The sequence below is a fragment of the Capricornis sumatraensis genome, chromosome 13, assembly GCF_032405125.1.
Source record: "Capricornis sumatraensis isolate serow.1 chromosome 13, serow.2, whole genome shotgun sequence".
NCBI classification, from domain to species: domain Eukaryota; kingdom Metazoa; phylum Chordata; class Mammalia; order Artiodactyla; family Bovidae; genus Capricornis; species Capricornis sumatraensis.
The window spans coordinates 57,198,033-57,258,980 of record NC_091081.1 but is presented as its reverse complement, the minus strand read 5'-3'; the positions used below and the strand labels follow the sequence as shown (position 1 = coordinate 57,258,980).

At 37.2% G+C, this 60,948-nt stretch overlaps 2 protein-coding genes across 8 annotated transcripts; one reads left to right on the top strand and one right to left on the bottom strand.

Moving 5' to 3' along the window:
* Positions 1–2,023: 2,023 nt before the first annotated feature.
* MED23 (mediator complex subunit 23) lies at positions 2,024–44,007 on the top strand. Of its 7 annotated transcripts, none has more exons than XM_068984807.1 (30): positions 2,024–2,062; positions 2,417–2,448; positions 2,607–2,694; positions 4,790–4,914; positions 6,755–6,866; positions 8,284–8,382; positions 9,158–9,259; positions 9,688–9,757; positions 10,935–11,047; positions 12,415–12,510; positions 13,054–13,071; positions 18,416–18,457; positions 20,162–20,305; positions 21,488–21,633; positions 22,693–22,938; positions 25,076–25,218; positions 26,536–26,710; positions 27,349–27,512; positions 29,592–29,716; positions 30,763–30,968; positions 31,057–31,237; positions 32,524–32,694; positions 33,143–33,359; positions 35,065–35,301; positions 36,241–36,406; positions 36,968–37,040; positions 39,592–39,806; positions 40,466–40,586; positions 41,321–41,452; positions 43,009–44,007. In XM_068984807.1, the coding sequence occupies exons 1-30, from the start codon at positions 2,024–2,026 to the stop codon at positions 43,174–43,176; spliced, it is 3,966 nt and encodes a 1,321-aa protein (XP_068840908.1). In that variant the 3' UTR covers positions 43,177–44,007. The 7 variants fall into 7 exon arrangements, with proteins under 7 accessions (XP_068840908.1, XP_068840906.1, XP_068840907.1 ...); XM_068984805.1 differs by having other exon boundaries at positions 18,257–18,457; XM_068984806.1 differs by lacking the exon at positions 13,054–13,071 and having other exon boundaries at positions 18,257–18,457; positions 32,524–32,556.
* Positions 44,008–45,205: 1,198 nt separating this feature from the next.
* On the bottom strand, positions 45,206–60,414 carry ARG1 (arginase 1). Its single transcript, XM_068984812.1, has 9 exons — positions 60,318–60,414; positions 59,855–60,055; positions 54,721–54,793; positions 53,395–53,569; positions 51,183–51,342; positions 49,340–49,434; positions 47,362–47,466; positions 47,002–47,138; positions 45,206–46,754 (listed from the first exon to the last, which is right to left on the bottom strand). The coding sequence occupies exons 2-9, from the start codon at positions 59,909–59,911 to the stop codon at positions 46,588–46,590; spliced, it is 969 nt and encodes a 322-aa protein (XP_068840913.1). The 5' UTR covers positions 59,912–60,055; positions 60,318–60,414; the 3' UTR covers positions 45,206–46,587.
* Between the last annotated feature and the right edge of the window lie 534 nt (positions 60,415–60,948).

The window sequence follows — 60,948 nt, the reverse complement described above, 5'->3', positions numbered from 1 at the left end:
GCCACCCTTTTCCACCCCGATCCTTACCAAAGTTTTGAGGTATTCAGTAATTGACAAATATTATTGCTTTTAGATTATCATAACTGAAAATAGTAGATTTTATTCAATTGTTTTAATTAAAACAATTAAAAACCAATTATGATGCATTCATTCATTTTAAAAAACTTCATTGACAGCCTGCTGTGTTCTGGCACTGTGCAAGGCAGTGAGGTTACCAAGTAGAGAAGACATGGTCCCTGTTGTCAAGAAAAGTGCAGTTTCAACTCCTGGCTCTAGGCAGCTGATGGAGCCCCAGAAAGTCAGCAGCTCACAGACATCAAGTCGACCCAAGTTGCAGGAGGGGCATTTCCCGCAGGCTGCAGCCCCTAGGCCTCAAGTATTTTTTTTTTTTAAATTCCTGAGGTATAAAAGCATTGGCACCAAGTAGGAAGCAATTCCCGCTTCAGCTGGGAAGCAGTGGCCTGCAGCCAACCTCGCCCCACAGTGCCTTCAGTTCAGTAGCTCAGTTGTGTCCAACTCTTTGCGGCCCCATGGACTGCAACACACCAGGCTTCCTTGTCCATCACCAACTCACGGAGCTTGTTCAGACTCATGTCCATTGAGTTGGTGATGCCATCCTACCATCTCATCCTCTGTCAGCCCCTTCTCCTCCTGCCTTCAATCTTTCCCAGCATCAGGGTCTTTGCTAATGAGTCAGTTCTTCCAATCAGGTGGCCAAAGCATTGGAGCTTCAGCTTCAGCATCAGTCCTTCCAATGAATATTCAGGACTGATTTCCTTTAGGATTGACTGATTTAATCTCCTTGCAGTCCAGAGGACTCTCAGGAGTCTTCTCCAACACCACAGTTCAAAAGCACCAATTCTTCGGTGCTCAGCTTTCCTTACGGTCCAACTCTAACATCCATATATGATTACCGGAAAAACCATAGGTTTGACTAGATGTATCTTTTGTCGGTAATGTCTCTGCTTTTTAATATGCTGTCTAGGTTGGTCGTAGCTTTTCTTCCAAGGAGTAAGCATCTTTTAATTTCATGGCTGCAGTCACCATCTGTAGTCATTTTGGAACCCAAGAAAATAAAATCTCTCACTGTTTCCATTGTTCCCCCATCTATTTGCCATGAGGTGATGGGACCAGATACCACGATCTTAGTTTTCTGAATGTTGAGTTTTAAGCCAGTTTTTTCACTCTCATCTTTCACTTTCATCAAGAGACTTTTTAGTTCTTCACTTTCTGCCATGAGGGTGGTGTCATCTGCATATCTAAGGTTATAGATATTTCTCCTGGCAATCTTGATTCCAGCTTGTGCTTCAGCTAGCTTGGCATTTCTCATGATGTACTCTGCATAGATGTTAAATAAGCAGAGTGACAATATACAGGCTTGATGTACTCCTTTCCTAATTTGATGGGCTTCCCTGGTGGCTCAGACGGTAAAACGTCTGCCTGTAATGTGGGAGACCCGGGTTCAATCCCTGGGTCGGGGAGATCCCTCGAGAAGGAAATGGCAACCCACTCCAATATTCTCGCCTGGAAAATTCATGGATTGAGGAGCCTGGTGGGTTATACACTCCACGGAGTCGCAAAGAGTCGGACACGACTTCACGCCTTCGCTTTCGCTTTTCCCAATTTGGAACCAGTCCGTTGTTCCGTATCCGGTTCTGTTGCTTCTTGACCTGCATACAGATTTCTGAGGCGGCGGTGCCTTAGGCTGGAAGTTTCACTTGGGGGCGCTCGCATCTGGCTCGTGGATCGCGCTTCTCCACAGGCGGAACCATCTGGCTGGGTCTCTTGTTTCTGTGCGTGCCGTAGTCAGCGCACACCCAGCGCTCAGGCTTCCGTGCGGGTTCCGGCTGATTGCTGGGCCCGGGAGGGGATAGTGCCGGCTTGGCGCCCAAGGAAGAAGTTGACACCGACGAGTTGAAGTTACCTGCAGGCGTCTCCGGCCCTCTGCCCATCCATTGCCGGAGCTCGGGCCTGACCCGTGCCGCACTCCTGGCCTCCAAGGAAGGCGAGGGTGACGGTCCAGATGGAGACGCAACTACAGAGCATTTTTGAGGAGGTGGTGGTGAGTGGAACTGCCAGGGATCCTGGGCGATAACTGGGTGAGGGGGTGGCTAGGGGGCAGCGGCTCAAGAAATCTGGCCCACGCAACCTCTCCCCACCTCTTCCTTGTTGTGACATCGAGTATGTGTGCAAGGGTTGGGCGATTCTCAAACTGCTGTCAAATTCAGTTTCATTTGAAATTCACAACACCCTTTGTTACAGACCAAGCAGGTGGGTATTGTTTGTTTCTGCTCGTTGCTGATTAAGGTGATTTGCCCTATGTTGCACTATATTATTTTGCTCGGGGAGGCCCCTTTCCCTCCCTTAAAAAAAAAAAATCATACTGTTTATTATTCTTTTTTTTTTTTTTTAACAGAAAACGGAGATTATAGAAGAGGCTTTCCCTGGGTGAGTGTATACATGGCAGATCTTTGTGTTTTTACTTGATTGTATCTTTGTAAGATTTTCTTTAGATCTGTCTTGGAGGTTTATAAGATCTACTATTCTGCTTATGTTGAATCACATTTTTAAAACTAGTGGCAAATAATTCGATTTTTCTTTTTTAGCATGTTTATGGACACCCCTGAAGATGAAAAAACAAAACTTATTAGCTGTTTAGGGGCCTTCAGACAATTTTGGGCTGGACTTTCTCAGGTGAGCACTGCATTTTTAATACACTCAGCTGACGATTTTTGGCCCTTTATTTTTTTGCACTTACTTTGATGTTGCTGTTAAGATTTTTCTGGAAAAGGAGAATAAAATTGTCATCATCTTTTATTTGTCTATTCTGGCTTCCGTTCGTTTCATCTTGTGTTCTTCCGGTAGAGAATCTGTATTGAAAAATCAAGTTGACCATAGCACAGTGTGAGTTGTTTTTATAAATCTCTCCCAAGTGAGATTATATAAAACCATTTTCATCCTATTCTGATTTATTTAGTGCACTACAGAACAACTGTGTTAGGAGTTGTAATGGATAAAAACTTCATTCATTTAATCAGCAAAGGAACTGGTCCAGCATTGATACAAAGATATTATAATAAAGATACTATAGTAAAGATACAAAGATGCCACAGTAAGGATCCAAAGATACTTTAACAAAATTGAGGCAAGTACAGTAAAACTTAATAACAAAGAGCATTCACCAGAAGTTGCAGCCTTGTAAAAGATAAAATGTTTGAACCTTAAAGAACTCATGATCCAGTAGTACATTATTACCTTCTTATGATGTCTTATAAGTAGGAAATTGAGAACTGTTTACAGTTGAGCCGCTAGTGACTAAGACTCACTACTCAGGAATGAATCGCATAGTTGCAGTGCATTCGTTCTTTTACATTTCTTTTACTTTTGATTATTTTCTAATATATTCATACCATACAAAATGCAAAGGGGTGCAAAAAGTTCCACCCAATGAGTAAGATTATCTGCCTTCTGCTTCTCTTAGCTTAGTCATTTGTTTCTTTCCCTGTCTGCAATCAGTGTTTCCAGTTTATGTTTCCTTCTGGAGTGTTTAATGCATAGAATCGTTGCTATAGAATGTCTGTATGCCATGTACATTATTCATTAGCACTTCGCTTTTTCCCTCTTAAATTCTCAAATTGATGTAATTTTATATCAATCCATTTAAAGTTACTTCTGTCCTCTTTCTTCCTTAGAGCAGCATTATATCCTATTATATGGCTGCACCGTCCTTTGTTTAACCAGTCCCCCACAATGTGATAGGTTGCTTCTTAACCTTTTTCTCTTTAAATAATACTATAATGAATAGTTTTAGGCAGGGGACACAGAATACATTATTGCTGGGTCAGAGGATGGTTCTATGTGTAGTTTTTGTAAAAACAATCTAATAGCTTCCATAAGGGTTTTACCAATTTATCCTCCCACCAGCAATATATCAGTGGGATATATATTGCTATTCCCTCAAGCCTCACAGTAGCATGTTATTGAGCTTTTTGATCTTTACCAGTCGAAAGCATGAGAAATTTTATCTCAGTGTAGTTTTATTTTGCATTTCTGTGAGTGATATTGAACATCTTATATCTTTCTAACATTTTAATGTTTTAATAATTGATTAAACACTGTATGAGTTAAGATAAAACCCTTGTCTTCAAGAATTTTGTGTTCTGACAGAGGATCCAGGAAGAAAATAAGTATTTCTAAACCAGCACTATTTATTCAGCAATAGAAGTGTGTATGAAGGACAGTGGTAGCACAGAGCAGGACATCTTGAGGATATTCTGGAAGGTAATCTTTGATTTGGGCACCACATTTTGGTATCAGATTTAAAGTTTTGCAGGTCTGGAAAATGGATATATCATTAGCTCATAACTGATTTGGCTCTTAGGGATTAGAGTCACTAAATTCTCATGAGGCTGATGTACTAATTCATAGTGGATTTTTTCCTCCAGTGACAGAGATATTTATATCTGCCATTAAGGGCACTGCTTACAGTGCCTTTGCTAGGCTTTTTTGTTGATCATGAATATGTTAATAGAATCATACTCTTTCTGGAGGTCCCATATAGTAAAAATGGTGGAAGTTTTAATCTATATAATTGTGTGATTTTAAGTTTAAAATAACTCAGCTACTAAATCTGAATTTTTTCAGTTCTTTTAAAATTGTTTTCATCCATTAATTTATAATGAAGTATCTCACTCATAGTCTTCATATATACTCCCAGACGCTTTTAGATATTTGTTACTTATAAAATATAAGTTTAGACCTAAAATGTGATCATTTTCTAATTTTCTAGGAATCTCATGAACAGTGCATCCAGTGGATTGTTAAATTCATTCATGGCCAGCATAGTCCTAAAAGAATTTCTTTTCTTTATGACTGCTTAGCAATGGCAGTTGAGACTGGTCTCCTTCCACCCAGGTATGGTTAATGATGAATATGAACAATCTGAAATATTTTCTTTTTTTTATTAACATTTAGAAATTGGTTGAGGTGGTTGTTGTAAAAGGATAAGAGAATAAAGAAGGCAGTTACAGTCAACAAAAAGTGCTTCATAGTATCTCAGTTTTAATTTCGAGGATGCAGTATTCTTAAAATTGTATACTTCAGGTGCTCAAAACCAGGCAGGCTTTGCCTTTTTGCCCAGGGATTAAAATCACTCACTTTGACAAGATTTTCTAGGTAGTGTTTGTTGTATTTGTTACAGTCACTGATTTGTTTGTTGAATTTTTTAGATTCCACATATAAGTGATGTCATATAGTATTTGTCTTTCTCTGTCTGACTTATTTTACTTAGCATAATACTCTAATAGTCTGTCCATGTTAATGCAGATGGCAAAATTTCATTCTTTTTTTATGGATGAGTAGTACACTATGGATGAGTAGTACACTGTACGGAGAAGGCAATGGCACCCCACTCCAGTACTCTTGCCTGGAAAATCCCATGGATGGAGGAGCCTGGTAGGCTGCAGTCCATGGGGTCGCTAAGAGTCGGACATGACTGAGCGACTTCCCTTTCACTTTTCACTTTCATGCATTGGAGAAGGAAATGCCAACCCACTCCAGTGTTCTTGCCTGGAGGATCCCAGGGACGGGGGAGCCTGGTGGGCTGCCATCAGTTCCAGTTAACTTTTGCTGCATGATGAATTGCCTCAATACTTCATGGCTTAAAACAGTAATAATCCTTTTATTATTAACATTCACAATTACAGTGCTTGCTTGGACAAGGAGTAGGAAGGATTTTCTCAGGTTTTGTGTTTGCAATCGGATGGTGGCTATGACTGGAGTCATGACAAAGATTTACCCATTCATATGCCTAACTGTCACCTGAGAGACATCAGCTGGCACTATTGGCCAGAACCTACATATGCCTTCTCTGTGTAATCCTGACTTTCTCACAGTGTAGTGGAGTCTAGGAGCAAGCATTCATAAGAGGGCTAGGCAGAAGCTGTGTCACTTTGCCTTGAAAGCCTTTCCATTTGCCAGTCTTGGACCTGCCCAAACTGAGGGATAGATTTTTTTTTCTACCCTTTTGACATTGATACTCTTCTGGGAGGAGCATCACTATCACATTTTAGAAGAGCACATGGGGTCGAAAGTCTTATTGCAGCCATCTTGGAAAAACACAGTTTGCCACTAATTGGTTAATGATACACATTTAACCAACAGCTTTTGGTACACTTCTTTCTAGCAAAAATATAACATAATTAATATTAGTTCTACTTTGGAGAAGGCAATGACACCCCATTCCAGTACTCTTGCCTGGAAAATCTCATGGACGGAGGAGCCTGGTAGGCTGCAGTCCATGAGGTCGTGAAGAGTCAGACACGACTGAGCGATTTCCCTTTCACTTTCATGCATTGGAGAAGGAAATGGCAACCCACTCCAGTGTTCTTGCCTGGAAAATCCCAGGGACGGGGAGCCTGGTGGGCTGCCGTCTATGGGGTCGCACAGAGTCGGACACGACTGAAGCAACTTAGCAGCAGCAGCAGCAGTTCTACTTTAGGACTTTCCTGGTGGCTTAAGATGGTAAGGAGTCTGCTTTGGGTTTAGTCCTACTCTGGGTTAAGTCTTTCATATAAGTAAAAAATATAAAATGCTTTATGTAATTTTTTGAAAGTGTGCTTGAGTAATGTACCTTTATGACAATTATTAACACTTACTGTGACAAATATAATATCCAGAGTTTGTGGACCTTGGCTATTAGAGAACTTACAAAACTCCTGTCTTGTAACTGGAATGGGTATTCCTTTTTTTCTAGGATGGTTTGTGAATCCCTGATAAACTCTGACACACTTGAATGGGAAAGAACACAGCTTTGGGCCTTAACATTTAAACTGGTTCGGAAAATAATTGGAGGGGTGGATTACAAGGTATTGTTTTTTCTGATTATAAAAAGTAATCGCTGTCAGATATTAATTTTTCAGTGTATATTAATTTCACAGAAGAGAAATGAAGTGGAAGCATTTATAAAATCTCTTTTTTGTTGTATTTCCTGAAGGAGTTTAAAATCGCCCAGTGTTTCCCACAGCTCTCTGCTCCTCTCCCAACATTCTTAAAAGTGCAGGTGGCTGGTGAACTTCTGTGACAAATAGGGAGTCACCAGGCAGACTCGGTTCTCTCATGCCACAGATCTTATGATCTTGGGGCCCCTGCCCAGTGGACAGGCATAGAGCAGGGAGGTGTGGAATTGAGAAGGGATGCAGGCATCAGCTGACAAAGGGAGCAAATCCTGCTTCACCTTGGCCACCTTGGGCTCTGTCATTCTTTAACTGGTATCTTCAGCACTCTGCTCTTGGCCAAAACCAACAGCATACACACTCTGATTGTGTCTCATAACACAGCTCAGGAGCTCCACAGCTGCAGAAGCTTCTGCGTCATTCAAGCCACTTTGGTTATTGTCTCTTGAAAGACTTGCGGATACCTGACCCTGTGCATTATATCTGTATTTTCACTGATCTCAAATGGTTTAACTGATAATTATTGGCCAGAGTCATGATTTCATACAAAATTAGTTCTAAGAAGCCTTTTCTGATTATTTTCTATTTACTTGTACTTCGCTTTCCTTAGCAGGTTAATATGTAGTTTTGTACAAATAAGCACCTTGTTTGTATGGTGCTTCATAATTGTTTCTTTCATGTATATGTTCTGTCTTTTACAAGACTGATCACATAGTTTATACTGTGGAATGAAATGTCTTCCCTGTGTATTAGATTCTGCTTTGAAATAATGCAACTGGTAATAGATCTGAATAGATGACCAGTTAGCAGAATAGCCTTATTGGATAAGTTTGAGGGGTTAAAATATGTGATGGATGATGAGAAAGAGGGAATGAAGTTAGAATATATACCAAAAGGAAGGTGCAGAAAAGGTTGTCTGCCAAAAAGTTGAATATTTATTGTCCATGTTTTTCAGAGTATTTTCAAGTTCTTCCAAATGTATTTTTGTCTGTTAAGCTCAAATTAAACTTTTTGGTCCCTCATAATAATAGAAACTTTTCTAATGTTATAAAGCTGAACGGAATGTGAAAAGTTTAATTTCTATCTATAAGTGACTTCCTTTGTTCATTCATATGGCAACCCATTCTTTAGATAGAATTCTGCTTTGAAACATGACACTTCTCTTGGGTTAATGTTAGGGGTTTGAATGTTAGCTTTGGTTCAGAAAAATTAAAAGTGTGACTTTGAGGGTTACATATTTTTCCAAGTATATAATCTTGAAAGCTTTAGGCATTTTAACCAGCACCCAGGACTTTTAAAAAATTTAATCTATGACTTTTTGTTGTATCAGGGTGTTCGAGATCTCTTAAAAGTGATTTTGGAGAAAATCTTGACAATTCCCAATACAGTGAGCTCAGCTGTTGTACAGCAGCTTTTGGCAGCAAGAGAGGTAATTTAAACTTGCCTGCAATTCATTGATCATCTCCTAAAGATGTCTAGTTTTATAGTTACGTGCTTTTAAAATTTACAGTAGTTTATAAAATGTTCCATTTCTTTACTTCTACAAAAATCATATTTTAAAGGTATTATTTCACTTCCACTGTATTTCAAAAGGAAATTTTACATTTTAATTCATAGTTTTTAATTATGAAAACAACAATATTGATATTGTTGTATCTACAACCACTATAAGATGTTGTCCTATGGGCCACTTTAAAGATCTTTGTGCTTTGTACCTAATGTTGCAGGAATTGTTTAGTCTGTTGCCTTCCAGTTGGTTTTAGTCACTCAGTCGTTTCCGACTCTTTGTGACCCTATGGATTATAGCCTGCCAGGCTCCCCTGTCCATAGGATTCTCTAGGCAAGAATACTGGAGTGGGTTACCATTCTCTTCTCTAGGGGATCTTCCCGACCCAGGGATCGAACTTTGGTCTCCTGCATTTCAGGCGGATTCTTTACCACCTGATCCAACAGGGAAGTCTACCAATATTTAATGCATGTTCAATGTTACTTACTATCAGGAATCTGGTCTGTTACTATCAGCAATCGTTGTATTAATCTTCATTTTTAGATATTCACATTTAAATGAATTCTTATGCTATATTTAAGCCAACTGAATCCATGAAATAATATCTCTACTTTTTAAATATCATTGTTGTTGGATTTAAAGGGCACATCTGTGGGACTATTCAAAATAATAACATAGCCCTTTTTTTTTTCCCTAGGTTATAGCATATATCTTGGAAAGAAATGCTTGTTTACTACCAGCATATTTTGCAGTCACAGAGATCAGGAAACTATATCCTGAGGGAAAACTTCCACATTGGGTAAATTTGATGTTTTTTTAAATTTTCAAATAGAAATTTATATTAAAAATTATTATATTAATCTGATTTTTTACGTGCTTATTTTTTAATGGTCACTTGATCCTTAGATAATATGTGATTTTTTTTTTATGATGCATTTCTTTCATCTCTCTGCTGTCCTGTTGAGATAGTTTATATATATCATTTCGTAAAATACACACAGCTTCATCAAATAGCTAAGGACATGGTAGTATGACCTGGCTTAATTCAGGGATAAATGTACTGGTAAGTAATTGTTTAGGAGGAAGTGAAAGAGGACTAACTTTGAGTAGTTTTATGTGCCAGGAATTGTACTGAATCTTTATATATTATCTTGTTTTATGTAAATGATTCTTATATTCAGAGCATCTTGATTTTATTTTTCTACTTGTTTTCATTTTTTGTTTTAGTTACTTGGAAACCTGGTATCAGACTTTGTGGATACCTTCAGGCCAACAGCAAGGATAAACTCCATTTGTGGTAGGATTATAATTTAAAATGTTTTAAATATTTTTTAGTGAGCTGATTTTTAGTGAGCTGACTACTGAACCAAGTTGACGGATGAAATCTTATACGCGTCTTGGTGACTTGCCATTTTAGTATAACCTAGGAGCTTTTATACTCTATAGAGTATAACTCTACTCCCCAGGCACCCGGAAGTCTCAGCAGATCTGTCTCTCTGGCTTTAGTATACCACATTGTCTGACTCCCAGCCCATTCCAGGCCACACCTTTGCTCTGTATATAATTTATTTTGTTTTCCACTTGTTTCATGTTTATTAAAGTCTCTGAATTTCCTTTTAAAAATAATCACATGATTTACAGTTTTTACAGTTCTCATATGTATATTCCTGAATTACTTAAGAAATCATGGTAGCCTCAGAACAGCCTGGGATTATAGACCCTTATTTAATCAGTGACCAAGTTTTTAGCACTTTCTGTGAGTCAAGTGCTATTCTGGGCACTGGAAATACAAAAAAGAAATGAAAAGGACACTAGACTGATAATTCTTAGGCTTTTAGCTTTCATAACTGAGAGGATATTAACATCATTTGATGAATTATGGAAAGTGGTGCAGATTTGAGAAGAGTGAGGATGAATTTAGTTTATGTTATATTGAGCTTAAGGTGCCTGTAGGACATCCCAGTGACAGTATTTATCAGGCATTTGGATACATGAACTGACTAATGGTCATATGCTACTTCTAAGGCCTCTAGGAACATCCTGTTTAAAGTTACTTTGACCTGAGATTAAAGGTCTGTAAACTTTTTCTATAAATGGTGACACGACAGATATTTTGGCATTGTGGGCTATGCATTCTTACAGCTACTCAACTCTGCCATTAGAGAGCAAAAGGAATAGCATTCCAGTAAAACTTAACGAGAGCAGGTGGATTTGGTTCATGGATTGTAGCTTGCTGAACTCTGTCCCTGGACAAATGCAAAATTTGTGAGTTTGGAAGTTTTGTACAAATTGGTCTTTAACCAGCTGGGCTAAAAATATTCAAAGAAAATTCCCAGACTTCTAGCTAATTAAAATATATTTTTAACCAGTGCCTGGTTCAGCATGATATTCATTAACTATTTGTAGAGTGAATGAAGGACTAGGCATTGCTATGTTCACATTTATTTAGAAAGCATTTTTTGTAATACCTACAGGCCGTTGCAGCCTTCTACCAGTTGTAAATAATTCGGGTGCCATTTGTAATTCATGGAAATTGGACCCTGCAACTCTCCGTTTTCCTTTGAAAGGCCTTTTGCCATATGATAAGGTATGTTGTTCAATATGATGACACTTTTGATCCATCAGAGTCTTCATCCAAGACTATATATTGCGTAATGCTAAATTGTCTCTTCATAGACTGAAAAAGTAAATATTCAATGAAAGATAGTTTATAACCATAAACTATGGTTATTGTCATATGATTTCAGGATCCAAGTTTAGCCTGTTGTTTGTGATACTGCAGGTGTTTATGTTCCAGCGGTCCACTTCTGGCAAAGTACTTGGTGTTAGAAAATTGAATTTTTAAATTGATTCCTTGTTTTCACTTTTCCTTTACAAAGCAAGGACCAAACATGAATTTGCTGTGTCCCTAAAACTTGAAGAGTGAGCCTCCTTATTGGTTGTATTATTTTCAGAAGGGGAGAGGTGGGGAAGGACAAAAGTAGAGTAGAAATTTCTCAAGGAGAAAAATCCACATATATCCATAATATGAAATGTGAGATATAGACATAAAGCTATGATGAAACACATATGGCAGATTTGTCTTACTATCTTGGGGTTTGGAGGGAATGACAGAGCAGGTTATAGGGAGGGCCGAATAGTTTTCTGTAAATGTTTCATGTCAAAAATGATGTAGAGAGTGATTGGGAAACTTATCCCAAAGTGAAGGAGGGTAAAATAGTACAACTAAGGTGATAATTCACAGCTTTGGGGATATTAGTCAGCAAAACTTTGAAAGACGAAAAAGTGATAAACTAAATGGAATTTACAATCATATCAGTAATAAAAACAGATAAACTTATTGTGTACTTCCTATATGCCAGGCACAGTTTTAAGAACTTTACTTCATAACAACTTTTATTCTTAACTATCATCTTAATATTTCCGTTATCCAGGTGATGAAACTGAGACACAGAGTGGGGTGTTAACTTTAGCAAGCAGTATGGTCAGGATTTGAACTCAGATAATCTGATTCGGAATAATCTACACTGTAAATCCCTGTGCTGTCAAGTCATTTGTCCTCCCGAATCTGGATGGAAATGATGTTTACATTTATACTTACAGAAGAATGGTTAGAAACGGCCTCCTTTCCTCTTTGATTAGATTTCTGGGCAGAAAATCCTTTCCTTACAGTGATGCTTAAGACTTTGACATGACTGTGGCCGAAGCCGTTCCTAAGGTTTTCTCTATGACCATGAGCAAGTCCCTTCAACTCAGTTACATCATTTATCAAATGAAGGGTGGGAGCAGACTGATTGTAAACACTAAAATCCTTTGATTTTTTCCCACTAGATACTGCCTACTGTGTGAAGGTAACAAGAGCCTTTAGAGGATTTTTTTAATCCCAATTTCAAATTTTTTGAATGAACATTAACTCTGATCTTGAAGCAATGATTTTCTTTATTTTCTTTAAAGGATCTGTTTGAACCACAGACTGCTTTGTTGAGATATGTTTTGGAGCAGCCTTATTCCAGGGATATGGTCTGCAATATGCTAGGTTTAAATAAGCAGGTACTGTACTGTGCTGGAAACCTAGTAAATTCTGCATAGAATCTGCACTATTCTTTTCTCTTTTCTTTGCTATAGCTAACTGAGCAAAACAGTTAAGAACTATTTGATGATTTTTTTTAATATATGGTTTATTAAGTATTATATTGTTTCTATCATTTATATATTGCTTTAAGAATGTTTAAATTAAAAAGGAGATATTTTAAAAGTTGGTTTATTTTGCATTGCTTTTTTTTCTATAAGGCCAGTTTCAAGTATACCTTTTGCCAGAGAAACCTACACATGACTTAACCATAATTTTTGACTTTTTTTTTGTTTGGGTGTCTATTTTTATAACCCTTGGTATCTTCAGCATGGCCTCAATTGCTGGGGTTTTTTTTTTTTTTCTTTTTGGTGTATGTTTTTGGTGGTTTAACATGTGGGCGGGTTTGTGCTGACTCTGGGTTCCTTGAGGCTGGCCTCATAGTCACTGTTTTGTCTTTTCTTTTTTTCTTCCTTTATTTTTGTTCTGTCCTGTCTTGTCCTGCCCATCCTCCAATGCTCTAGACCTTGAACATTGCTCAGGTATGTTCACAACCTTACTGTTGTATTGTGACTAACGATACGCTGGCCGCTTTGTAGCCACTGATTCCATTTAGAGAATAAATGTATGGTCGGGGCTTGAAATTGGCAGGACCATGCTGAGACCAAGGCCACTAAAATGAATTTCTTCTTGGGATATGAGAGTTGTTTTTGGTGGATTGTTTTTGGTTTTGGTTTTTGGTGTTTGTTTGTTTTTTGTTTTTTTAATATTCTTTTTTTTTTTTTTTTTTAATCAAGAGACAACACCTGGCATTTGATAAAGCCTGTCACTTTTTGATGAGTTGTTTCTCCTTCCCACTCCATTTTGCTGTTTTTCCTACTTTAGGGCTAAAGCTAGCCTGGTGGAATTTTCAGAGATGGAAAGATTTGTGGTGGCCTTTATCTTTCCAGATAATTAAAACATAAACAACAACATCAATAAAAATACCTGCCTTGCTTTGCCTAAAAACAAAACAAATTAAAAACAAAACAAAAAAAGAGAAAAAAAAAAACCAGTTTAACAGAGATATGTTACTTTTACAAGTTGGAGTGGTAAGCGTTACATGGGGAAGTTTTTTTGGAAACGTGGAGATTGACTAAGAAATGTCACATTCTTAGGTGACCCCACACCTGCTTGACAAACACCCTTCTTTGTCAGTCTTTGCCGGAAGTGACCCCCTCCTGGAGTGAGCGCCTCTCAGTGGAAGCCCACCTGTGGCAGGAGGAACACGAAATGGCCAGACTTTATAAAACGAACTCTTATACATTCCCAAGTCTGTTCCAGGACTTTTCACCTTTGAGATTTTAAGCAAAATAGTGATTCTAATTATTTTTGTTAAAAATTTTTGAGCCCAGCATATTAAAATAGACCAGCTTTTTGATTTTAATAAGATGTTCTTGTCCAAGTTATATAAAATAGCGTTACTGTTTGCAATACTATAGTGAAGGTTGTGCCAGTGCTTCCATTTATAAAGCCCTATTTTTAAGGACATATAGCTTGGCCATAAAACTTGCTCAGTGTTGAAACTTTGCATGCCAAACCTCACCCTAGTAGCAGTATCTCTTTTATTATTTTAAGTTTTTTCTTCTGAAAAATTTACCAAGTCTCCTTGTTTGGACAAGCCTTTGTTCATGTGAAACTGAAACTGCTTCACACCACAGTATCTGACAGTTACCTCACATAACCTGTCAATGTAACATCTTAAACACCAAGTCATTAACTCTGATGAGCTTTCACTTGAGTTAGAGGTAAGTATTCAGTTAACCTTGAAAGAATGCTTTCATGCTATGTCTTAAACCTAATTTTTGCAATGAACTTTAAGGCATACTTTACTCAGTTTTTTTACAGTTTGGTGAATAAACATACCCATGGTCATTTGAATCCCACCCCCCAGATATCCTTAGCCATCCTTAACTTTTTGCTTTTGGAGGGCAGCTCTTCTCAAACGAGAAATTGATGAAATTTAGAGAAGGATATTTCTGATCTGATCCTTTTAATAACAAGTTTCAACCTAAAAAAAGTTTATGACTAAGACATAAATCCGTAAAAAATAAAGTTTATAATGGAAATGCTGACAGAACATTATTAGTATTGATCCCACTGTAGTGTAAACATTGTCAAAAGTTCACAATTCATCAGTAATTGTTTTGGTAGAAAACACTGTAGTGAGTGGATTTGTAATTGACATATTATTTTTACCACCTAGAAAGTAGGGTGGAAAATGAGAGCACACTGTATAAGAAGCATATGATTAAAAATTAACAAGTTATCACATCTTTTATCATTACAGAAGTATATCCAGCACTACTTTCTTATCCTTTCTCTAGCAATGGAGTAATTTACTTAAAGCTTTGAAACCTTTTAAGAGCTGTCCATATTGTATTTTCCAGTAGGAATTGGGCTACGGTACTTTATCATAAAACCGGTTGCATTCAGAAGGTCATAAATAGCCCAGTTCTGTGACCAGTAGGGTTGAGTGTTCACAGTGGAAGAATCCTGTTTTGTGTGTTTGCACAACAGTTTGTATTCCTTCTACTGAAAAAGAGCATTACAAAACAGATTCATTCCTCAAGCTCTTAGATGTGGTGGTGTATGAACTCTGACTATGCTAAGATAGTGAAGTACTAGACTGATCATTCAGTTTATCCTTAAAAGGCACCATTGAAAGTGGTATTAACTGGCAGGGGACTCCCGTTCTGGTTGGTAGGGAATATGATAAATGAAATACAAAGGGATTTTTCTTCCCAAGTTGTCCTGAATAAATACTGCTTTAAAATTAATTTCTATCTGAAATGATGGTTTTTAACTTAACCAATGCCTACCTAAGTGCATGGGCTTCCAAAGAACCCACCTGCCAGCACAGGAGACAAGAAACACAGGTTCGATCCTTGGGTTGGGAAGATTCCCTGGACGAGGGCATGGCAACCCACTACAATATTCTTGACTAGAGAATCCCGTGGACAGAGGAGCCTCGTGGGCTACAGTCCATGGGGTCTCAAAGAGTTGGACACAACTGAAGCAACTTAGAATGCACACACCTAATTATAATATGTTAAAATTGTACCACAGAAGCAGTACCAAAACCATTACGTGGAAATATCAGGGGCCACTTAATATAGGATATGGTTACTAAGACTGAAGGCATTATCATTTGCCATTTTAAGTAGTGGTGGGAAAAAAAATCAAGGGCATGGGTGGGGATTAATATTCATGTTTCCATTAATGCCTTGTGCCTGATTTTCAGATTGAAAATCTAAAATAAGTTTCCAATACAGTTTGACCATTATGCAGAAATTAAAATGCTAAATTTAGATTCTTACTGCTAAAAAGAGGCTTTAACTAAACATTCATATATGTATGATGTCAGCTAATTCAACTTATATACCTACATCTTGAAGACTTAAATTTATGAAAGCTTTCAGCAGCTTGTGAATCATAGACATAGCATCCATTGGCTACCAGTCTATTGATTGATAATTAAATCATTAAACTGATTTACAGATTTGTTCCACTTTATAAAAAAATTTATGTGGTAGAGAGTCTTAATTTTAATGAACTTATCTTTTAGCAGTTGAAAACTAAAAACGTAGTCTAAAGTAGTTAGCAGCACAGCTCATTTTATAATCCATACTTCTCTCTCTCTCTCTTTTTTTGGTATTATTAAAATTGGCAAGTAAAAGAGGAACATAGGTTTAAGCTATCCCTAAGCTTGGTTTGAGAACTATCCTTGGATTTAACCAAAAACACCTGGGAAATACAGAGTTAATTTTGACAGATGTTCTTCTACCCTCAGGCTATGTAGCTACATTCGGTGCCCTAGATATACCTGACTGATCTAACTATTAACAGAAAATTTGGGGGTAGTCTTGAGTCTTAATACATATTGAATGATTGTCAGCTTTGACTGTAAATTTCCTAGGTTCTTAATTTGCCAGAATCTTGGTATTTTTGGTTTTCCTCTGAATCATGAATTCTTTGACCATAAATCACTACACTTCTAAAAATATGTAGTTAAAATTCAGTTCTTTAAAACAAATAGCTAGTAGTAACATGGAAAACTCAAAAAAATGACCCAGGTGCTAAAAACCAACTTTGTTTAGTTTATTCTTTTTTCCTGAAGCAGATTGATGGAAGATTGTCATGGGTGGAGGAATAGATGACAAATTGGTTAGTTTCCAAACTAGAGCCAAATTCCCATCACTAACGAAAAATTCCTACTGGAAATCCTGGCTTTACTTCTTTTCACAAATTTTTCTGACTCTTGTATACTTTGAATGATCTCGCTCTAAATTTGTGTTGTCTGACACATTTCTTAGGTTGTTGGTGGTTGGCAGAACTAGTGAATTTCAAGCCCTGTACACAGTAGTTTTGCATGCTGACTTAAGAAATAGTTTGTAGTGTTGTCTGTTGCACTTTGCTCTGCTTCATAATGATAATTACATTTGGAGGAAAAGTACTGTAGTCCCAACTGGTGGTGTTAATATTGCTCTTCGTAAAACTGTAATGTGGTTGAACTGTGATCATGGCATTGTGTTTTTGGAAAAATTATGAAACAACCATTGATGCTTACTGTTTTGGATAGATGTTTGTTTTATTTGCATGCTTTAAGGAAGTGCAGCTATATTGGAGCTTTACAAGTTTGGAGCTGGCAGAAAGCATGCAAAAGAGGGGATGCTATTCATTATGTTTTGTTTTTTTCCAAATTCGTCCCCATTTTGCATTTTTCCCCTAAATTTAAAGAAATCATATCCCTTTTTCATGGCAAAAGACTAATCTAAAGTTTATAGGGAATGCATCTATATTAGTATTGTATTCATTAGTAAGGCTTCCAACTGCCTGGCTATTAAGTCATATAACATATTTTATTAAAATATGAAAATGGCTTAAAATATGGCTTAACATTTCTTTTGATAAAAGCTTTTGAATCACTTTAAAAAGCATAAACCTTTTTGCCTCTAGAAAGGGAAGTTGCATTTTCATTTTTAGTGTTTAAACTCAATTCTTTTTCTTGTTTTAGATTTTAAAATAATCTAATTTAAAATTAAAGCTGCATAATGTTTGACTTCTAAGAGGGAAGAACATAGCTTTAACTTTGAGGTCTCTTTGTTTTTATAATGGAGGAAGTTTCCATTTCAGTATCAAATAAGTACCACACATTGAAAAACAGACATTGAATATTTAGATATACCTCTGTATTTAAAGCTAATGTAAACCAGTGTGACTACTTTTAAGTAAATAGATCACACATTGCTTTGTTCACTCTCTTGTCGTAATATGTGATTCCTGGAAATCCAGGGTTTTCATATTTTGAATTAGATTGCAAAATTAATGCTGTTATCATCATTTCATATATCTTTAAAATGATCTTTGTTCAAGAAATAAATAACAGAATTTTCTACTGTGTAGTTCCCTCTGTCATTCTGGAACAGTGATGTCTGGAGTAAAAGTCAAAAGTTAATGGGAAGCCTGTTTTAGGTGAGACCTGAAAACTAATTTTTTATGAAACTCATCCTCTGTGATATTATAACATGATGCAGCTTTAATGGACTAAACCTAGCCTTAACTTTCTAAGTTCAACTTCATTCCATGCTTCTTGGCCTCTTTGTTAGAATGAATACCCATTAACTGGTAACTTCTGAAACTAACTGGGAGGCTTTTGGAATACTGTATTTAATCTCTGCCCTACAGCACAAGCAGCGCTGCCCTGTGCTGGAGGACCAGTTGGTGGATCTGGTGGTTTATGCCATGGAGCGATCTGAGACCGAGGAGAAGTTTGATGATGGGGGAACAAGCCAACTCCTCTGGCAGCATCTCTCGAGTCAGCTCATTTTCTTTGTGCTTTTCCAGTTTGCAAGTTTCCCACATATGGTCCTTTCTCTTCATCAGAAAGTAAGTACACACCCTTTTTCAGAGCCACTTCACCTGTTAATTAGTATATTTTAGACGGGTGTATCTAGTGAGCAGAAGTTCTGAGCTCTGATCTCTCTTCTGTTCAGTGCTCTTATGGTTTCTTCACTTTTCACTGTCTTGTGACTGTAAAAACTTGATTCAGTTATTTATTGCACGTATTCACAGTGCCAAGACCAGGAGATACAAAATGAAAAGGCACTAATGTAGTACCCTCAAAGAGCTCCTTACTGGTGAGAAGATGTAGGTATAAACAATTGGATTATAATAATAATGGAAGCATGTTTCCTTGCAATAGAAATGAAAGAGAAAAGTCCGTGTTAAAGACACGCAAGAATGGCTTTATCAAAGGGGGCTTGAAACTATTAGTTGAAAGACAAGTAGAAATTTGCCAAGGGGAAAAAGATAGGAAAGTGTTTCCATGGCAATAAAATGATCGTTTAGAAAGAGGCAGAAATGTGTGAAAACATGAAAGAAAACCATAGAAGGGAAAGTGCTGGTGAGATGAGGAAAGCAGGAAAGTAAGACCAGACATGGAGACCTTTATATGTCCCTGTGTTTGTTCTAAGGATTTAAATTTACTTTGGGAAGGAAATGAGGAACGGAAAGACATCATCAGATACAAGCTGGAAAAATTACTGCTAAGCATCACATATGGGAAGACAGTGATGTAGAGATGAATGAAGCCAAAATCAGAGGCCAAGAAACTAGTAAGGGAGCTGTTGCAGTGGTCTGGGTGAGAGAGGCTGAGGGCCTAAACCAGAAAAGAGGAGGAGCCAGGAACCAGGTAGGCTGGGAAGTATATTAATAGGACTTGACGGCAATAGGTGACAGAGAGGGTAACAGGAATCTAGGATCACTCACTGGTTTCTGCTTTGGCAGTGAATGAGAGAGGAGGACAGTGAATCCGAAACAGAGAATACGAGTGGAAGAGCAAGTGTGTGGGAAGGGTTGGCTTTAGGCATAAGGCTTTTTCCACATTGAGTGGGAGTGGGAATAAAATAAGCGTTATGTCTGTAACATCTTGATAGCCTGGATTATCTTGGGGAAATTTTGCATAAGAGTTGTTAAAATCCTTTTGACCACCACGTACTTACCACCCCTGTCACCACCACTGGTTTCTGTTACAATCTACAGGAAAATACCAGGAAAAGTATTTTTGATAACCAGTCCTTGAAGAGTTAAAAATAAATAAATCTAACCTTTTTGTTGTAATAATAACAAACTCTGGTATTTTTTTTTAATTTATCTGTTTTTAATTGGAGGATGATTGCTTTGCAATGTTGTGTTGGTTTCTGCCATATATCAACATGGAGCAGCCATAGGTGTACATACGTTCCCTCCCTCGTGAACCTCCCTCCCACCTCCCACCCCAGACTCCTTGTGTTTTGATGCAGTATTTTTAGTAATATTCCCATATTAAACTTGATTCTCTTGCACACATACTCGACTTTATGTCTGAAACATTTCATTTTTGATAAGCATAGTTGTTTTGGAGATCAGGGAGAAGCAATATTAATTTTAAAAGCTTTGCTGGGTGTGCCGCGAGTAGAGACAAAGTAATCAGTAAATGCCAAAGTTAGATGCTAACTTTCTAAGAACAAGATTTCTCTCTCTTTTTTTTTTCTTTAAACTTTTTATATCTGTTTCTTTGACTGTAGATGTGCATTTAAATACCTTTTACAGTTGGCAGGGCGAGGACTAATTAAAGGCAGAGATCATCTTATGTGGGTTCTCTTGCAATTCATCTCTGGAAGTATTCAGAAAAATGCGCTAGCTGATTTTCTTCCTGTCATGAAGCTCTTTGACCTTCTGTACCCAGAAAAAGAAGTAAGTTTGGCTAGTGTGATTAGAATTATGTCTAGTTTATGTTTAAGAATGTTAGTGTAATTTTGTGAAAAGAGCACTGGACTTGAAAAATGGAAACATGGTTCTTTTCCCAGTTTTTGTAATAGCTGTAACCATGGGATGGACATTCAGTCTCTCCTGACATTAGTTCATTTCTATGTAAAATGAAGAAATTTAACTAGATTGTTTCTGAAGTTATCTTTAATCACAGTCAGATCACAGTCGAACATCTAGTATAGCAAACTCTTTCTCTATATTTTAAAAAGGTTTACAATTTTTTAAGAGCGTGAAACTGTTTTAATATATACACATTTAAGGACCAAATAACATCAGTATCTGTTATTTTTTTTTTTTTTTGGTTGTTTGCTAATTGAGTATGTCACACTAGTAAAGTTGCTGTCATGTCTGACTGTGACCCCATGAGGTTCCTTCATCCACGGAATTTTCCAAGCAAGAATACTGGAGTGGGTTGCCATTTCCTTCTCCAATGTCACACTAGTGCTTATTATATAAGATGTTTGAAATATGGTATATATTGATGATTGCCATTTTTTAGGAACATTTTATTATGGAAATTTTAAAATGCGCCAAAAATGTAGAGTAAATTAAAAAAAGAAACTCTTCTGTACCCATCACCAAGAAATATTCTTATTTCATCTTTCCTTCTCATCTTGTTTTTCCTAATGCTGGATAATTCTAAAGCGAATTCCAGACATCTGTGTCATTTCACCATCAATTTACAGTATGTCTGATGCTGCTCATTTAGATTGCTTATCTCTTATATGTTGTTGAAAAGCATACATGTGACTCTTAGAAATTCTCTATTCATATTTATCACAGTAAAATAATGATGCAATTAATTTTTTCATATGATGTGTTTAAATTTTAAAGAATAAAAATTTAATGATTGTAAATGCTCTGTGACAATGGGAAAAGCTTGACTAAGCACCTGTGAATTTCTCTTATTTTCTTGGAACGTAGAAGCAATCTTTTGTTTCAATATTTGATAGCTATTAGATCTTTTGATTTGTATTATTGAACAAAGGATGACTGGAGCTAAATTAATACAGGATATTTTAAAAAGAAGTATAGCAGAAATGGATTACTATAATATATATAATTAGTTCATTCTACTCTTAAGATAAGCAAATTGTTCTTTTTTAGTTTATCCCAGTTCCTGACATTAACAAACCCCAGTCAACTCATGCCTTTGCCATGACCTGCATTTGGATTCACCTCAACAGAAAAGCCCAAAATGACAACTCCAAACTACAGATTCCAATACCTCACTCCCTAAAGCTTCACCATGAGTAAGTTGTTTGTAGCTTGACAGTTCATTTTTTTAACTTAATAGTGGGTTGAAGGCTAATGATAATTGTCTCAGTATTTATATGATATATGAAAATCTTCCAACATCCACTGGAGATAAGGATAAATATTTAATGTGTACATAACTAAGAGAACCTAATCAATACCTGCAGCAGAAAGCAATTAGAAGATTAACCAATCCTGTTTATATGTATGGGGATATATATATATATATTTTTTAAATTTTCAGGTCTATTTTTGCTTTTATGTATTTTATCTTAGTTAAAATACTTAATTTCCAAAAATATGTAAAAATGTTTCAGAATATCTTAGATTTGATCCTGATTAAGATATCACTCACTCCCTGGACTGCCAGGATTGACTGAACTGATCTGGCTGGCATGTTCCCTTACATCATTTCCAAAGCTGTGATTACCCAAAAGGACACACTTTTTTAGATAGGACTGGGCTTCCATCAAGGGTGTTAATTCCCACCTAGACCTTCTGAAAAAGACTGTCAGATCTCTTCATAGGAGACTTTAGGGTAGTCAGATTTCACATTTCATTTGACTTTCATTGTATGATACCCCTTAACCATTTTTCCTTAGTGACATCTGTAATGAAGGCATTTAAATGTACTTAAGCAAGTAGATAATAGATGGAAGCCTAGTTCATGAATCTGTGACTTATTTCTTCATTATCTGAATCTTAGTGCAGTATATGTAGTACCTATTTAACAAATAACCATTCATTGTTCACTTTTAACTGCTAACATTCTTTCTGAAATACTTCTTAAACCTTTTGTGTGTCAGCACTCATTTGGCAGAAACTATGATATCTATAGGAATAAAGATAGTATATTTGTTCAGTTGCTCAGTCACGTCCAACTCTTGGTGACCCCATAGACAACAGCCCGCCAGGCTTCCCTGTCCTTTACCATCTTCCAGAGCTTGCTCAAACTCTTGCATGAAATTAAACTTTTATTTAAAAAAAAACAATGCAGATTACCTTTCTGGAATTTATTTTCATTTTTTTCTATTTAATGGAACTTGAAATTTTAGGTTCCTGCAGCAGAGTCTTAGAAATAAGAGTTTACAAATGAATGACTATAAGATCGCCCTGCTATGTAATGCATACTCTACAAATTCAGAATGTTTTACATTACCTATGGGAGCTCTGGTGGAAACTATTTATGGAAATGGAATTATGAGGATACCACTTCCTGGAACGAGCTGTTTGGCTTCAGGATCTATTACGCCCTTACCAATGAACCTCCTGGATTCACTGACGGTTCATGCCAAAATGAGGTATATTCTTTTTATTTGTTTGGTTTTATGTCAGGGAATTGATATCAGTGTAGTAAAGATGATTTCACGATTAGGTGTGTATATTTGATGGTCAGATATATTTTTAAAAACCTTTAGGTTTATTCTATAACAAAAATGGTATTGTTTATTATAGGAATTTGAGAATACACATATAAGCCCAAAGAAAATGAAAATAATTGCTATAATCCCTCCTTGAAAAATAAGCATTGTAAAATTACATTTATATATGTGTATTCTGAGTCCTTTTTCTGTGTGTATATATATGAATTTATAGGGGTTTTTTTGGTTTTTTTCAAAATGTGCTCTTAACTACAGTACTATTTATGGCCACCTTTTTCTCATTGTTGTTTAGTTGCTAAGTTGTATCCAACTTTATTAAGTACCTGTTTATTTTCATTTTTTAATTAAACATCTTTTTAGGGCTAGTGCTCTTCAGAACCATCTGTTTTAATTGCTACATAGACGTCTTTTTTTAGGTCTATATTGCATATTGTTGGATACTGAAATTATTTGCAGTGTCTTAGTCTTATAAAAAAGGCTATGAAGATTATCTTTTTGGCTGTCTTTGGACCTACCCATAATTCCATTTTTATTAAATAATTTGCTAGAAATAGTATTACTGCATCCAGGGATGCAAAATCTGTAATACCTTTTTCATATTGACTATATCTATAGGGGTGCTTTTAGAATTGACATTTATGGTTTCTAAAAGACAGAAAAGGCCCCAAGTGCCCACAGGAGCTAAGCTGATGATGTGACTGAGTGGTGCCTGGTGCTGCATGCAGGCAAGTCAGGTAACAGTGTGCCAGGAAGCTTGTGTATAGAGAGGGATTGCGAATGACTGGAGTGTGTGGGGCTCAACTCACAGTACTGCCACTTGGGCTAATTTCCATTATGTTAAACTGCATATTAATGTAGTTAGTTCTTCTAAATGTTTTTTGTAAAGGGCTAGAAATCCAGATTTTTATTTGTAGACTTTCAACCATTAAATGTTGACTCAAGCTTCAATCACTGCATAGGTCAAAGAGAATGTGTGTGTGGGCCTGCAGGGGGGGAGAGCATTGGTTCTAGAAAAGCCACTCTGTTTTTCAGATGGTAAATGTGCTAGAATCATACATGCACTTTACTGGCATATGGATGGAGTTGAATATAGCCCTATTAATACCTTATATTAATAGGTAATCCTGTTAATTAATATTTGGATTTTGCAGCTATTTGTTAAGTGGTTCAGTAACAAAAAATAATTTCTTAAATGGTTTTAGTTACATATTTGGGAAAGAAAAACAGCCTAAAAAACCATTCAAACGTAGTATTTTTTTTAAAGATTTGTTTTTTAATCAAAGGATAATTGCTTTACAGAATTCTGTTGTTTTCTGTCAGATATCAGCATGAATCAGCCATTGGTATACATATGTCACCTCTGTCTTGAACCTTCCTCCCATTTCCTTCCCCATCCTATGCCTCTGAGTTGATACAGAGTCCCTGTTTGAATTCCCTGAGTCATACAGCAAATTCTCATTGGCTATCTCTTTTACATATGGTGATGTAAGTTTCCATGTTATTACCCTCTCCATACATCTCACTCTCTCCTTCCCCTGCCCTGTGTCCATAAGTCTGTTCTCTATGTCTCTTTCTCCATTGCTACCCTGCCAATCAATTCATCGGTACCATCTTTCTAGATTCCATACATATACACTACGATATTTGTCTTTCTCTTTCTGACTTACTTCACTCTGCATAATAGGTTCTAGGTTCATCCACCTCATTAGAACTGACCCAAATGTGTTCCCTTTTATGGATGAGGAATATTCCATTGTATATATGTATCACAGCTTCTTTATTCCATTCTTATGAGTTGTACCCAAATTTTGCTGTTTTGTGAACAGAGAGACCCTGATGCAGGTTGAAAGCAACATGGAAACCAGAATCAGTCTCAGGCTATACAGTGCATCACTACCATATGTCCTGCATAACCTAAATGACCAAAAAAAGCTGATTCATTTCAGCTAGAAGTTTGGATTTATACCAAGTTCCCTATAAGTAGAGTAATCCCTGTATTCATGTTAAAAATCTGGATTTTTATTTTGTTTTATTTTATGTTGTTGTTTCTCCTCAGCCTTATCCACAGCATTGCTACCAGAGTGATAAAACTTGCTCATGCAAAGTCCAGTGTGGCCTTGGCTCCAGCCCTAGTGGAAACGTACAGCCGTTTACTGGTCTATATGGAAATAGAATCTTTGGGCATCAAAGGATTTATCAGTAAGACAGGACTTTCTGGTGTTTTATAACCATTAACCTTTTTTGTTCATTCAACATACACTTTTCTAGTTTCTAGGAATATAGAAGTGTGCAGAAGTCACTCTTATCATAGAGATCACCTGCTAGTGAGGAAAATGACAAAAAGTATATGTAACTGAAATATAAAATAAATAAATCTTACAGAGAAAAATAGAGCAAAAAAGAGGGATAAGACCCTCACAGAGGGTCAAGGGAATGGGATACATTTTTTTAAAGTTGTGGTTAAAAAGTGGGGCCCGGGGGTGGGGCATGCAGTTGTACTAGGTGCTTGGGATGTAGTAAACAGGACAGGACAGATCTGTCTGTAATCATAAAAACCCTTGATCCCATTTGGCTGGCTTGCTGGTTTGCCCCCGGACAGCAGTAAGTTCCAAGTCTGACTGGCAATACGGAAGGCATGTTCCTGCATTGCATTACAAATCAGTGCAATTCAATGTAATAACAATTCAATTGCATTACAATTCAATTCCTGCATTATAATGTCTGTTAGTTATTATGCAGTTCTAAATAATAAACACTTTCTAATATGAAAGTGTTTTTCTGATTTGCAGTAATTCTAATTTTTTACCAATGCGGTATCATTTTAACCATGGTTACTCTTCTTTCCAGATAATTGAAAGTCAAATTAAGCTTTCTTAGCAAAAAGGAACGGGTTATGATATAATTTGTATATTAAAAAATGGTCCTCATGCTTTGAAAGGTTGGGAACATTAACTTTATTAAAATAATTTAAATGATAACTAAATAAAAATAAATGAAGACATGAGGAAGGCTAGAGTAATTTTTTCCCATTTCCTGGCTCTTTACTTTCACAGATGAACTTGACTATCATTTTTCAAATTCCAAAGAAAAATGCAAACTTGGTGTTACAATAAGAATCTGAATTTTCTTCCTTACAAAGTGAAAATGAAAGTCGCTCAGTTGTGTCCAACTCTTTGCGACCCCATGGACTACAGTCCATGGAATTCTCCAGGCCAGAAGTGGGTAGCCGTCCCTTTCTCCAGGGGATCTTCCCTTCTCCAGGGGATCAAACCCAGGTCTCCTGCATTGCAGGCAGATTCTTTACCAGCTGACCCACCAAGGAAGTCCTCTTCTTATAATTAAAGTACAAATTATGGAGAAAATTGGGGAAATATATGTGTGTATCTATGTGTTTGCATGTGTGTGTGTTCATGATCAAAATCTTTGCATAGATTTTACTCGGTGTGACTTTTCTTTAAGTATTTTTTAATTCATAGCTTTTACTGATTGGTGTCTTAAATTTTCTTCTTCTTCAAGGTCAGCTTCTGCCAACTGTTTTTAAATCTCACGCCTGGGGTATCTTGCACACTCTTCTTGAGATGTTCAGCTACCGGATGCACCACATTCAGCCCCATTACAGAGTTCAGCTCCTAAGTCATCTTCATACTTTGGCTGCAGTTGCACAAACAAACCAGAACCAGCTCCATCTCTGGTGAGCTCACTGGAGACTGTCTTTCCTTGGATTTGTTAGAAAATTTGTTTGAGATGGCAAACTTAATCCATTACCTTATAACATTCACTGTCATAAAATTCCTCTGCTTCTGGAGTGTTTTATTTCCAGTATAGAAAAAGTAGAGTTCAACTTCTTGAATAGAAACCTACTAAGATAGTTGAATCATTGCTTGGGGAATTTGGACTGAGAACAAGTACTTCCACGACCTTTGACATTGTGTTTTAACTTAGTGCTTATTTAGATTATGGTTAAAGTATCATGTTATTTTGATTTTGCTCTAATTGAAAATATATTCCAAATTTTTTAAGATGTCATTTTTGAAACGCTGTGTATCCCGGTGACATTTTTTTTTTAGTCCTTAAAGCTACACGCTATCTTTTTCAAATGGGTAAAAATGTCAGATGATTTTTACTATTAAATTTGACACCTCAGATTTTTAAAAACAAGTTAAGCGAAGCTTGTTTTCACACAAAAGAGTTTGTTTTTACTCGAAGAAGAGAAATTTATAGTTTGCATGTTTCCCCATTGTGATTAACCTAGAATCGCATTTAATTCGAGTTCTGAGTTTATATGCAGCTTAACTTCTTCATGATCGTGTTTGTTCTCCCACTTTGCAGTGTTGAGAGCACTGCACTCAGGCTTATAACAGCACTGGGTAGCTCAGAAGTACAGCCGCAGTTTACACGTTTCCTCAGTGACCCCAAGACAGTGCTCTCAGCGGAATCCGAAGAACTGAACCGTGCCTTGATACTGACCTTAGCTAGAGCAACTCACGTAACAGGTACAGTGACCATGCAGCCACCAGCCCCAGAAACAGATGTGTCAGAGGGTGCTGTGTCTCCTGACTGCTGGCCTGGGGGTGGGGGTAACATATGAGAAGATTCTCCTCACTTGTATCCAGAAAAACCAGTTGTTTGGTTATCGTTACCATTTCAGTCATTAAAGCAAGTTCTTCTGTACTACCATTTTAACTTGGTTGAACATCAGGTTTTAGTCGTCTGACTTCATTTTAAAGTCATGGTTCCTGAGCTTTTTGGTCTCAGGGACCACATTATACTCAAAAATAATAATAATAATGATTAAAATTCCCAAACATTTTCTGTTTATATGGATCATATCTATGATATTTGCTTTTTTAGGTATTACAGTAGGACTTTTTAAGATCTGACTCATTTTAAAATAACAATAAAAAGCCTATTGCATGTAAACATAAATAGTGTAATTTTTGGTGTAAAGGAATATAGCTGAATTTAATGTCTGGTATAAAGGAACATAGCTGAATTCTCTTACATTCCACCTATTATAGATGTTATTTTAGAAGAAGTAAGTAAAAAAAAAGAAAACACTATGGTTTCACATAGATATGAGGTTGGGAAGGGAAAGAGTATTTCAAATAGCTTTTTCAGCTAATTATGAATCTGCTTTAATATTACACAAAATTGAAAAATTGGTCGTTTCTTAAATTTTCGTTGCAATATAGAATCCAAAGTCCTATCAGGGAACTCTGTACTCTGTCACATTATAATCCAATGATCTATTTTGTACATTTACTGGATTTTGTGTTCATGCATATTTTAACTTTATGGGTTGGTTTTTTGGAAAACATTGATTTACTGGATTACGTAGGTAGATTTATAAATGTTGACACATTTCATTATACAGTATCAGAAAATTATATTTTTTAACCTTGCTACAAAATTTCATTAGGAAAAAAGTCTTTAAGTTTTAGAAAGCTATTAGGCTTGTGGTAGTGGATACAAGTTTTCCAAAATTCAGATTTTCACTTGAAAGGTCAAATTTTATCATTGGTGAAAGATACAGTTATTTGTTCTTCTTAAAGTTAGAGGCTCCCTTTATTAATTTTCAAGAAAAATATCTGCCTAATGCCCAAATCTGAAAAACTGTATGTTCTTTCAAGTAAAATTGGGATTCCATGACAAAAGAGCTAATTTGACTCAATATTCAATCACAAGGTATTTTTCCTCAAGATAACCTTCATACTTTAATATGTAGCTGGAACACCTTATGCATACTTCCGTTTTATCACACAAGATGTTACAAACAGATGTACTTAAGGGCTGAGACATAATCTTTTTTACAATTTTATCAGAGATAGTCTTAAGTGAAACTGGCAGTTTTTTTCGTGCTAAGAGTGTGTTGTGGTGAAGATTACAATGGCTATGAGTATAATTTGGTACCACTGTTTGATTTGTTCCGGTGGCCAGCAGTGTTACCCAACCATTGCTTTTGCACCATCAGTGCACATTTCAACATGGTAAAAAGGCCAATGGTATCTTAGTATTATTATTATTATTATTTTAATAGTGTTGACCTCATCAAATTCTTGAAAGATATTGGGGACCCACAAAGTCTGCAGACCACACTTTGAGAATGGCTATTTTAGAGAAATAGTTACTGAATTTAGCAACCTCAAATACATTTGTGTATACTGTCTTATTTTATACAAAGAAACCTCTTTGATTTAGAGGATTATAGACTATAGGTGTTTCAATCACCAGAAAAGATATCTGCTATACTTTAACAGTTCTATTTCCTTGGCTCAGTAAAGTGATAATACCTCACTGTCAGGAGTGAATTAAATGAGCAGCCGTGGTGGGCCTGTATCACTGTTACATCACTGATGTTCTGTAATCTTAAAAAAAAAAAAAGGTACCAAATGTCTTTCATATTTTTTTCACTAGTTATCTTCATTATTTACTGATGTGATTACTAGTTAAGTGGTGAATGCTCTGCAGTGAAATTCTCTGACTGTACAAACTTGTGACTTTTTCTGTGATATCATCTATGAATTATGGACATGATCTTTTATATCTGGGTTACATTTATTTGTTTGTGTTAGATTTTTTTACAGGCTCTGATTCAATTCAGGGAACTTGGTGTAAAGATATACTTCAGACCATCATGAGTTTTACTCCTCATAATTGGGCTTCACATACTCTTAGTTGTTTTCCAGGCCCACTACAGGTAATTTTGTTTTGAATTATATATTGAATGTACAGTATATGAAATCAGTCTTCCCATTTATTGTGTTATTCTGGAGAGTTTTGATGACATCCAAAGAAAATGAGCTTTTATTTCTTTTTTTGTAAATCTTTGCTATTACTCCCAAAATCTCTTGAGTTGTTCCTTGTCCTATTAAAGGACCGGATGTGTCTCTAAAACAGTAATTGTTATGGCTTCATCTTATTAGTTAACAGTTTTAGAATCTTGTGAGATGTAACACATGACCTAAACAATTCTTTCTTTCTCATTGAACAGTAATGGGGAGAAACACAATGTAGTGGGGCTTCACAGAATGTACACATGTACATTTGACAGGTTTTGTTTTTTTAATCACACAAGAGAGAAAAGCTATAAACTTGGCTATTATAATATGGAGAAAGGAAAACCTCATCTGTCTTCTAATTTTCAGAAAAAATTTTAAGCACAGTAAACATCTGTTTTCTATAACTTCTAATAGGACTGGAACAGTAGGTCTCAAACTTATCAGAATCCCCTGGAGAGGTGGTTTAGCTAGACTCCTAGACTCCAGCTGCAGAGCTTCTGATTCATTAAGTCTGAGATGGGACCCAAGAATTCATATTTCTTACAGGTCTGAGGTCATGCTAATACTGATGGTCTGGGGACCATACTCTGAGAACCACCTGGCTAGTGTAATGGATTTTCCTCACAGAGATATTAAAATATGTAATGGAAGAGTACATGCATTTCTTTTTCTTTTTCTCTTTTTTCAAAGATGAGCAGAGGTATCAACAGATGATTGAAGAAAGTTTGAATTCAGGTTTGCTTGGAATTTCTGTTTAGAAAATCTAGGAAAGGAATCTTACAGATAATCCAATCAAAGCCTTTGTATTTTCCCAATATAGAAATTTAGGCCTTGATTACTGAGTTACTTGAGGGCACATGGAATTTATTAGTGTTAGAGTCAAGCCTGAAACTGGTTTCTTGATTCTGCAGCTAGTACCCTTTTCACTATAGCCATTAAAATAAACTTCTGATCTTCCTTGTAGGCATTCTTTAAACAAAATAATGTACCTCAGGAGAGTCGTTTTAATCTGAAAAAAAATGTGGAAGAGGAGTATAGGAAGTGGAAGTCAATGACCAACGAAAATGACATCATCACCCACTTTTCTGCACAACGTTCTCCTCCTCTCTTCCTTTGTCTGCTCTGGAAAATGCTCCTGGAAACAGATCATATTAATCAGATTGGCTTTAGGTAAGTCGAAAACCTAGATGTGCATTCCATTTGTCAGTCCATTATACTATACAGCAGTGTAATTTATTTTTTACTCTCTGCTTTCCAGAGTACTGGAGAGAATTGGAGCCAGGGCCTTAGTAGTCCATGTGAGAACATTTGCAGATTTCCTGGTATACGAGTTCTCTACGTCAGCTGGAGGTCAGCAACTCAACAAATGCATTGAAATTCTTAATGATATGGTATGGAAGTACAACATTGTTACACTGGACAGATTAATTCTCTGCCTGGTAAGAATACACTTACTTAAGAACAGATTTCTAAGCAGTCTCATTCTCTTTGGATCAGTGTTAATGACTAATGGATCTTGTGCTGATCTGCTCTATGTTGTTCCTAGTAAAGTAAAAGTTGCTCAGTCATGTCTGACACTTTGCGACCCCATGGACTATACAGTCCGTGGAATTCTCCAGGCCAGAATACCGGAATGGGTAGCCTTTCCCTTCCCCAGGGGATCTTCTTAACTTAGGGATCGAACCCAAGTCTCCTGCATTGCAGGCAGATTCTTTACTGTCTGAGCCACCAGGGAAGCCCAAGAATACTAGAGTAGGTAGCCTATTCCTTCTCCAGGGGATCTTCCTGACCCAGAAATAAAACTGGGGTCTCCTTCATTGCAGGTGGATTCTTTACCAGCTGAGCTACCAGGGAAGCCCCATATTGTTTTTAAAGATTTAATGAATTTATACTGTATATCATGCATTGCTATCAATTCCCTAAGGAATTAAAGATTCCCCAGTTTCTTTATTCATCCATTCAGTAAGCATGTATTGAATATCTACTATGTTGTATGTACAGAAGGTATAGAAGTAAGAAAGACAGATGTGGTCCTGGCTTTGCAGTGCTCTCAAATGATTCTCAAAAACTCCTAGAAGAGGCAGGAAGTAGTAAAAAAAGAAAAGTCATTGAGTTTTTTTTCAGAGTGCTGATAATCATTTATGTATACTTTGGTAGCCATAATAAATGAGAAACTGAATGCTTGTTACAGTCACCCAGTATTTTCCAAGTGGTTTTTTTTCTCCTGACTTTGATGTCTATTTCAGGCCAAATTTTAAGAAAAATCACTGAATCAGGCTGGAAACTGCTACATGTTTTAATACTATAGTAGTAATAGTTGAAGGGTTTAAGTGCTTAACATTCACCTCTCAGCTCTAGAGCATAGATATAAAGATGGTTAGAGTCTAGTAAGGGAAATAAGTCTATGAATCAGTAGATAAAAGAGTAAGTTAGAGGTGTAGGGAAAGTATTACCAGTCAGCACTGAAAGATCACATCTACTTAGGTGATGGGTCTTGAAGAGAGGGCTAAATTTCAAAACATAAAGATGGATATTCCAGGTGAGAGCCAAAACTAGGCAAAAAGGGGTCAGGCATGTTTGGGGAATGCTGAACAATTATTTTGGGGTGGATTATACAATAAAGTTCTAATTGTGAGATTTTACTATTTTCAAATTTAGGCTCTTTGGAGCCTTGCTTTTGCATAGGTTGGTCATTTTCATTTAATTGTTCTGTTTTTCTCCAAAGGCCATGCGTAGCCACGAAGGGAATGAAGCCCAGGTTTGTTATTTCATAATTCAGTTGCTGTTACTCAAGCCAAATGATTTTAGAAATCGAGTAAGTGACTTTGTGAAGGAAAATTCCCCAGAACACTGGCTACAGAATGACTGGCACACCAAGCACATGAATTATCACAAGGTACTAATTAAAATTGGTGCTTCCCTTCATCCTTTTTAAGGCCAGACTTTAGGTCTTTGGCTGATTGACTCGGCTGCTTTCTCTGCAGGTCTGTCCTTTTCTCTCCGGTCTGTGTAGAAGTGACTTAGCTGCCTGAACTTTCTCAAGGTTCTAGAGTCTCTCTAATGTTAAGAACAAATTGAAACTACAGTTTTAGTGGATGTGGGTACTTACAATAGAAAATGAAGAGTTAAACCCAGTCCTTTCATATGTAAATCTCTTTTGGTATATCTTTAGGAGAATAGAAATTTTTGTTAAGGACTCTAGATTTCATTGCATTGCCGGAGCAAACACAGTTTTATATTATTTGAAAAATGGCAGGTTTATTTAGTTTTTTTTTGTTTTGTTTTGTTTTTTAAGAAAATTAAAAAAGATGCCCTAAACATTTACCATTTCCTCACTTCCACAGAAATACCCGGAGAAGCTCTATTTTGAGGGCCTGGCGGAGCAGGTTGATCCTCCTGTGCCGATACAGTCTCCATATCTGCCCATCTATTTTGGAAATGTGTGTCTCCGATTCCTCCCAGTGTTTGATATAGTAATCCACAGGTTTTTAGAGTTGCTCCCGGTATCCAAATCATTGGAGACTCTACTGGATCACCTGGGAGGCTTATATAAATTTCATGGTGAGCTTTTTCAAATTTTAATTCCATCTAAGCTCTCTATAGACAGAAGTAGACTGAACATGATCATATGGATAATAATAGTTATAAAGGTTTTATTTTAATAATTTTTAATAAAAGCATTTTCAGGAAAAGTGCTGTGTGATGATACCCTGATGTATAAAATAGACAAGATAAAAATATCAATAGGTAAATTATAGCAAAAATAAGTAATATGCCTTATTTTATGTATCACTTGATTAATTATCAAATCAGTACAGAAAGAGAGAAGTATTAGTTCAGAACAGATGGATATTTCTGTGAACTAAATGGGTCTTGGCAAGCTTCTTGGATGGGTAGGGTTTGAACTATAATGTATGTGATTTTTATAAACAAAAAGGAGAAGAGAGCAAAATAGGCAGGAGAAATCTTTTGGAAAAGTCATGGAGGAATTAAAAACAAGGCATTTTTTTTAAAACAATTGCCTCATTGGGCTAAATTGTACCTGGCAATTCATCACTGTAAATGCCAGGCTCAGAAGTTCTGATATTATAATCTACAGATAATGGAGAATTAACTAGAAGTTCCTGAGTAAAGTCATAGTATGGAAAGCAGTATTTTAGAAAGGTGAGTCCAGTTCTAGTAGCAGCATGTCTTGGAAGGAGGAAGCTGTTTCAAAGACTTGTGTCAGTTAGCATCTAAACAAGTATGGTGACACCAAAAATGAGAAGGAAGGGAGAGAGAGTCAAGAGTAGGAATTGAGCTTAGTTGACCAGTTATGGGGAGAATATTGAAAGAAAGAAATCAAGGACAACTCTAAGGTTTTGAGCCTGGTAACCGAGAACAATGAAGTCAGCGACAGAACCTGGAAGTCCTGGAGCAGCCACTGTAGGGGGATAGAGAGTATTTATCTGGCGGGGCGATGGGGGTTGGTGGGGAGGCAGTTCTTCTTAGTGCTTGATCTAAGATATCTCCTTTATCTAAGATATCTCCCTTCATAGCAGAAATCTGAATTGCATTTTAGGACTGCAGAGTAGATATGAAGTTCAAGGGAGCTTTCCTTTAAAAACACTCTTCTTTTTGGATTGGGTAATATATGTACCTGATGCAGTGAAAGTGGTCAGTCCCACCCCTGTCCTCTAGCTTATTCTTGTATCCCCTTCCTTTCTTTCCCTGTAGGCAGTCACTGTTACCAGTTTCTTGTGTATCCTACCTTAAATATTCTGGGGTTGGTAGTTTTTTGTTTTTTGTTTTTTGTTTTTTTTTTTTTGTTTTTTTTCACAAATATACGCATTATTTTTTATTAACCTTTATAAGGTTTTACAGTTGATTATTTTGTATCAGATCATACAAAGCTGCTTCATACATGCCATGATTAACTTAACCAGTCCCCTGTTTTCATTATGTAGGCTATTCTAATCTTTTGCTAGTATAAACAGGCTGCAGCTACATTGCTTACACATACATCATTTTTGCAGGAAAATTTCCAGGAGTGGAATTGCTACATCTAAATGTGATGCATAAGCTTCAGTAGAAGCTGAACCTGTATGTTGTTAGAAGCCTTCTGCCTTGTCCTAAAATAAAAATAGCCATTGTATGGAATTGCCTAACATGTGTGATAGTTTTATAATCTTCTGAGATATTTTTTGGCAATCTTGAGAATAGATCAGTTTTTCACAGTTGTCAGTAACCAGGAAAACATTGTAGTGATCTGTTTTCTTCTTGGCAGATCGTCCAGTGACTTATTTGTACAATACTCTGCATTATTATGAAATGCACCTGAGAAATCGTGAAAGTCTCAAACGAAAACTTGTCCATGCAATCATTGGGTCGCTCAAGGATAACCGACCACAGGGCTGGTGTCTAAGTGACACTTACCTGAAAAATGCTATGAATGCACGAGAAGACAATCCTTGGGTCCCAGACGACTCTTACTACTGCAAATTGATTGGCAGACTAGTAGATAATATCCTTTTTATTGTGATTTTCCAGACTCTTCAGAAATAACTGTATGTTGATTTGTGTGAACATATATTGTCATTTTAAATATTCCAAAGTTTTTATATATTCTAAGACTTCAGTTTTTTAGAACATTTTATTTTTTAATTTTTATTGCTGTAACAGTTTTAAAGTCTTAAATCAGCAGCATAATGCCAGATAGGCAGAAATTTTAAAAAAAAACAAAACCTTAGAGAAGAGATTTGTTTCAAAGAAAAACATTCCTAAATAAATATACTGTGTATTATAGTACATGCATTTGTTCTATGGAGAACATAGAACTCTGTTGCTTTAAATAAATTCCTGAATAATTTTTAGAACATTAGTAGATAATAGTAAAACATTTTTTTTTGTAGTGAAAAAGATTCTATATTGGTGTTTTCTTTCTTTACTTCTGTTTTAAATTATTAACCCACTATTCTTAATATATCTATACACTATGCCACTCTATTTTCTAAATAGAGCAGTTTTACATATCTAGGCCTGATTTAATTTTCCTAGACGGGAATTCCTTCCTGAAGTAAAAGAGCTACTCATGAGAAAGTAATGTTCTTATTAACTTTCCTACAACTAAAAGAAAACAGGTTGATAAAGCCTTCGGATACCTTGGTTGCATCTACAGCTGTCATGTCACAGTAATAAGAACCCACTTATAGAAGACCAGTCATTGATACCTGTGGCTGATCACATGGTTGCTATCAACACATGTCAGATTTATTTGTATTCAGTTTGTATTATTTGCCTCTTAAGCTCTCCAATAAATCACTGATTGAGGGCTCATAATCAGATATATTGATAATCAAATGAAATATTTACATATTGAACCTTTGAAAACTATAAAGCACTATACAAACAGGAGCCTTTAATCTCAGAATTATCAACCAGTTATTGCTTTAATCGTCTGCACCGATGGCTGGCAAATCTCCTGGTCCATTCCCAAACTGTGACTGGAGGTTCAATGAGTTTCCCAACCCCGCTGCCCACGCACTGCATGTTACTTGTGTGGAACTCATGGCCTTGGCGGTTTCTGGCCAGGATGTTGGAAATGCTCTTCTAAATGTTGTCCTGAAGAGGTGTGTATCCTGTTTCATGCCATAAGATTCAGTGTTTAAGAGAATGATATTTTATTTGGAGCTATGAGACACACCCGTTGTCCCAAGGCCAGGGCACATTGAATAGTGACTATCTTTAGGTTCCAGATCTTGTCTTAGTGATAAAGGTGAAATGGAATGAGCCCTGAACAGCCAGAAAACCTGGATTTGTTCTACTCTATTCTTTATTAGCTGTTTGACATTTAACTTAGGAATAATGTTAACTTCTCCCTAAAGACAGTCTTTCAAGATTTTCTTCTTAAAGGCCAGTATAAAGTAGGGGATAATGATTGGAGAATAAATGTAAAGTAGTGAAATAGTCTTTCAGCTCAGCAACCATTGTTAAAGAAGAAAATTGAAAAAATTGAGGAGCCTTACTTAGCTTTTATTTATATTTTTACTCACTAAAAACCCATTGTAGTTTTACTGAAACAGATCAGTTGTCAGCCCCCAAATTATATATATTCTCAAAGTAAGATACAGTGGCAACCATATAAAATGTTTTTATAATTTCACCTTTTTGTTCTTTTTCCCAACTAATAGTCAGCCTTTAGTGCCAAGAGAGAACATTACAGCATGGATGAATGCCATTGGATTGATCATCACTGCCCTACCAGTAAGTTAATCATTGTGATTTAAACAAGGTCATCATGCAACTAATGAAATGTTTCATTTTTTTTTCACTTTATTATTACTTCTGAAATCTACAGTGCCTCTTTTGCATCAGATCTAAATAAACCTACCTGACTATGGGTCCCTGCATCCCTTGGTCCCACTCCTATCCAACCTTAGTTTTCCAATTAAAATCTGATCTATTTTTGGCCCCTTAACATATTATGTATCTAGATCCTTTCAGTTCAGTTCAGTTCAGTCGCTCAGTCGTGTCCAACTCTTTGCGACCCCATGGACTGCAGCATGCCAGGCCTCCCTATCCATCACCGACTTCTGGAGTTTACTCAAATCTCATCCTCTGGCATCCCCTTCTCCTCCTGCCTTCAATCTTTCCCAGCATCAGGGTCTTTTCAAATGAGTCAGCTCTTCGCATCAGGTGGCCAAAGTATTGGAGTTTCAGCTTCAGCATCAGTCCTTCCAATGAATATTCAGGACTAATTTCCTTTAGGATGAACTGGATGGATCTCCTTGCAGTCCAAGGGACTCTCAAGAGTCCCTTGCACCATAGTGCAAAAGCATCAATTCTTTAGTGCTCGCTTTCTTCACACACCAACTGTCACATCCATACATGACTAATGGAAAAACCATAGCCTTGACTAGATGGACCTTTGTTGGCAAAGTAATGTCTCTGTTTTTTAATATGCTGTCTAGGTTGGTCATAACTTTTCTTCCAAGGAGTAAGCATCTTTTAATTTCATGGCTGCAGTAACCATCTGCAGTGATTTTGGAGTCCCAAAAAATAAAGTCAGCCATTGTTTCCACTGTTTCTCCATCTGTTTGCCATGAAGTGATGGGACCAGATGACATGATCTTTGTGTTCTGAATGTTGAGCTTTAAGCCAACTTTTTCGCTCTCCTCTTTCACTTTCATCAAGAAGCTCTTAGTTCTTCTTTACTTTCTGCCATAAGGGTGGTATCATCTGCGTTTCTGAGGTTGTTGATATTTCTCCTGGCAATCTTGATTCCACCTTATACTTCATCCAGCCCAGTGTTTCTCATGATGTACTCTGCATATAAGCTGAATAAGCATGCTAACAATATACAGCCTTGACGTACTCCTTTTCCTATTTGGAACCAGTCTGTTGTTCCAGGTCTTCTACTAACTGTTGCTTCCTGACCTGCATACAGATTTCTCAAGAGGCAGGTCAGGTGGTCTGGTATTCCCATCTCTTTCAGAATTTTCCACAGTTTATTGTGATCCACATAGTCAAAGGCTTTGGCATAGTCAATAAAGCAGAAATTGATGTTTTTCTCGAACTCTCTTGATTTTCGATGATCCAGCAGATGTTGGCAATTTGATCTCTGGTTCTTCTGCCTTTTCTAAAACCAGCTTGAACATCAGGAAGTTCACGGTTCACATATTGTTGAAGCCTGGCTTGGAGAATTTTGAGCATTACTTTTCTAGCATGTGAGATGAGTGCAATTGTGCAGTAGTTTGAGCAGTCTTTGGCATTTCCTTTCTTTGGGATTGGAATGAAAACTGACCTTTTCCAGTCCTGTGGCCACTACTGAGTTTTCCAAATTTGCTAGCATATTGAGTGAAGCACTTTAACAGCATCATCTTTTAGGATTCAAAATAGCTCAACTGGAATTCCATCACCTCCACTAGCTTTGTTCGTAATGATGCTTCGTAAGGCCCACTTGACTTCCCATTACAGGATGTCTGGCTCTAGGTGAGTGATCACCCCATCGTGATTATCTGGGTTGTGAAGATCTTTTTGGTACAGTTCTTCCGTGTATTCTTGCCACCTCTTCTTAATGTCTCCTGCTTCTGTTAGGTCCGTACCATTTCTGTCCTTTATTGAGCTCATCTTTGCATGAAATGTTCCCTTGGTATCTCTAATTTATCCTTTCCTCCTGCAAATGATGCTTGTTGAGACATTTTTCTGGTACTTCTGCCATATAAGAGAATATACCAGGATGCTTTTCCTTCCGTTACCTTCCCTAAAGCCTACTCATTCTTTGCTAACTTAGGGCTTGCTTTTTCAGCAAAGCCTTCTATACCTTCTCCACTCATGCAGTGTCTCCCTCTGTGACCTCCACACGTCTAGTCAGCACCACACAGATGTCTGACATCTTTGAGTGTCAGTAATATTGTCTAAAGCTGTGCTTTCCAAACTTGTTTGATTATGCATCTTTATGAATCACTTTTTCCTTACACTCCTCCAAAATATTTACATATTTGTGAATTATAATTGTGTACCAGCATTACCTGTATAGTAAATATAGATAAAGTCAATTTACCATGTAGTAAATATCAGCTATATTAAGTTAACTGGACAGACTCATGTCTGGAGCACTTAACACACAGACGCTTCTCCCCAGGTTGTTATTGACTTAATTTGACTCATTGTGAAGCCACACAAGCTGGATAAATAGAAAACATTAAAGAATGAGACAGTGCTATTATTTTAGGCTTTTGGAGTAGAATACTGGATATGGAGTGGATTACTAGAGAAATGGTGTTTTTCTTCAGGCTTTTTCTTGGTTTTAAAGGAGCCGTATTGGATTGTCCTTCACGATCGAATAGTGAGTGTTATCAGCAGTCCCAGCTTGACGTCTGAGACAGAGTGGGTCGGCTATCCTTTCCGGCTCTTCGATTTCACCGCTTGTCATCAGTCCTACTCTGAGATGAGCTGTAGCTACACGTTAGCTCTGGCGCATGCAGTGTGGCACCACTCCAGCATCGGGCAGCTTTCTCTCATTCCCAAGTAGGTATTATCATTGCCTAAAAACATTTGACTTATTTTGTTTTTGCTTTTTAATCTCTTGTACACCTGGGTTATATACCTGATTCAGTGGAACAGCTTACACAGTAAAAGTCTTAAGTAGTTTCTGGGTATCAGAAAGCCTCCTTTATATCAGAATTAATTGAAGAAAATTAATTTATATGTATAAGTATAATCTGGTATTCAGTTTTCCTTTACCATTTCAAGGGGCTTAATCAAATGCATGATTTTTCCAGAATATATCACAAAATTTGCCTTTTGCACTACATACCTGATACTAGCCTATCTTCTGATTATTTTTTTGACTGTATAATTGTATTAGTTAGATTTAAATTTCTTGAGAATGGCCTTTATAGTAGTTGATTATTCTCTTTTTATTTCAAATAATTCACATTCCATCATTCAGTAATTGTACTATTAGGAATAACTCCTAAATCTGAAGTAAATTGTTTCAATAATCAAATGAAAATAAGAGCTAGTGGGAGATGTGAGATTAATTAGAAATGTTACCAGAATTAAAATAAACTTTAAAAAAAATTACAGATTTTGCAAATACTTGGATAGGCTATATTAACAAAATTCAAACAATTTCACTGATTTAAAATCACAAGAAATTTTTTATTTTGATCTTTAAATTTTAGATTTCTCACTGAAGTACTTCTTCCTATAGTGAAGACTGAGTTCCAGTTGCTTTATGTGTACCACCTTGTGGGACCATTTTTACAAAGATTTCAGCAAGAGAGAACTCGATGTATGATAGAGGTAAAATTTAATCTGGGTTTTTGATGGTAAGATTAAGTTCTAAAAAGTATATTAAGGTTTCTTTCCTAGTGTTTTTCAAACTGTATATCATTACCATTAGTAGGAAAATCAGTTTAGCAGGATCTGAGAGCAATGCTTAAGGCCTTAGCGTCTGCATAACTTAGTATGCCTATGAGTTTGGTGTGGGATGTGCTGAACTAGAGATGCAGGGGAGAATATTCATCATCACGGCTGAGAAGAAAGCTAAAGATGGAGAAGTGCATTTGAGCACGTGCACTATAGTACAGAGGAATTCGTCAAAGTCAGGAGAATGACTAAAGTTGATCCCCTATAACAGAAGTGTAGAGAAAAGAGAATGCACCAAAGATAGAACTTTGGAGTGTGAGACACCCAATGGAACTAAGAAGGTACAGTATATAAAGGCTCCCTGAGACTGCCAAGTATCCCAGGAATTGAGAAATGGTTTCCAGAAAAGAGGTTCTCTATCTCTTAATTTTAAATTTTAAATTAGGGAGAGAAAGTGTATTTAATCCCTATTTGGGGTCAGTTGGTAGCACTCTGAATTCCATTATACAATGCAAGCAGTTTCGTATCACTCATGTACATAGAGGTTTGTGTGATAGTGACAGTTCCTCAGCAAGGATGTTACCCTCTCTGCTGTTCTTGTCATGGAGACCAGCTGCATCATGACTGAACCATTTTTGACCATTTAAATAATTTTATTTGTTAAACAGATTGGTGTAGCATTTTATGACATGTTGCTGAATGTAGACCAGTGTAGCACCCACTTAAACTACATGGATCCCATCTGTGACTTCCTGTATCATATGAAGTATATGTTTACTGGTGACAGTGTAAAAGAACAAGTAAGTTCACTTTAATTATTTTTCACTGTTTAGTTTTGAAAACTTACACATGAGGGGACATACATATACTTATAGTTGATTCACCTTGTATGGCAGAAACCAACACAACATTGTAAAGCAATCATCTGCCAATTAAAAAAAAAATACCTATTATAATTTCTCACGCTTTCCCCCCTTGACATTTGCAACGAAGCATCTGAAAATGACCTGAGGAGTTATTAACAGTAAACTCATCAGCGTGGCTACTGAAAAGATCAGAGAGGCCTTGTGTTGTGAGTGAAGCAGAGCCTGTTTTTCCCCACAGTGATTAGGGTACAGTGTGAGGACATAAGACAAAGTGCAGCGTGACTACAAGATTAAAACCAGGAGGGTCGGGAGAATAACTAACGAAGTGTATTTAAAAACTGAGGGTGCTGAACTTGAATTTTTTTAACCTCCTAGGGGATTAATTATATCCTGTTTGAGTGGTAGGGGGTTGCCATTTGGCATAGGTATTAAATTTGTTCTGTGTCACTTTAAAAGGCATGCACACTTGTGAAGTTTAAGTTAAGTTGTGACTCAGCATATAAAGAGCCACTCCCTGGGAGGGCTGTCTCCAAGTGGAAAAAACCTCCTTAAATACCTCTTTAAATCCTGAGTTTCCTGTCTGTGGTAACTAGAATCTCAGCTCTTTTAGAAGAGTGGAGAGAGGGCAAATAGGTGAAGTTAAGTGACCTCCTCTCCATACTTTAATGTTATTTCTCTCTAATGGGAAAGGAATATGCATTGATACACGTAAGCATGTAAATCCTGGTCTTCAGGAGTCACTCTTTGAAGCTGGTGACATGGAGTTGGGAGGGTGTTGACTCCTTTACACCTCCGCAGGATTGTCAAGTGGAAACCAATACAGAAATGTTTTCTTTAGCTTATTCCTTATTTTTGAGCCTAAGAAACTTTGACACAAGGGAATACAGAAAGGAAGGATTTTTAATGGACTGATCTTTCCTGGTAAGATCCAAGAATATATAAGTAAAGCTAAGAAAGCTATGGAACTACTTGATCTTTTTATTTCTTTAAAGCATTTTAAGTAAGAGTAAGTCTAATATGATTTAGTTTGAATTCCAGGTGTAAATCAAAACCAAAAAAAGTTAACTGTATAGATAAATGTTTTGAACCTGAGTTATTCAAAGATCTTTGAAATATAATGGTGCTTTGTGTAAAGATGGCATTTTAAAAGGATGAGTCCCTTGGTGGATGTGTAGAACCCCCAGTGTAAACTCTACCAGCTTTTGGCAGGAGGGTGTATGTTTCTGTTAAGTGTATGCATATATAGATAGATACACATACACAAATGTACATATATATAATATGTGTGTGAGGGACAACACATGCTTTTTTCAGGTAAGAAAGAAATAGTTTTATCTGCTTCTGTTAAAACACAAAATATGAGAGAAACTTCTCATCCACCTGTTCCACCCCCTGATTTATTGTCTCAGGAAATGTGTAAGTCACCTCTTTAAAAGTGGGAAATTGAACTTTTTCTGGTGAAAATGTTTTAATGTGCTTTTGTTTTTTAGGTTGAAAAGATTATCTGTAATTTAAAACCGGCTTTAAAACTCCGTCTTCGATTCATCACTCACATTAGCAAGATGGAACCGGCTGCCGTGCCCCCACAAGCCGTCAGCAGCGGGTCTCCAGCACCTCAGTCTACTCAGGTGCCGGGGTCCCTGCCGGTGACTCAGTGAAGTAGAGTGTGCTGTGTTGGAAGTAGACTCGAGTCTGTTAAATCTGAACCTGACGGTGCTACATTGTGGTGGGGTAGAGGCAGCGGTGTTCAGATTGTTTCATTTTGATTCATATGGTGAATCTGTTGACTTCCAACTCCTGTCTTCCCTTTGCTTTGTCTCTAAGAGATCAAGTAAACTACACGTTGTTCACGTCCACAACAAGGTATTAGAGCTACCTAGGAATACTGACATATCTGATCAAACAACTTTTACCAGGCACTCTCAATCTTTCCTGTTTTGGCCATTGTTTTTGTTTTTATTTTTTAGTATTAATAACTTACTTAGTCTTCAAATCCAGTTTTAAAGGCACCACACATGTAAAATAGTTATTACAAATTCTTTTATACATAAATCTCTCTTGGTATATCTTTTCAACAAGAGATTTTTGTCAAGTGAAGGATTCTAGATTTCATTGCATTATAGGAACAAACACAATTTCATATTCTTTTTAAAATGGCTTAAACTTTTTATCGTAGATTTCCAAGTAAACAGGCTAATATTTCTATTGAGATAGATTGGCAAGTTTTTGCCTTTGCTGTGGACTTGAACTTACTATATGAAATGAGTTGGAAGCCATGTAAGAAAATAACATAACTTAAGAAAATCAACTTTCTTAAGACCTGTTTTTAAAAATAAATCAATTACTTTTCCAGGTTGACACACTTACCTGGCAGATGATGTGATTCTTTGAATTTTTATAGTCTTAAATTTTTTAAGTATTTATATTTTTAAATATCATATACATTTTGGTTCTTTAGAGTTTATTAGATTTTGAGAGACATACTGTTATTTTGGGAGGGTGGCATTAAGATTGTAAAAGACTTGGAAAATAATTAGTAAAATCTGTTGAATGAATAAATTGTCTGATTAATTACTTAGTTTGAATGAGCGTCTGCTGGGTGCCAGGCAATGTACTGGCTGGGTTAGAAGAGAGAACTGAGCCACCTCCATGGATTGTACACTATAGTCAGTGACTGACATTAACCTAGGAATTAAGAGGTGCTGATTTTTTTTTAAAGAATTAATGAAGTTTAACTGTGAACTTCTGTTTCCAAACCATTCCTCCTAGACCTTTATCTTCTCCATGACTCATATTTTTATAATCATTGGATCTTTATTTGCCATGCAAAGACAGCTTAAAATTTGTATAATGGTATAAATAATTTTTCTAAGCTAATAATATTCTTAAAACTCTCCAGAAATTTTATACTAGAAATGATTTCAAGTATTACTCTTAACCTAGTCTCCATATATTCTTGCTGCCTCAAGGAATATATTACTTTGAGATCCCAGAATAGAAATAATTGTAACAATAGTATTATACAAATAGAATAAAGAGAAAAATTCCATGTCAGTTTCTTAAGGACTTACACATTCCAGTTAATTTTATTAAAAATTCAGTTTTTCCTCTCTAGCTTAAAAAAAGGGAATATGATTTCCCCAAATAGGGTTTTAAGAGGTTAGTATTAATCAGAGACATTAATAGAAGACAGAAGCTTAATTTGTGTTTAGAATACAGCTGAGAAAAAAATACTCATATCCATTACATCCTAAAATTTTTCTTTTTGAAAACTAATGATAACTTTAGAGTGGCTGTGTTCACTAGGTGTTTCTGCAGTGTAGAAATAGTCATATTTGTGCTGTGCGGTTCAATAGTTAGTAGCTCCATGTGCCTGTTAAGCACTTACAGTGTGCAACTGAATATTTTATTAAGCTTTAATTAATGTAACTGCCTGTGACTGCTGTACTGGATAAGGTTCTCTAGAGTAAGATCCATTATAATTGCTCTTAAAAAGTTATTCAGTAAAACACTTATTCTTCAAAGTCCATAGTGTCAACAGGTTTAAAATTCTGTATTGCAGGTAAACAATCAGATGGTAGAGGCTCTTTAACATATAAAGCTGTTATAACAAGAATAACAAAAGGGAGGGGATATATATATATATATATATATATATATATATATATATATATATACCTATGGCTGATTCATGTTGAGGTTTGACAGGAAACAGCAAAATTCTGTAAAGCAATTATCTTTCAATAAAAAAAATAAATTAACTTTTTTTAAAAAAGAAAAACAGTAAAAATTCTTTCATGGAGCCTGCTTCATTACAGACTCCACTTTGAGTTCCATGTAAGTTGGAGGAAAGGGAAAGAGTTCACTTCCCTTATTTTGATTCTAGTTTATTTTCACTTACTTTTCCACTTCCTTCACTATATAATAGAGCTGAGATGAGTTTTTAGGATGTTCAGGAGTTCAGCCAGTGAGTACACTCTTAACTGCAATGAGTGAAAGGTGGGGCATTTGGAAACTTGGGAAAGTGTTAGTTGCTCAGTTGTGTCTGACTCTTTGGAACCCCTTGGACTGTAGCCTGCCAGGCTTCTCTATCCATGGAATTCTCCAGGCAAGAATACTGGAGTGGGTTGTCATTCTCTTCTCCAGGGGCTCTTCCTGACCCAGGGATCAAAGCCAGGTCTCCTGTATTGCAGGCAGATTCTTTACCAACTGAAATAAGTGAAAGGTGGAGCATTTGGAAGCCACAGATAGTTTTCAGTGAAATCGCAACCTAAATTAGCATATCTTAGAAACAAAAATATTTATTTCTTTCCTCTGTTTCCCAAAAGACTATCTGAATAGCAGCCATGCTTAACATGATATTAACCAATATCATGCTTGAGGTTTAAAAAAAGTGAAACATGGTCATCTAACATCAGTGAACTTAGAGATTGCCCAAACCCTATAATAATCCATTTTACAGATGAGGAAACCAGAGCAAAAGAGTTTAAATAACTTAACCAAGGTCTTACAGTGTTTTGGTGATAATAATTTCACAGTGGTTTTTAAAGTATTTATGGTAGTCTTAAGCCGGGTGTGTGTGTGTCAGTATCTGTGTGTTGCCTGTATTTAGAAACTTGTATAGGGATGACAGAATCTTACAAAGAGATAGAGGAGAGCAGTTTCTAGGCATTACAGCTTTGAACAACATGGAAATATGGTCCCTTTTCAGGTTGGGTAGCTTTATCTCCTGGTATCAGGAGTCCCACTATACATGTGGGGGCTGATAAAAGTTTATTTTTAATGCCAGCAAATTTTTATTTAGATATGAATGTATGTCTCTCTAAGGATAAGTCTTCTGCCAAAATGGGAATATAAACTTTTTAATTTCACAAAATTTAACATTTCCATATCTTGAATTTCACACCAAGAGGGAATAGATACAGTTTATACTAATTGTACTAATATTTACCAAGGCAAAAGATTTTCCTGAAAGACCAAATCTTTGGGACGATAACTGTAACTTTAAACTATTAGATTTGCTAATTATGTCATTTAGCTGTGAGTTTTTTTATATGATGATTCCGTGTTTACTTTAGTGGTCTAAGGTAATCAATAGGTTTGTGGTTACCCTCTCGAGCAACCCCAAAGCAAGCCGTGGTTATTGCTACTGTTGTGTTCACTGTTCGAGTCACTTCTTCTGGTGTCTTCCCCAGAGATGGATTCACTTCCATTATATCTAATCCTGAGAGTAAACCTGTAACAACAAATGGAAATAATGTAATTTATTTCATAGCTGACATTTATAATTTAGTACAGACTGACTTGAAGTATTATCCAGGAGTGCAAAGAGGTAGTAACAACTGGAAACATTTCAGTCGTTGTATTATGCAGTGGGCATTCAGAAAGTGTCAAGTTGGGGCTTTGTTTTCAGATCAGGGAGGTATCAATATATATTGGCCAGATGTACACTTTCTCTTGTATTCACTCAGAGTTTTACTCACCTGTTTTGTAAATTTCTTCTGTGATGTAGAGACCTTCTCTGTAAGTCAGACCTCCCTGGACTGGTGTGCCAGTAGCTGGCGTGAAAGACGGGTCCAGTCCATCAACATCAAAGCTCAAATGAATTGGCCTTTTCTTTCTTTTAAAGGGTGGGAAAGGAATTCAGGTTAAAGTTGGTGGTTTAATATTTAGTAGAAAAATACAGTTCTCACTTTGTTTTACAAAAAGTAACAACCCTGTGAACTTTCATGATTATACTTGCAGGCTTTGTTAATAACTTACGTTGACTAGTGTTAGTAGCAAGTCGTTTTAATAATATTTATGTTTATACACACACACACACACACACAGAGGCATCATACCTTCCTAGTAGATAGCTGAATGTTTCTTCCATCACCTTGCCAATTCCCAGTTTATCCACTTCAGTCATTGAAAAGTATTTAATTCCCAGAGTTTTCAAAATATAGCTATGAAAGAGAAGATATTAAGATAATCTACAGTTTATAAGGAGGCTGACCCTCTTGTTGCCTTTTAGAGAAAAGATCAGTGTGGTAAGATTCAAAAATTATTTATGGGGCTTCCCTCGTGGTCCACTGGTTAATAATCCACCTTGCAATGCAGCAGACATGGGTTTGATCCCTGGTTTGAAAAGATATCACGTGCTGCAGAGTGACTAAGCTAGTGTGCCACAACTACACACTGGCACACCAGCGTTCCAGAGCCCATGAGCCATGACTACTGAGCCCTCATGCTGCAACTACTGAAGCCCCCATGCTCTAGAGCCCATGCCCCACAGCAATAGAAACCACATTGAGAAGCCCAAGCACCACAACAGAGTAGCCCCCACTCGCCGCAACTGGAGAAAGGCCACGTGCAGCAACGAAGACTCACCATAGCCAAAACATAAATCTTTAAAAATATATCACTCAGCCATTAAAAAGAATACATTTGAGCCAGTTCTAATGAGATGGATGAAACTGGAGCCGATTATACAGAGTAAAGTAAGCCAGAAAGAAAAACACCAATACAGTATACTAACACATACATATGGAATTTAGAAAGATGGTAATGATAACCCTGTATGTGAGACAAACAAAGAGACACAGATGTATAGAATGGACTTTTGGACTCTGAGGGAGAGGGAGAGGGTGGGATGATTTGGGAGAATGGCACTGAAACATTTATAATATCATGTAAGAAACGAATCGCCAGTCTATGTTCGATGCAGGATACAGGATGCTTGGGGCTGGTGCACCGGGATGATCCAGAGAGATGATATGGGGTGGGAGGTGGGAGGGGGCTTCAGGATTGGGAACTCAAGTACACCCGTGGCAGATTCATGTCAATGTATGGCAAAAACAATACAGTATTGTAAAGTAAAAATAAAAATTAAAATAAATTAAAATATATATATATATTTAAGTTTGGTGAACTGTATGTATATATCAATAATTTTTAAACAGCAAGTCAAGGTAAAAATCACCTACATACATACATATATATCTATATTGTTGCTGTTTAGTTCGTAAGTCTTGTCTGACTCTGCAACCCTATGAACTGTAGCCCACCAGGCTCCTCTGTCCACGGGATTTCCCAGGCAAGAATACTGCAGTAGGTTGCCATTTCCTTCTCCAGGGGATCTTCCCAACCCAGAAATCAGACCCACGTCTTCTGCATTGGCAGGCAGATTCCTTACCGCTGAGCCACCCGGGAAGCTTATATATGTGTATACACGTGTCTATAGATACAGGTCTAGATACAGATGGGTTCCCTAGGTGGCTCAGCAATAAAGAACCCACCTGCCAATGCAGGAGACATAAGAGACAGGTTCGATCCCCGGGTTGGAAAGATCCCCTGGAGGAGGGTATGGCAACCCACTCCAGTATTCTTGCCTGGAGAATCCCACAGAAAGAGAAGCCTGGAGGGCTACAGTCCATAAGGTTTCAAAGAGTCAGACATGACTGAAGTGACATAGCATGCACTTAGATACAGATATAGATATATGGGGTTTCCTAGGTGGTGCTAGTGGTACAGAATCTGCCTGCCAATGCAGGAGACTTAAGAGACTATATTCTCTTATCTCTATCCCTGGGTGGGGAAGATCCCCTGGAGGAGGAAATGTGAATCCACTCCAGTATTCTTGCTGGGAGAATCCCATGAACAGAGGAGCCTGGCAGGCATGGGGTCGCAAAGAGTCGGGCACAACTGAGCGTCTGAGCACACAAATATAGGCATATAGACTTGGTGCTGAAAATAATATTTTCTCATTGACTTGACCAGCACGCCTAACATGAGAAAGGACAAAAAAGGAAGGTAAACCACACCAAGGAGTAAACTTACTGTTCCCCAGGGTCCACGTCTCTCAGACCAATATACACAATGTCTTTGGCAGATATGCAGGGAGCCAACCAGTGGAATCCTGGGACCTCGGGCATCTAGAATTGCAATGGTTCCATTGGGTTATATATGCTTCTCTTGAGCAAATCTTACATTGAAAGCTAAGGACACATGTTAGATTGCATGTATCTTATATTCAGAACATAATATTCAAGGAAATCATTAAAATATAGTACAAAATTAGGAAGAGAATTTCTGTCCTCCTGTGCTACCCTTGGTTGCTTTGGCCTTACCCAGCCTCGCCTGGTAGCCCAGACCTAACCTGAACCATTTGTCAGCATTTACCTGGTCTACACTCCTTTTCCACTGGGCCCTGTTCTCCTGGAACTCTTCTATAAAGAAATCAGTGTGCTTTCGTAGCTTCCTTCTTTTCTTCTCTTTCTCAAAAAAGACTTTATCCAGAGGATGGTTTAGAGTGGCTGATGAGAATTTTCAATCAGACCTTTGGCTTGACTATGTCTTCAAATGTCCCAGAGCCTAGCTTGGCTGTTCTCATGAGCTAACAATGCATTTGCAGGTGTATAAACCAATCATGTTGCCCATCTGTTTGGAAAATATTGCTGCTGACATTTAACATAAGGAGGTTTGGATCCCCAAGTATCATCACGTTGTCCAATTTACTACAATTGTATCAGTAAAAATTGTTTTATTGGTAGCATATCAATACAGTGTTAAATCTTATTCTGAAATTTCATCTTACATTTTTTAGAAAAGAAGTTTCCAGGGAGCAAGGAGATAGTTCTCCCTCTTGTGGTCTAGACATGTGCTTCTCATAGCAAAGATGTTAAATAATAAGCCACCATAATCTGCATTTAAAATCTCCATGTTTGAAAAGGCCCTGTGTTGTGAAGGGGACACTTGGTTAGGATGAGAGGCTGTGGGGTGTGTAACAGAAAGAGGAGGCACCAGGAGCAGGGTTATGGTCCTTGCCTTTCTCCACATTTGGTGTGTGTGTGTTACTCTGAACCTTGCTCATCTGGTCATAAAGGATGCCTCTCTGCCCCACCTAAGAATCAAAAGGATGGGGATGCTGAGGACTGAGGGCTCTTGCCCACCCAGTGAGGAGCAAGCACACTGTCTGTGGCCTCCCTCCCTCCACAGTCACCCGCTAGTCTGCCTCGCCCCCCGACCTTGTGCTGTCTGCCCTTCTAGAAGGATTATGTATCTGAGACAGCAGGCTATGCCCTGAACCCTGTCCCCTCTGTCACCAACCCTTAGAACTTCTTCACTTAAGGTCTTCATCTCTCTAAATCTAAAGATGTAAGGGGCCAAATCTCATGCTCAGATGACTGTAGGAACAGAGACAGCACCCATGGAAGAAGTCTGGAGAGCACCATGGTCCTGGGAACACAGGCCTTGCCAAGAATTCATACTGCCTTAGGGGAAGGCTCTAAACTGTAAGCAGCCATATTCTCCACTTAGGAGTGGAGAATTGTGTTCCACCTTTCTGAGAGCAGAGAATCTACATAAATTTTGGAATTCTGAGAGGAAAAAAAAAATAATCAAAAGGGAAGCTACTCCTGAAGTCAGTTTGCAAACTATTAAAAACGTAGAGATACAGAGTCTAACTCTGTATCTGAGTCTAACTCTGTCCACCTCCCCCCGACCACCCCCCACCCCGCCCCCATCACCACCCCCCACCCCCACCATTGCTTATCAGCTGCTGAGAAAATGGTTTGAAAATTAATCAAGAATAAAATGGCACAGGGGTTCTTACTTCCTTTCTGGCTTCTGAACTTCCGCTGAAGATAATTCTTTTGTAACAAAATACCAACCAGCTGTTTACCTTTTCCTTTAGTTCCTTCAGAAGGAAAGACACAGGTTGTCCATGCAAGTTCCCACTTGCGGTTGTCAGTGGAGTGTTGATGTCAGTGTGAGCATCCACCCAAATGACACAGAGATCTGGGTGGACCCTGGCATGGCCAGAGATGCTACCAATCGCCAAACTTTAAAGGAAAAGAAGTTTGTGTGAACATCAGGTTTGCAGTTATCAGCACGTTTATCATATCATTTACACAATATTCTTGCCTGATTTTCCTTTAAGTCAAAGTGGCTAATATTTCTGAGAGATTTTAAACTGAAGATCCCAATTAAACAATCACAATAGAGAAAGTATACATAACACAATATTTACTAACAAGTTATATTTATTCACTGTAACGGTGTTACTAAAAAAACTTTCATTTTTCTTCAAAACCACCTTCTAATAAAATTGCAAATTCTAGTTTCACTAAAAATTAAATGTGTGAAAAGACAGTAGCCACACAAGAAGTTTTTCAGCATGAGATATCCCTCAGTTCTCAGGGTTAAAACAGGCTCATTTTCTGTACTCTCATCTCTCTTGGTAAATACTTAATTCTCCCAAGTGAATTATGACAGAGTCCTCCCATTTTTCTTAAAATCCAATTATTTTACAATTGGGGAACATCACTCAAAACCCTAACATCTACTTCAGCCAGTGTATCCTGGACGCTCACTCTATTCAACGTTCAGATCCTCTGCTGGAACTGTCGAGTCTCCTGCTATGTATTTAAGGACTCACTCTTAGGCGGGTCCAGAACCCTCAAAATCCATCTCAAGCACTCCAAGCTCCAGAAAACTTGCCAGAATGGCAAAGCTAAGTAGTATCTTACACAAAAGTTAAAAGACCAGGATTTGCCATACAATGTCTGCATTCTCCCACTTGTGAATGCTCAGGAACCCTCCGGAGAACCGTGAACTTTCAGACGCAGTCCTTGGGGTTCAGGTATTGATGATTCAGCATGCTGTTTGTCTTTCCCTTCAGGTTTGTTTTCCTTTGTCCATGTGCCACTCTTAAAATTCCCACTTACAAATTTTTTTACTTAAAGAGAGCTCCGGTTACTCGATGTGAGTTTTGTCGCAGAAGTCTTGAAAACACTTTGGCTTTCAAGGAAAATATGGAGGGGGCTGAAGTAATTGACTCCTGCATTAAGAAGCATTGTAATCATTGTACTTTTGATCTAATTGTACTTCTGATTGCATGTCCTGGATTCCTTGAGAGTAAACATGGGAAGACTCACGCACAAACATTATCTTTGCCACATTATTCATAATGGTGAAATTTGAAAATAACCTGAATATCTGACAACATGGAGATATATATATATATACATACATATATATATAGAGAGAGATCATACCTAGATGAAATATCAAGCAACAGTAAAAAATTATGTTCGTGTGTATTGTGAGGTATTAATAACAAGGAAATCTGTAGTGTAGATGAAGAACAAAACAGGATAACACATACAACTGTTAAAATTATATACAAGGGAAAAATTATGGCAGGAAGGAAATATAACAGATTTTCAAAATTCTAATAGAAATGGTTTTTAGAGAACTACAGTTGCCACTGTTTTTTTCTTTGATATATGCATGCGACTCTTTGCGACCCGTGGACTGTAGCCCACCAAGCTCCTCCGTACTTGGGATTCTCCAGGCAAGAATACTGGAGTGGGTTGCCATTTTCTTCTCCAGGGGATCTTCCTGACCCAGGGATCAAACCCAGGTCTCCCACATTGGATGAAGACGCTTTAACCTCTGCGCCACCAGGGAAGCCCCAGTGCATGTGTATTTCAAAAATTCAGTAATTATTACTTTGATAGTGGGAAACACATGCTTTAATTGTTGACATAAATAAGTTATTTCTATTATGACTAATCAAGTACAATAGGCTGACTTAATTTCCTCAGTACTTATTTATTTAGGAATGTAAGCTCAAATATTTTGCTGAAATTCATTCACATACCATGTATTTTCTGTTGTCATAGAAAAAGGTCATAACAGACTTCAAATAGAGGGAAGTTTTTGTTTCCAAAATAAAGTAGTAATCAATAAAATTAAACAAGGCAGAAAATGTGGTATAAAGTATTGACCAACACTTTCCTTTCCTATTTTCTCTCTTCTCATGGTTTTGGTTATACTTCCTTCACCGTATTTATACCAGACTCCCATAGAGATAAACATTGAAAAAAGACCTGTGGTCTCCGCCCAGGACAAGGCTGATCCTTCCAGTCTTCTTGACTTCCGCCACCACATCAGCCAGCTTTTCATTTGCTTTTCCCACACACCTTGGATTCTTCACCCTTTGAAAGGGACTGTCATCAAGGTTATCGGCAAAGGACAGGTCCCCGTAATCTTTCACATCACACTCTATAATTAAAAGTTTTAGGTTACTAAAGGAGATTATAAAACAGACTGTAGGATGATTCCAACTTTACCAAATAGCTGTTATTTGAAAAAAAGAACCCGGAATGGCTATAAAACCTAGTGAAAGTAAAAACCATATGCACTATTACCTGACATCATCGTCCCAACCTCACTGCACACCGGTGCCTGCTATATCCTGGGTTCTGCACCGCTGTCTGCTATATACTGGGTTCTCTGCAAATTCTTCTTGACTCAAGTCAGTTAGGCTAGCCATGAAAATGTAACAGTGATAAGCTGGTTTGGCCTTGACACATGGCGACACTGTCTTAGGTTCTGTTTGTGTGCTGTTCACTTTTCTATGATAAGTTTGTTTTGTGTAGGTAATAAAAGGCTTTTTTTTAAAAATATATTTATACATACATACATATATATATATGGCTTCCCAGGTGGCTCAGTGGTGAAACGTCCACCTGCCAAGTAGAAGACCTGGCTTTGATCCCTGGGTTGGGAAGATCCCCTGGAGAAGGAAATGACAACCCCTTCCAGTATTCTTGCCTGGAGAATCACATGGACAGAGGAACCTGACCAGCTTCAGTCCAGGGGGTCACAAAAGAGTTGGACACAACTTAGCAACTGAAGAGCAACAATATATATTTATGCCCAGAAAAAATAGACACTGATATTTTCTCAACTTCCTTACACTATATTAAGAGCCCTTGGTTTCATCCCAAGCTGTTATCCAACCGAAGCCACTCAGCTTCCTACTCTGCCTGCCCATTGTACCTGCCTCGTAATGAGATTGTCTGAATTAAATAAGAATATATGATTAGCTTAATGCTTCCATGAGGTCAGGAAATGAAGGCTCTATTTTTATACTTTTTAAATAAAGAAATTACAGGTAACCTAAAGATTCTAAAGACCTAGACTATAGACCTAGACTATATAGTAGAGGGTTGAGAGGTACAGACTATTACAAATAAAATAAGCTACAAGGATATAATGTACAACATAGGAAATACAGCCAACATTTTACAATAACTGTAAGTGGAGTATAACCTTTAAAATTATGAATCACTATATTGTATAAATATGTAACATATAATATTGTACATCAAATATACTTTAATAAAAAAATTGATTAAGTAAACAGTTACCTAGTTCTTTAAGTTTCTCAAGCAGACCAGCCTTTCTCAGTACTGTAGGGCCTTCTTCCACCCCTCCTCGTGGCTGAACAATGAAAACATAGAGTAATTTAGACATTATCATATCATCAAACCCCCACAATAGAAACCTTTTTCATTAATCAGTTGAAGAGTAACTATCACTTTTTGAGTATCTACAGGGTCAGGAATTTACATGATCTCACTGTCATCACAGCGAGGTAGATTGAATTACTCCTATGTCAAATATGAAGATATAGAATCAAAAAGGTTATATAACTTTCCTACAGGCACACAGCGAACAAGTGGCAGAGCCTTAGTTCACATCCAGGTGGTTTGGATCCCAAAACTTGCAGCTTCTCTTCTCCATCACATTATGTTACCAACACAGTGGACACAGTTTGTACAAAAGCACTCTGAGAGATAGAGATACAATGATCCAAAAAAGAGGGCTTTTGTGTTTGAGTGACTCACAAGTGAATAGGGGATTTGGATATTTATTAATAATTTCAATTATAATACTTAGAGATTTGCATCAACACAGTTACAAGATATTGTAACCACAAAAACAGGATGTTCCTAACCCTGTCAGGGGTGGAGAAGTTTCGGAGAAGTCTGCAGGGAACAGGCTGACACTTCTGCTGAGTCCTGCAACATGAGTAGGTCATTCAGGAAAATAGATGGGGTGATGAAGAAACTTTGCAAACCTGGAGAACAGCTTGAGTCAAAACATAAGGTGAATATAAAAAGCATGACATCAGACAGACCTACGTGCAGGTCCGCATGGTAGTAAGTTAGGGCTCTTGCGGAGAAAGGAGGCAGCAGGGAAAATCATCACTTGGGAGATGAACTCACAAAGACCAACCCACTATTTCAAGTTTTGACCTGTTTAAGCATGGTTGGCACAATTCTACCTTTGCTCTTTTTACACTGGGGAAGCTACCACGCTTCTTCCTTGCAGTAAGTCTTCTCCAGCCTCCTGGCAGATAAGCCATCTAAAGAAATAGTTCTTTTATGTGTCTCTCTGATTCCAATTTCCAACAAGGCTTTTCAATAGAGAAAGTTACTCTGCGCTGTTAGGTGGGAGTGAAAAAGTGAAAGTGTTAGTCACTCAGTCGTGTCCCACACTTTGCGACCTCATGGACTATAGCCCACCAGGCTCCTCTGTCCATGAAATTCTCCAGGCCAGAATATTGGAGAGGGGCTGTCCTTCTGGATTCCCTTCTCCAGGGGATCTTCCCAAACCATGAATGCACCCTTGCCTCTTAGACCTCCTGCGCCTCACCACTAGTGCCGCCTGGGAAGCCTGCCATCATGCGGGAAGATGTGCCAACAGACACCTGTGCCTATCCTCAGGGTTGCACTGTGGCACCAAACTAAGTGGAAATTCCTCCCACCTCAAATACCAGATGACTTGCCCTGACTACCAGGCAAATCCTCCATGTCAAGTTCCTGTCCCTGGCAGCAAGGGACTCCCCCCCAACACCATGCTCAGCCAGACACATTTGCTCCTTCACTTCACTGCCTTTTTTTGTTTGTTTTTGCTTAATATATATATTTTATTGAAGTGTAGTTGACTTAACAGTGCTTCAGGTTCACAGCAAAGTGATTCAGTTATACATATACACAAATATTATTTTTGAAATTTTCCATTATAGGTTATTACAAGATATTGACTATAGTTCCCTGTGCTATACAGTAAACCTTTGTTGCTTGTTGCATATCTATTTTTTTATTAGAAATCTAGCATTCTATTCATATTAAGTCAAACAAGTGGAATCAAAATGTTATAAATTTTTTAGTTAGGCTACAATTTGTAAGTTTTCTGATATATATTGTACATACTATTTACAAGTATACAAAAACTCTGCCTGATAAAGGCTTGAGAAAGAAAAAAGAGATGGAGAAATTGGAAAACAAACTAAATGAAATGAGAGCACTGAATATGAAACAGAAAAAGTGAAATGAGCTAGATAAAAGATCATCATATAGTCTAGTTGTTTTTAAATATGGCTGCTCATTGGAAACATATCTGGAGCTTTGGAGAAAAAAAATACTTGGACATTTGTATTTTTCAAAAAAATTTCAAGATAATTCTGATACACTTCTGTGTTTTAAAAAGTGATTACATGTTTTCCTATTAAATGGTAGTTTTGATGATATAGACTTCTATTATTTGTCCAATGACAAATCATAATATAATGTACTAAGTGAGTAACAGGTGCATAATCAGAATAGTAAAAGATGCTTATCAGTTTTCACAATCAATAGCCAGACAGAAAATAAAAGATAATTACAACCGCAAGCCATAATAGGACTGCCTTTTTTTATGACTCCCGCCTTTACGCCCTCAACAAGTAGGTACAATTTCTTCTTCTTTAAACTCCAATACAGTGCTACTTGGCTGAAATTTTGCCTTGATTTTGAGTTATTTGTCATTGTTTTCTCTCCTTTATTAGATTTCTGTCCAATTTTCTCTACACTTCCAGCACTGTATTTTTTAGTACACAGCTGACACTTAGTAGATGTTCAAAAATTGTCAGTTTCATAAAACTCCCTGACTTCTGCCCTCTCCCTTTCAAATTTTGAAACAAGTCTTAAATACTCCTGACAAATAAACTTATTTACAAAACAAAATAGGCTGACAAACATAGAAAGCAAACTTATGGCTACCAAAGGGGAGATAGAGATGAGGGGATAAATTAGGAGTTTGGGATTAAAATATGCACACTATTATGTACAAAATAGATAACCAAAGAGGACCTACTGTAGGGCACAGAGAACTATATTCAATATCTTGTAATAACCTTCAATGGAAAAAAATTAAAATTATATATATATATATATATATATAACTAAATCAAAAATAAGACCACTCTGAACTTTCAGAATTATTTAAGAAAAAAAAGAAGAAATATTATACAACCCCTTAACTGATACTAAAATTCCTCCTCCGGATCTGTATAGGATTGACCAGAACAACCTCCCCTCCCCCACACAGATGCTCAAGTGCCTTACATTAAATGACAGTAAAGACATTCCCACAGATATGGAGGGCTGGCTGTATATTTACAATAGCACAGTTGTTCAGCTTCCCAGAGTGACACTTTCTAGCTTTTATCCTCTATCTGATTTAAAATGCTTCTCATGTTTGGTCTTTCCTCATTGTTCTTTGTTAGCACTGCTGACTTTGAGACTAGGCTCCAATCCCTGATTGACCACAACTCCAAGATCCGCTGTAGAACTAAAGATGTAACAGCTCAGGTCAGGAGCACAGGCTTTGGTATCAGTGTCTGGAATTACACAGTCAAAGCGGCGTGACCTTGAACACATTGCCATGGCCCTCTGAGCCTTAGCTAACACAATGGGACAATAGATATATAATACGTACTTCATTTTCGGTCCCCACTCCCTCCCCTCAACCACTGCCCTGCAAGGGCGTGGGGCTGAGGATGGAGTTCTTTCTCAGACTCAACCTTCTAGTCATCTGCCCTTTAATCCTCTCCTTTGCTTGTTTATCCAAATTTTACGTCCCTTGACTGAAGACAGAAATTTATATGTTGGCTGATTTTTCCCTTCTATGCTATGGCGTAGAGTAGAAAAATCTCTTAAGACAATAAGCTTCATTCTTGTGTGTGTGGGGGGGGGGGGGGGTCGGAAGTGTCTTACTCTTGCATGGCGCCATGTTTTAATAAGGAGGGGCTGTAGAGGCGGGAGGAAGAATCATGGAGAAAGGAAAATGCACCAGGCTATGTTTCAAAATGTTATCCCCTAGAGGGGCTGTTATCATCAGCACGTGGCCTTCTGCTGGGGTCCAGGGATCAGAGCATGTTCTAGCCATTTCCTCCCTCCCTCTCTCCCTTTCTTTCTTCCTTTCTCCCTCTCCCCCCGCCTTTTCTTTTTCTTTTTTAATCAGTTATTTTATTGTGATTTTTGTTAGAACCTGTCATTATAGGTGAGCACATTGTGGAATTTGCAATTAAGCCCAGCATTACAAGAAATACCTCTTTGTCAGCAAAACTTCCCTGTGTTTCGGGAGAGAACTTTGAAAGATTTCCAAGGGAAGTGAAGCAGTTTTGACTGACATTTCAAATGCAGTTCGCATCTCTAACCTCTGACCTGTCCCAATTTGTTTTGTAATAAAAAAAAAAAAAAAGTCACAGAGTGCAAAGCAAGAGTTCAGAACTAAGAGAAGCAATACACTGCTCAGTTGGGCAAACAAGTTCTAAGAAACCTGAGAAACCTCATTTAAAACAACCACAACCTCAAAAAAATCTGCATGGTGAGTTTTAATTCACACTTTATCTTATTTGGTTTTGTTTCATTCTTCCCCCACCCCTTTGGCACAGACACTTGGAGGAGCTGAAGATATCTGTAATCTCATTAGATTTACCAGAATGAGTGTGCCTGGGCAAGAAAAAAAAAAAAAGACAGTATATTAAGTGTTGCTTGCATGTTTTAGAACTTGGGAGTTTGATAAATCCAATAGTCTTTTCAATGTGATCAATCTGCAGGTGGGTTTCCTTTTCCGCTTTTCTTTTTTCATCCCTCAAAAAGAGGTACACAAAGAACTCCACCGAATCCATGAATCAACACTTTTATAGAATCATTAAAGCTCTAAAATAATATAAATATCTCAAAATGTTGATAAATCAATAATATTTAGTTTATTCGCATTTTTAAAATTTACCACCCATCTATGAATTTTTCTAGGTATTAATTACATAACTAAAAAATATATTTTCTTAAAATTCTATTCTCCTTCTACATATACACAGTAACACCAATAGCGATAAGAGCATGGGAATCTAAATGAGTAGCTACAAGGCAGAAATAGTCTATTTCCACTCAAATAAAATTATTTTCTCAAAAAATGAGGAAAAGTTCGGCAGATTTAAATAAAACTGGCTGTGGCTGGGATTAGGTGTTATAGTTATAAATCTAATGTTATAAGTGGATATGTGACCATAATTATACAATGATGTAAAATGATGAAAAGACTTTAATATAAATTTCAGGTCAGGTTGTATCAGGCTGTTTAACTAACCAGACAGTAACACCTTACTAATTTTGAAATTTGTAACTTTTCTCATAAACTGCAATTATTCAAAGCCAGGTTTTGACTCACCTGGCCCTTTGAGAAAGGAGCTCCAATGACCCCTATGGACTGTGGCTTGGAACTCATGCTCCAACACTGCTCACCGCGGCACCCGAGGTCTGCAGGTAGTCGTCACTCTCTGCAACTCTCAATGGCGGAGGGCACATATTTTTTTCTATTTATAATTGAGTTGAATCTGTTTACTCTAATGAGGAAGAGTGGCTCCACCTACTGAACCAAAGCAACAGTCAAGTGAAGTCCAGCACATTCATACTTGGAATAACTGAGTCCTCCTGAATCTAGGTCTCTAATTAATTGAGGTCATTCATGGAGCCAGTTCACACCCAGCTCACAAAGGCACCTGGTAACATTAATCTTTCCTAATCATAACCATGATTTCTTAATCATAGTCATCTTTTCCGATCATAATTAATTATAACCACAGAAGAAGTGCCATAGTTCTAGCTATGCAAACTCAGAGCAAGGTACTTACCTCTTTCAGGCTTTACATCTGCCTGTGTCAAAAAACCGGGGACTGGCAAGATGGAGTCTCACATCTTTTCCAGCCTGACAACTCTGAATTCAGTTTTCACTCTAGGATTAATGGTTAATCTACAAGACACACCTTACACACTAGAGGGGTAGGTCTCAGGGAAGGCATATGACTTCCCTTTCTGATTATTAATTAAAGAAAAAATTAATTGCCTGATTAATAACCAGAAGTGTTACCATACTAATTTTGGAATAGCATATGTCTGTTGTGCTCAGTTGTGTCCAACTTTTTGTGACCCCATGGACTATAACCTGCCAGACTCCTCTGTTCATGGAATTCTCCAGGCAAGGGATCTTCCTGACCCAGGGATCAAACTCATGTCTCTTGCATCTCCTGCGCTGGTAGGTGGATTCTTTGCCACTAGTGCCACCTGGAAAGCCCCATGATATGCGTGGGAAAATAACAATTATTGGACTCAATATCAAAATGAAATGTAGATGTAAAAACAGTCATGATTGAATTTTTATAGTATGTCAGATGCTGTTTTGTTTTATATTATCTCATTTAATCCTCATATGAATTGTATGAGCTGTTTCATTATTTGTTATTTTACTGATGAAGAAACTAAACC

Coding starts and splice junctions, on each gene's coding strand:
- MED23 (XM_068984805.1), top strand. CDS start 2,024: ATGGAGACGCAACTACAGAGCATTTTTGAGGAGGTGGTG. Junction 18,458..20,161: donor TCCTTTCTCTTCATCAGAAA/GTAAGTACACAC, acceptor TACCTTTTACAG/TTGGCAGGGCGAGGACTAAT. Junction 26,711..27,348: donor CAGAACCAGCTCCATCTCTG/GTGAGCTCACTG, acceptor CCCACTTTGCAG/TGTTGAGAGCACTGCACTCA.
- ARG1 (XM_068984812.1), bottom strand. CDS start 59,911: ATGAGTTCCAAGCCACAGTCCATAGGGGTCATTGGAGCTCCTTTCTCA. Junction 47,139..47,361: donor TTCAGCTATCTACTAGGAAG/GTATGATGCCTC, acceptor ACCCTTTAAAAG/AAAGAAAAGGCCAATTCATT. Junction 46,755..47,001: donor AGAAGAAATTTACAAAACAG/GTGAGTAAAACT, acceptor TTGTTGTTACAG/GTTTACTCTCAGGATTAGAT.